General features: G+C 40.7%; 1 protein-coding gene across 2 annotated transcripts; it reads right to left on the bottom strand.

The window, feature by feature from the left end:
* Positions 1–11162: 11162 nt before the first annotated feature.
* Positions 11163–51082, bottom strand: LOC310922374 (uncharacterized protein). 2 transcript variants are annotated; one of them, XM_083882877.1, is made up of 12 exons: positions 50913–51082; positions 35101–35177; positions 30099–30267; positions 25689–25818; positions 23079–23237; positions 22438–22503; positions 20765–20977; positions 20185–20287; positions 17821–19422; positions 16912–17060; positions 16339–16438; positions 11163–13691 (listed from the first exon to the last, which is right to left on the bottom strand). In XM_083882877.1, exons 1-12 carry the CDS (start codon positions 50945–50947, stop codon positions 13519–13521), a joined length of 2976 nt encoding a protein of 991 aa, XP_083739003.1. In that variant the 5' UTR covers positions 50948–51082; the 3' UTR covers positions 11163–13518. The 2 variants fall into 2 exon arrangements, with proteins under 2 accessions (XP_083739003.1, XP_083739004.1); XM_083882878.1 differs by lacking the exon at positions 50913–51082 and adding an exon at positions 40684–40792.
* Positions 51083–64514: the final 13432 nt, after the last annotated feature.

Raw genomic sequence — 64514 nt, 5'->3', positions numbered from 1 at the left:
GGAACTGCTGGCTGCATAAATATGCATGTGTTATTGGCGTATGTTTGAGGGCTCCTTTTTTGTGTTCTTTTCAATCTACAGATCCAATGTGGGGAAATGGATGGCAATGTGTTAGAAAACTCTCAAAATGTTTATTATGTCTCTGGCAGAATATAAGAAGCTACATTTTAATAGCAGATGGTAATACTTCCACCTTCAATTCAGTTAACTGGGACACCTTTTTGATAAGGCTCTTTAATGCCCTGGCTATGAACAAGACTTCATTATTGAACAGCCCATCCCAAGCCAGACAAACCAACTAGCTCTTTCCTGAGATGTGCAGGTAGAAACTGGAGCTTAGAAGTCTTTGGCTTTGTGGAAATAAATCATATTATGTTCAGAGAAAACTGTAGTTTTACCTCAAGATTTCTCCTCAAGATTGCATCTGGGAAACCTGAGATTTACATCTAACAACAGAATTTGTTTTAAAATTAAAGCTTCCCAACCTGCTTTGTTTTCAGCAGTGTATACTTGCAGACAGCTTGATTTGCAGCTCAGACATGGGCTAAGAAGCCTATGGAGAGCTTGAATTTAACACCTACAATAATGTGGAAGTAAACTGAACACAAACATCTCAGAAACTCTTGACTACCTGCCTTTTAAAAATTAAGGAACATCCTTCAAACATATGAAGGCTCCATCTTTGGTAAGGATGCCACTTAGAGATTTCTGAGTCACAAATGCAGATTAGCATTTGGATTTGAATTATATGTCAAAAAAAGGAGGCTGACTGAAATGGAAACCTCATCTGTTGGAGTCCAGGGCATCCCTCTGGGCGCCCTGGGAAGTCACAGACCTCGGTAGAGAGGCCTGGGACCCAAAAAAGAGGGTCTGGGGTCTGTGCAGGGGGATTTGCCTGGCACAGAGCCCAGGAAGACACAGTCTTTGATTTTGGTCCATGTGAAAAACATCTAACACAGAGAAGAATTGCAAGTCACAAATGTGTTACAGAGAGTAGTGTAGTTATCACTGTGCAGAAGATTTTGTAGTTATGGATTTTTAGAATGTAGATGCAAAGGGACAAGATGGTGATTTTAGGGCGGTGCCCTGGGTTCTTCTTCTTCTCCCTTGGCATCCATCTTCTGCAGTGACGTGGGCACAAAATAGTTTCAGTGGATTGGGTCAGAGTAGAAATGACCCTGTTAGTATAGGTGATAGACATTGGCATAGAATTGTAAACAATGGGTACGTAGTTATCTGTATAAGAGGTAGTGACCTCCCATCACAGGGGGAGTCGCCTTGTGTCCGAGCTGCTGAGAACACCATGGCCAGACACAGGGGAGTCACCTCGTGTCCAGGCTGCTGAGAACACCATGGCCAGACACAGGGGAGTCACCTCGTGTCCAGGCTGCTGAGAACACCATGGCCAGACACAGAGAATTGTAAGATAAGAACTAATAAACAACGCGAGAAACCAGAAAACCAAGACCTTGAGACTCCTCATCATTCTCGCGCCGAACACCGAGCACCGAGCTCAGCACAGCACACAGAGACACAGAGTCAGACAGCAGACCCTAAATCCTTCAGAGGTCAAGAGGGAAAATCACTCCCTTCGTGCCCACACGAACCACCAGCCAGCCTTGGAATCTCGGGTGGAAACAACCGGATTTAAACCCCGAGACTCATCCAGACCATTATAAGGACCAACTGCAAAGCACAGACCACAGCTGCAGCTCTGGGCTGAAGCATCTGGCTGTATGGACTGCTGAGGGAAAGGTGATGACATTATCATGTTGCCACCCTATGTAAAACTTTCTTTCTATATCATTCTCCAGACTTTTGAATTTGCTCATTCCTTTTGTTTCTCCATTTCATATTATTTTCCCTACTTCTACTGGCTTGCTGTACTTTGCACATTTCCTTATTTCCTGCCCATGGGTCATATCACATCATTTCATCAATATTTTACCAGAATTACTTCCTACTGGAGTCAGTACAGATTTCTGCTTAAAAATTGATGCTGCAATATGGCTCCATGTTTCTATCCTCATGCACCTGTTCCTCTTGAGGTTCAATTCTTCCAGGTCTTAATACTTTCATTCTTCACATTGTTCAGAATAGCAGAGTGGGTTTAACTGTATTTAAACTATCAAATGAATAAAGTTTCTAAGCTAGAACATGTATAAAAATGCCTTTTCCATTAGCAAGTGAGACTCAGCCACACTATTTAGCTGATTCCACCACACAGATCACTTTTGTCTTCAGGCTAAACATTGTTTCTTCAAACTGAAGATGAAAACTACAATTAAATATAGGCCACAGATGTTCAGAATGCAGAGGACAAAAATATAGGTTTCATAACTCGACAGTTATGCAACCAGTTGCTTTTCACATATCAAAATGAACATTTAATTTTATGATCTTATTTACTGTTAATTTAAACCCAAATAAACCTGCAAGGAGTCCTTAAAATGGATAGACTTCCGATCTATTTTAAATTTTGATAATGCTTTCCTCAAAACATTCATTATTTTCTGATTTAACTTCAGATCCCTAAATACTCAGACATCCAGTTCTCCATTGCATTAATGAGATACCTAAATAACTTTGAGGATTTCAGTCTTAATTTTGTCACATATCTGTCAAAGGCTAGACTGTTTCAAAATAAAATATAATCTACATTATATATAGATGTTATTTACCTTACCTACTGCATTTTACTTAAAGTATCTACCCTGAAGGGGCCAAAGTCCTCTCTGGGACTGGCTACATGACACCCTGCAGCACTGAAACCTTCATCTAGTGGAGCACAGTCACACATGCAAGAGACAAATTTTTTATAGCAGCAGAATCTAGACTATGGAATTTAATCCTGTAGCAGATAAAAATGATCAGGGGAATAAGCACTTTCTGTACTTACATAAAAATCCCTTTTTTCAACTTAGCTTCCTTCTAGTAAATCACACATATTAACTCTCTCACACAAAAATAAAGCAGCAAACAAAACATGCTTGGTAAAGGGAGACAATGTAAAAATGAGAGAATGTTCTTCTTGCAAATATTTATACTTTTAGCCTGGGTTTATACAGAACTTCACTCACAATATGCTCCTGCATGTCCATCATCTCTGAGAAGCTTTGAACAAGGTGGCTTTTAACCACTTTTTTAAAATATGTATTTCTACCAGCTCCTTTCAAAATTCAACCTGCCAGCCAACCATCCAACATGCAGGTGCACACAGAGAGAAGGTGGTGAACTTCCAGGTAGCTCTGGACCATCTGCAAGGTGGAGTGGAGGATACAAGGGATGGGGAATAATGCAGTGGGAAATATGGAAGAGAAGATACACAACTCTGTGTGAGAGAAAACTTCTTCAGTGTCAGTATTCACAGAAATAACTTCTTAATTATTCAGAAGACACTTGAATATTTTAGCAGTATGAGCACAGTTCCCAGAATGAGAAATATAAACTGAGTCTTGCCAGGTGTTTCACAAGTTTTTTAAACTAAGGCCACAAGCAATATCTTAATAATAATAACAACCAAAAGCAGAATAGGAAGACAACAGGTTTGCCCAGAGTCAATAAAGGCATTCATTCTCACAACAAGTCATATTTTGACATCAATGAGACAAGCTTTGTGTATATGTCAGTCTGTATTTTGCACCAGTGTGGATATGCAGAACTAGTATGCTTTTATTTTTAAGCCAAAGAAGTTTAGTTCAGACACAAGACAGAGTCTCATAATACCATTTTTACAGCATAATTGCACTCTGAAGAATGTAAATCAGACAAACTAAGAGTCTAAGACTTCTTAGAGCAAAATCCATCTAGAAGACCTCTTGACCCTTTTGCAATGTCTGAGGAACGGGAAAGTTACACAAACAAAACACTCAATAAATCTGAATTACAGCTGTTGGTAAAAAAAACTGATGTGTGCATCAGTTCATTCTGGGTCCCCACAGCCTTGCAAAGGCAGAATCAGCTGTTCCCAACCCCTGAAGAAAATCTTCATCAATCTCTTCTAAGAATCTGACAGGAGTCAGTTGGGTCTGTCAGGTTCAGCCAAGCTGCATGAGTCGGGTCACACAAGTCAAGAATGGAGTTTTACTGTTAACTTGGAAAGAGAGAGACAGAGAGATGGTTGTTTTAAAGACCCTATAATAGCCAGTCTGAATCTGGCAGGCCAGTTCCTCTCCACAGCACAAAGCAAGCTTCTCACAGTTTCTAAATGAAGCACAAAGTTCTTAATGCAGTTACTAAATGAGAAGTGGCATCTCAGTGGGCTGCCTCAGTGGATTAATTTTAAATGCATAATTCAATATAGACCCACATAAACCTTTATGAATAGAAATAGAGGTTATATAAGCATGTTCTTACAGCATATATTGCAAATTTAAAGGCCAGTTTGATTATAAATCAACTCTATCTTTTATTAATATTTTCACCTTCCCATTGGTTCATTTCTCTAGAAAATGTGCTAATCAGATTACTTCCTCACTCAAACATTGAGATGCCTAAAATAAAAACAGCATTTCATTGCCAGAGACCAACTTTTTTTCCTCAATCCTTTAAGAAAAGTTTACACTGGGCTTATTCTGTGGAGGCAGTTTGCATCAGTGGTAGCTCAGCAAAGGCACTGAACTTGAAACCATCATTTCACACTGGCCAAAGTCAACCACCCACAAGTCCTGCAGGTCTTACAAAGCCTTGTCTCACCAGAACATAAAAGATGCTGGACAAGCTTCCATAGCAAACCAGTGCTAGAAGGCAAATTTGCGGAACATATTCCACAAAAATAGGTATCAGGCAAGAGTGAAGTGGGATGTCCTGCAGAAAACAGGCAAAACCTGTATGTCTACTCCCTGCCTTCTCTGGAGCCAAAACACACACACTCTTCTGGGAAACCAGAATGGAAACCACCTTCCTATTTTCAGCCCTTCATAGCCAGAGAAAATTTGGCTCCAAACATAGGCCTACATTAGACACAGGCACTTCACTGCTTCTGTGACAACTAATGGCCACTGGTCATTCTGTTTAGCTCTCATTTCTGTGCTTTAAGCACAGAGCTGTTAACTCATCAAAGACTTCAGAAGGCAAAAATAAACTAAGACCTACCCCAAAACTATTTTTGGGAGATGCTGTTGACAGACTGTTTCCCATAAATTGATTTCTTTCAATGCACCTCACTGCACTACAAAGAATAGAAAAAAATAAAGGTTAGTTTGATGATTCCAGAAATAAAAAGATAGTCATCTTTTTAGCCAGGGATTAATACTGCCTTCAAGCAAGGTAAATCCCTAGCCCTGTGAATGCCACTTTAGCAAACTGATTAGCAACCCACCAATTAAAAAATATGTCCCAAACATTAATTAATCTGATTATACTTAATAATAAATTGTAGTAGAGTCAGAATGTCAGGCTTGGGCTATTGGTAGAAATATTATCATTATGTGTTGATAGTAGCAGCTATTCTGCTATTAGGCTGTGTATTAATAGAGCAAGTCCAAAATTAACACTGCGTATAAGAACAAGAAAATTGTATGGGTTTAAAAACAAAAACAATCCTCCAAATATCCCCACGCTTTGAGGGAGCTCAGATTCAAATCTGGACCAGGGCAGCATCTCTACATTGCAGTTCCACAACACACAGAACAAAGCCCTCAGCTCGGCTGTGGTCAGCCTGTGAAATCTCCCACCCTGGGACAGCTCAGGGGAAGGAATATCTACTAAAATGTCTGCAGGGACATTGAGAAAGTCAAAGAAACCAGCAAAACAGTATTTCTAGTAAGAGACTAGAACTGTTAATTACTAGTCAAGTTCTGAAAGGGCTACCAAGGAAACACAGATGTATATTCAACCATTTTTGTGCTGTAGGCTATCAGGCAGTGTGAATTTGGGGTAATTTCCCCCAATTTCAACCCAGTTCTGGCATAGCTAGGAGGAGACTTGACCTCAGGTTGTTTACTGGAATTTATTTTTGAGCAATGCAGAAATAAAAAGGCCCAATTATAATCTTATTTAGACCAAACTAATTCCATTGGCTTTAGCAGATTTGTTCCTGTCTGACAGAGCTATTCCTCAGATCTGAAAGAAAGCCCAAAGTGCCACTTAGCACTGAAATCCTTGCTGTTATTTAACATTTCTCTGGAAAATTGCATAAAGGCTGTTGTTTAGGTCACTCCCTAAAATAAAAAAAACATTTACTGCAGTACTGTGGTTACAGACCCACACTGTTAATAAAAACAAATGCAAAAGTTTAGCAAAAGCATGAGTTCTGTCTGGAAAATTGTCGGGTTTATCTGCTCAGTCAATACAAAAGTGTGTGCACACACTTCTGAAATTCCCATTATTAAACAGAGTGAGAAGTCTGACAAGCTGCTTGTCCCAGGCAAAGGAATCAGATCTTCCAGCAGCTCTGGACAACACTGGCACTGCAGCCTCCACTCCTTTCACACGGCAAAAGCTAAAGGGAAAGCAAATTTTGAGGACTGGGTTATTATGCAACGGCCTGGGTTACATCAGCACAGCGAGGGAAACACTGGGGGAGAGTAAATAAACGCCAGGGCTTTGAGCCTGAGAGGCGCAGCCGCCCGCGGAGCGCCCGCAGGGAGCCGGGGCACCGATCCCGCCGGGAAGAGCGGCTGCGGTGCCCAGAGCAGGGATGCAGGGGATGCTCCAGCCTCCTGCTGCACTCCACTGCTCCCAAACCAGGTCTGAGGCTGCTGACCAGGGCACAGAAGGTCGAGCAGGGAAGGGGAATAGGCTCTGCCACACCCCGAGTCTCCAAAGGGGGGTCCAGGCATCTTATCATTCCATCCTTCAGCTCCTTCTGCTGTGTCATCAGCTTTTGAGAGACACAACTGCCCTTTGAAAGGAGTGGCACGCTCTAAAAACGAGTTAGTCAGAACAGTGTGTCTGTGTACTTCTACTCTTGAGCCACTCCCCTCAAAGGCGAAATCCGCAATAAAATGATGGAGTAAGATATAAACCAACATAAACAAATTACATTCACTCAGTTCCTGTCTGTTCCAGGTGCAGTTGCAAAGGAGACTGTTGCTGTACGTAAACCGAGCACACGGGGCCAAATCAGTGGCTTGCAGCCATAAAAACACCTGTACTGCAGGAAACCCACCGAGCCAGGTTAACCAAACATGCCATGGAACACACCTGGCTGGGTAGAGACTGGCCACAGCTCTCTCCAGAGCCCCTAAACTGAAGCTGCAGGAACATTTCTCCTGCAGGACGGCAGGAGGGAGCTGCTGTCTAAAGCAAAGACAAACCTGCAGGGCGCCCCCGGGCACGGATGAAAACGCACTGCACGGAGCAGCCGCTGCTCAGTCCTCAAAATTGGGATTTAAAGGACTCTCAGGGGTGACTCATCGAATGTGGCTTCAGAGAAGATTCATCTGCTTGGAACTTCTGACCACTTCAGATACTATTTTGGGGCTCATTGCCTAGGAATAAGTGAAGACTTTCACACCCAGCAAGTCTAAGGAAAACACATGTCCTAGAGGCATTAGGCTGAGCACAGCCCCAGAACCACACCAGCCTGGTCACCAGGCTTGGATTCCCAGGAGTAAGTGGTAATAAAGTGGTATATTTGACTAGTAATAAAGTGGTAAGCCCAAATTTCCCCTCATCCAAGTATGATTGGATTCTAGACTGCAACACTACACTTTGTCACATCAGCCCATGCCATACCAACCCCTGAGTTACATAGTTTGAATTTGCATTACATGGTTTGTTATTACAAAAAATAACACACTTTTCTGAAAGCTTTTGTTCCACTTTGTTTAAACATCTCTTAAAATGGGCCCAATCCAATTTGCCCTGGTGAAGAGCAGGACTAGACCCACAATCTGCCTTTGGACCGCCCCCATGGGGTCAGTCCAAGCCCCAGCCCACACTGAACAGTGATGAAGTACTTTGCAGAATTTGGGCTTTAGTAGCAAGTCAAGCTTTTAAATATTAAATAAATAGCAAATAAGAACTGGTATTGATTCTTCTAGCACTTTGCACGCAATTATTTTGTGATTATTCTACCACAGTATGTATTACATTTCATAGCCAAAGTTCTTATTTTATAAACAATGCAAAATAAGGAGACAGTTACCATAACATTAAGGATGCTTATGTAATAAATTGTTCTGTCAAAGTGCAAGAAAAACCCCCACAAAATGAGGCTCTGTTCTGATTTCTTTTCATGCAACAACAGATGAGGTCACTCATCTTTGGGCAGAACTCCCTCCATGAATTAAATGTTGTACCAAACCATATATTTATTCCTCCTCTTTGAAATATGTATGACTCAGGATCCAAATGCCTCTTGTGTTTAAAACACAGCTCTAGTTTAATGTAGATATATCCTAATTTGTACATCTAGCTGTGACAGAAATGTCATTTTATTTACTCTGGTATGAATAAAACATTCCTACAGCTCACAAAGTCCAGTGAAGTTATTTTATCCCACAGGCATAACTAGTAAATCTGCACCTCTGGGGTGCAAGTCCCCCCTGCACTGCTGCTCTTGTAAAGTGACTGTCACTTTACACCCCTTGCCCACGTCACCAGTGACGTAGACACCGAGTGTCACCCATGGGGAGCCAACCAGCAACATCCCCTCCTGCCTTGTCAGCTCTCAGAGCTCCCAGTGACACCATCAAGAGAGGCTGCTGCATGGAATTTAAACTCTATGGAAACACAACACAGCCTCAGGACTTCGACCTTTTCCCATACATTGCTGCAGTTGCCACAGTGAACTTATTGTGTAACGTGGAAGGAGTTACCTCAATGCCACAGAAACATATTCCTAAGCAATGTGGAAAGGCTCTAATTTTAAAGCAGTTAATCCCACCCTTCTGTGTTGGAAAAATACCTGTAAACCAAAACTAACTTGGAGTCAGAATGACTATGGAAATAATAGGGAAAATGCAATGAAGTATTAGCTTAACCACGTAGATTAGGATGAACTTTGAACAAGAGTTGCCAGTATTGGCAGGTGCGTGATCTTGAGTTTGTCAGCTTTTCATCTGAATTCTGTAAAATAGGACTGACTACAAAACAGGTTATGTAAAAATTGGGTTTGATCCCGCAAATGAAAAGCAAGAGTGCTTAGACAGGGATGTGATATATTCCGAAGCAGAGAGAAGAAAGGCTGGAATGAGGCTTCCAGGTACCAAACAACTTTTCCATGTAGGTTATCCATGCCTGTCAATCTCTTTCTCTGTCTTTCTATTTCTACATCATACAAAATTATATAAATTAAATACTCCATGCTTCACTCATTTCCTTACCTGCTTCTTGTTTAGTGACTAACTTGGTTTACAGATCAGTTCAAGACTTGACAGTTAATAATCCTGTTAAGATAATCTGCCTCTAGATTCCTCTTCTTTGAACTATGTCTAAAAAGTAAACAGCTATTAAAATAGCTTCTTTTTAAATCACTCCTAGCACAATGAGGATAAAAATAGCATCTCACATTTTCCATAGTCAATAATCTGCCCCTCAAGTCAGAGGAAGCTGCTAAACTTTGGCTTAGCTCACTCCTGAGAAGCTGCATTTTTAATGCACAGATCCTACAGCAATTCCATTTAAAGTGCTGCACTGCTGTGGACTCGATCAGCAGATCACAACAGGTTTTGATTTGCAGGGCAGTCATATAGGTGCTCACCTACTTAATGTGGTTTAAAACAATGAGGTCTGGTATCCCTTATGTGCAGAGAGAAACACAAGAAAAGCCACTATTTAAAGGTCCCATTCAGTGCCCTTCCTTGGGCTTAGATCCATCCCACTATGAAAGAGTAATATGAATTGTAGCTTCCCACTCTAAGCCTTTCACTTCTCAAGATGAACTTTCACTCATTATTGAGCCATGTCCCTTCAACTACCTAGCTGGAAATACCTGAGTAACCTTTTTGTTCTGGGCAAATGCATGGGTTTGTGTTCCAAATCCAGAATTCACAGTGTATTTCACCTGCCTACTTCCATAAAAGACATAAAAAGCCAATTTCAATGAAAAACAGGGGTTTCAGTGAACCTCTGCACCAGGAACTATCCCAGGCCTGTAACAAATATTGATACTTTGGGTGCAATACTTCCTGACAACACAGAGGAGACAGAATTCTATGGTACAGCAAGCAAGTCAAGGTCAGAATCTCAAACAGATGCTCAGATTCCCCAAGACGTGCCATGTCATCATTACTAACAGTTTGGTGACTACTGATGTGACAAATTGGACCCATAACCAAGATAAATCTCTAACAAAATTGTAGGTAGGTTAGAAACACCGGAGGAAAAGACAAAAAGAAAGGTTTTCCTTTTTTATTAGGCTGCTAATCGTATCTCTCATTACCTGTATCCTCCCAGATCTATCCTCTTCCAGGAACAATTCTAAAGGACAGAGCACCATCACAGGCTAATATCTTTCCTGTATTGATCTGAAAAGCACTTAGGAGAGCAGGTGGCACACACTCAGGAACCACAGCTTTTCTGAGCTGAGAACTTCTACTGTAATGCTTCAAAACAAATTACACCTTTTATTTTAGACAACAGCCCTTACAGAGATATAACGTAAATATATTTGGGGGGCCCTCTCTGTCCAAACTCCTACATGAGAAGGTTGGTGTTTAGTGCTTTCCTCTCCTTGTAACAGTGCTCATACAAACATACACTGAAATCCTCCTCCTGTGCTGCTCAGGGATGGCACCAGCACCCTCTGCTGTCACACAGAGCCAAGTCCCAGGCACAGGGAATTCCAGAGACAGCTTCCTACATCCTCCACTACAGATTCTGAGCCACAAAACCTTACAGTGGTGTTCTGCAATGAACTCTACACTTCAACACAGCTTATTTTCAAAGACAGTGACTGTGTCTAGAAATTCACCCAAAATGAGCTTATTATATTACTTATTTTTTACTCATTGAACACCTAGGACAAGAAATCAAAACCATGCTAATACAGTTACCAACTTCTGTAAATGCAACAATAAATCACTGGTATTTTAACATTTATTTTATAATCCCATCTTCTAGCCCCCTGTGATTACATGAGACACTGTTCCGATGTTTTCTCTACGTGCTTTTTGTTCTCTTAGTTGCACAGAGAGACTTTGAAAACATTAACTGCAGAAATCCAGAATGCAAGTGAATTTCAAATACACATCACATGATTCTCTTGTGTTTTCCTTCTTTATTAAAGCACTCCAAAAATGTCCTTCTTTGAACACATGCAAACAAGTGTTTTCAAGGCTTCCTATGACAAGTGCTTACCTTCAAACCAACCCTGCACTGGAGGAGCAATAACTCCAGAACAACAGGGGAGCCATCAGCTCTCTCATGATGTTTTACACTTAGATTTAGAAAAGTTCCTTAATTTGACCAGCTGTGTTGATCAGTCTTAAGTCACACAAGATCACCTCAGAACAAAATCTATGCAGTTCATCCATGTATAGAGTCAATATTGACCAAAAACCTCTTTTTATTTCTTCCTTAATGAATGAGGGCCATACATTCCTCTTCTTTTCCCAGAAATTACATCATCATCACTGGTGACAGCATTTAATAGTAAACCAAATATGGGAATGGGATACAAAACAGGTTCCCTCAAGACAAGGATTACAAAAACATATATACATACCAAACATAAAAGACAGGAACAATATTAAGATTAAAGGAAACACAGGGAAAGAGAGATTATAGTATACATTGCAGTACTTTGTGTGAAGAGTCACGATCCCCATTAACAGAAGAGAAGAGAGTTTGCTAAATATAGAGAGGCCTGTATTTTACACAGGTCAGTGAGCTTGTGGTGGGATGACAACTGTGCAAAACTTCAGGAGTCAAAGCTGAGTATATTCTTTTACATTACACTCCAAAGTTTCAGAGAAATACAAATGTTTCAGTTCTTTGTATGGAAAGATATGCTTCCTAAAGCACAGAAAGAACAAGTTACAAAATAGGCATCAATTACCAAGCCAATGTGAAACTCCTACTCTTTCTGGTGTTAGTCCAGAATAAATAGTATCTATAGGTTCTGAGCATTCCTGGGCAAGTAAGTTTTCACCTATGTAAAAAAACTTTAAAATCACAGTCTAGCTCCTAATTAATACTGTTTTCAAATTGCAAAAGCTACATATTAAATTCAGGCCAAGACTGGAAGATTAAAGTCTTGCTTGAGACAATCTGAAACCAATTTTCTTTGGTTTACAGTTAATCCTATCAATAGATAATATTTTCCTTTAAAAATTCTGACCAGCTTTCCAGCTAAAAACAGTCCATCAGCCTTCAAATTTTGCACTGACAGTAAACAAAAACTACATAAAATGTGCAATGCTGCAAGAACTGGAAAGACCAGTAAGTGCCACTTAAGTGTCTCTTAAGCCACCAACATCATTTCACAAAGCTTATTTTTCAAATGTCTGCATCCTTCAAAGTCAATAGCAAAACTTTTGTGAGTTTAAGTGACTGCAAGGCCAGGCCCTGAGAGAATAATCCTGCTCCAGCTGCACATTCTCAGACTGATGTTGAGTTAATGGTTAAAGACTGATGAAACAAGAAGGAAAGCAGATCCCCCTTTCATGACTAACATTAGATACAATTGACTAAATATACATCCTTATGAACATGCAGAGTGGCATTTCTTGAAAACAAGATGCCACTTTCTAAGGAGCAAGTTCTTTCCCCAATACACTCTTAAAGAGAAACAATTGGCTGAGGAATCTCACAAAAAAAAAAAAAAAAAAATCCCTATTTTCCACAATTAAAGGAAGGAAGGATTTTTTTAGCAGAATGTTTAATTTACCCATATTCCTGAAGGTATAACTAAAAGCAGACTATATGCTACAGTGTGGTTATTTTCCCATTGCATGGGAGAAAATGGATGTGCAGCTCTGGGCCCCTCCAGTGGGTATCTATGAGCAAAGCACAAGACCAACAGCACTGAGACTTCAAATCACACAAAAGCCAGAATCAGTCCAACTCATGATGTGTTTAGATCTCACAGCTATCACAAAACAGATCCATTAGCACTCTGAAGCAGAGTCAGGCTGCCCATAGCAGAGCACTAGAGAGAGAGAAGTGTGATGAGATCAGTGTCCATGACTCATGGTGCGTCAGTGCCCAGCATTGTATCTATTTTAAAGCAAAAATTAATTTCTTAGCTCAAAGCCAATCTGTGCAAAACACTGTATGGTCTTTTTAAAAGAACAAATTCCTTTAAAAGAAACTTTAAAAACATATTTTGCTAGAGAAATGCTTCAAAAGCCTGAAGCATGTCTTCTTGGAATATCACCATCAGATGTGTAAGCATATAAAAGTGAATCAAATTTTCCTAGTGCTTGGTAGTAGGCAAAGCTCAGCTTCCTAATACATTAAATTAAGCCCACAATGGCATTTCTTCACTATGTCTTTACATACAACAGTCTGATCAAAAGTTTTAAGGCTCTTATTTCTCAAAAGAAAAAAGATGGTCACAGTAAAGAAGGGATTAAATGGAGTTAACACAGCTATTGGCAATGCAAAGGAGGATGCTCGTGTCATTTGCTATTGTACAATCTGGGGCATTTCACTCCATGCTTTGGCTTTCTTCTTGGCCAGGGACAGCCAGGGTGGTTCAGCAGGACTGCAGGGTGTCATTAGCAGGTTAGAGGAGTGTCTTGCTTCCTTTTCAACAGCAGGAACCACAGATGCTTCCTGAGAAATTGGTCCAACTTTACCTGCCCATGAGAAGATATACGTCACTCACCAGTAGTCTAGAGAGTTTAAAATCCAATTTCTGCCAATAATATTTTCCTCTCTCAAAATAAACTGTTTTACCACCCCAAATGCTTGTGACTCACCAATAAGTCAAAGGAATTGTTAATTGGCTATGGCTGACACTCTGGTCCAGCGACAGCAATGGTGAGGACCAGCTGTTCCAACAGAAAAATTGATACTAAACAGTGAGTAATGTGCCCATTAAAAAAACCTTCTTCTCAGTCCAAACAGCAAATGTCTAAGCCCAGACAGATGAAGAAATTTTTTCAGAATTCTTCACACAAAACATGTGACAACCATAGCCCCAATTATTTATCTAATACATATACTTGGTTAATTGATTTTTTAATTTTTCAAACTCTTGATTTCTCTTAAAGTGCACAGCAAGGAGTTCCACAGGCTAATTCTGCTCTATGAGAGCAAGAAAATCTAGGAGTAAGACTCCTGAGTACACAGGAAAACAGAAACAAAATAGCTGAAGGATAAGGATTACCCCAGGCTTGTTGCAGAGTTAAAAGTTTATGTTTTCCAATACTGAGAAGACTTAAAGACTTTTAGTCTCCACTGCCAACACAGCTATTGCTCCAGCAATATTATTAAATAGTAGGTAGGAATCAAACCACTGGTTTATGTACTTTCACTTGTAAGCTTTGATGGTGGGGCTCTGATGGTACTTGGTGTTCCTCTTTGTGCAGCCTAACAGGCACCTGTCATACTCACAAAGGATGTAGGAATACAGATAATTTCCACATTTTGGGAGAGAACCTTTTTCATAATAAGCACAACAATCCAAATAAATCACTCCTCTGGATAGTAACTCTACATCCTTTCCACCACCAGCAGTCTGAACTAGACAAAGTCCTGGTTGGGCTAATGGGAACCAAATCAGAAAAGAGAAGAGTTAACATTTAGGATTCCAAATTTCCTACTTGTGTGTAGGCAGTGCTGAACATTTCCTAAACAACAGGGCTTGGCTTTCTGAACAGCAGAAGAGCAGTGTTCTCCTTAAACATCAGCACTAGTCAGAACTTTTTGTGGTGCTTAAGTTGTGGGGCACCAGAATATGCCTATAAATGCTCCCTCTGGAGGAGAGGAAACAGGGTCAATTCTGGGGAAGAGGTAGCACACAAAAACTTGTCATTTTGCTGTAAGCACCACAAAGACTGCAAGTTCTAATAAATGAGTAGCAGAGTAATTTGTGAAGTTCTGAATTTTGACCAAGGGCTGCTGGGCTTCCAAAGCTAGGATAATTAAACAAATAGAAATCCAGAAATCCAGAAAATCAGCCTTTCAGAGGAAGACTTCATCAAAGCAAGAATCTTGGCCTGTTTATTTTTCATCTAAAACCATAAGACAAGGCTGGCCTGTAGCAGAGTCCTTTTTAAAAGGTGTGGTATTTTAATCACACATACAGATACAAAATTAGCTGCAACTGACATCAGATCCTCTGTGCAGGTGCAAGCACCCTGAGCCAGTCACTTACTGCAGTAAGGGGGAAAGCTAATTTTGTAGAACCTGAGGATTGAGAAATGGTTAACAGCTCTAGCAATAACTCCTGCAGGGAGCAGCACAGAGATATTTTCAAATATCTCTAGTACAACAACTCTGGGTGCTGCTGGATTACACAGGGAAAGAAAAGGACCTGGTGCATGGGCTCTCTCTAGACATCATCTCTTACTGTGTCAGCTACAGGAACCTGCATCCCCTGCCATAGGTCTGACACAGTGGTGTATTTCTTATCTACTCAGGCAGTATCTGCAATCAATAGCTTTCAGCTGGCACAAAATGCTTTCACAGCTGAAGGACTGGCTTATCTGTATCTAGCTGGAGCATGTCTCTGAGGTTTGGCACCACACTGAGTGAGCAGGGAGGAAAAAGCTGCAGCCCAGCAGAAGCCCTGGAAAAGGTAATGTGAGTCACCAAGTGAGTCACACTCTTCCCCTGCATCTTTGATATACACAGCTAAGTGTTCAGGAGAGGGGTCATCCAGCTCCTGTGTTCACCTGAGGGTGAAACTGACTCTAGATAAATTATTCTTGATACATGTTTATCTATTCAACACATCTGGCCGTGGAAACTGCACACTCTCCAGATCCAAGCCATGCTCTTCTGCACCTCACTGCTCTCATAGTTAGAAAGTATTTCCTAACATCTAAGCTAAACATCCCCTGGTGCATTTTAAGTTCATGCTGGCCTTAAAGACTAGTCTTGTTCTCTGCAGAAAATTTAGTTGTCTTTTCTAGACTAAACAACTCCTATCAGTATTTCCTGGCTGACTGGAGATCTAGAAGACCTGACCTTTTCTGCTGCTCTCTTCTGGACACTCTCCAACTTCAACTGCAATTCTTCAGTACTGATCTTGGCCAGTAATAAATCACCAGATTGTTTATATGACATTTCACAAACCGGCAGTGGAGATAAGAGTTCCTCACTTGCTTTTTGTGCTGAGCAAACAAGCCATTAACATTGACTTATACAAAAACCATGGTCTGAACAGGCCTTACATAAAGTGTGCTGATTATAAATATGGTGTCCCTCTTCCCCCGTCACCTGACACCTGCATCACTTATTGGTGCAAACTGGCCACTATGTAAAGAAACAGAATACCTGCTGCTGCAGACACACCAGTCTTTGTTTGTGTTTTCTTGTCCTGAGAGATGGAAGGCATATTCTTCTTCAGTGTGTTCTCACTAGCACAGGTCTCTTGCTGCAATGTGAGGAGAGAAGAAAAAAAGGCAACTGACTGCCAGCAATGGGCACTCATAAAGCTCACCCTGGCAACCTCTCAAACCTGGCTGTGGGAATGCAGCAAAAGCCAGGCAAGGATGGTTGGGAATATCCCGTAGGAGGGAGGGAAAAGGCAGTGAGGAAGTTAATGCAACTCCAAGCAGCTACATAAATATGCTCTGGGCAATAAGAAAGCTCTGAAAAGGTTTGATCAGTGCAAAGGAACATAGAGGATGATCCAGCTCTGAAACTAATCCCTTTAACAGTGTAGTCACAGGTGTTTGCTCACTTGCATCAGTTGTCTCAGTGTTTTGGAGGCCAAACCTGCAAAGCTCTCTTTGAGTAGTGCTCACCACACACCTCCCGTGAAGACAATACTGAACAGTTTGCAAAAATACCCAGGTGACCTGGGGCAGGGTTCACACCTGAATGCAACATTACTTGGTACTCTACCTCCCCTTGATCCACTTTGGTGAAAGCTTTCTCTTCATCTTTATGTTCTTTGGCAAGAGGATGGTCCTGGAAACCCTTTTGTTTTAGCTTTGCCATGGAGACCCAAGCTGGTTCAGAGGAAGCAGTTTCCAAACATGGAGAGACTTTTTCTACAAAAGAAGCATTTTTGAAGTAAAGAAGGGATTTAGGTCAAGTCAGCCTAAAGCTAGTGCTTCACATTTTAAATCCTTCAGCATCTGTAATACCCTTTGAACATGGTGGAGATAAAACTACCTTCCCTGATGATTTTGTCCTTGGCACTAACTGTTTTTTCTGTTTACTCTCGAGTTTTTGACCCAACTGTGTTTCTGTCTAAGTCAATGGCAGATGTCCCACTGAGGTCATTCTGACCTGGATTTTGCCTTTGAAACAACATCTTTCCATTGAAGATTAAATGAGTAAATGGTGGGGGTTTTTTCCATGTAGGCATTAAATTCTAGGCTTCTTTGTAATTTTTAAAATATTTTAAATTAAATCATTGTTAAAAAAATTTCACACCTAATGCAACTTCTAGTCAAGGTTTGAGCAGCCGCAGTCTGAATTTTTAACTACAAAACTGCGGCAAGTTTTAGAAAGTTGTGTTGAAACTCCAACTGTATGCACAAATACCTCGTACCAGAAATGTTTCAGAGGTATTTAAGCTATTATTCTGTTATTATTCTTGCTGGAACACACCCTTCATTAAGATAAGCCAAGAATTCTCTTGAGTGGCCAAATAATCAAGCCAATCAACTTATAGTGGTGATGAACTCAAGGCTGAATTTGGTTCTTAGCCAAGAGGATTTTTTTTGTTGTAGTTGCCACTCTGCCAAAGTTTTTTACATCACTCCTGTTTTCCATAAAGTTTGGATACAAATACAGCATAAATACCTGAAGGTTTATAACTATTTTGCTTCTTTGCCACTTCTTCTGGTCTTGCCTTGGCAGTATTTTTGTCTTCTAGGAGATCTGGTTTTTTAACAATTGATTTTGTGTTAGCAGGAAGGCTTGGAGGTGGCTTCCCAGTGCCCATCAATTTCTGATCCTCCTTGACTGGAGCAGAAGGAGCAATTGGAACAGCTGGGGGCATCAGCTTTGGAGGCTCTACATGGCTTTCATTCTGGTATTTTAGTAAAGATGATGTTCTTCTTAGTCTGACCCCAAAGGGGGTCTCAAAGTTTTGTGTTTCATGGTCAGCCCACTCCATAAAAGACTTCAAATGCAGATCCCTGTCCTTACAATCTCGATCAAATCTGTCTGAGTTGGTTTTTGCTGTTTCCTGCGTAACTGCATCAAAACGTGTGTGTTCTCTTGTCATTCCTTCAAAGAACTCTGGTGTTATAGGGGACGTTGGAGAACTTCTGGAATAGGAATCTTCCTTTGAATTTGAACCCCCTGAGAGAGATCTTTGCCATGCTGGTGCAATGGTAAATCTGACTGGTTTAGCAGAAGCAGTTTTCACTGGACTTTTTACATTTTCATCTGATGATTGATTGCTTTCTGCTGTTTTCCTGTGAGAAGCTGTGCTGCTTATCTGGCACTCCTTACTGTCAGCATCAGAAGATATATTACTCTTCAAGCCAGCCAAACTTGAAGAGGCAAGACACCCAATGGAAAGTTTTTCAGAAATGTATGATGCATTGGCCTGATGACTGCCTTGGCCTGTTTCCTTTGAAACAGGAACAGTTTCTGCTTTAAAACATACTTCCAATTTACTGCAAGGTACCACAGAAACTGCTTCTGAGACAGATGCAGCAGTGTCTACTTTTTTTTCTACACTGTCCTTGGATAACTGAAATTCCATAATTTCACAAGTTTCTTTGCCATTTTTTGCTACTGAATTCTTTTCAGACCTCAAAGCAGCCACTGTCTTGATGTCAGGACATGACTCTGAGTCAGCTACTGCAACTTGTGGAGTGCTCAGTGCAGTATCTGAGACAGCATGGTTGGAATGGTTCCTGGTAGCACCAAAGCAGAGTTCTTCTTTGCCAATAAACAGTGGATCCCCTTTTTCCTGGACTTTAACGTTTAAATCCACAGAATTTACTGAGGATCTTTGTGCAACATCTGGCAGTATGTCCATGCCCACTGTTTCCACACCACTGCTAGACAAGTCAGTTGCTGGGATGTCTGGAAACACAACAGCTCCTCCTTCAAGCTGTTGCAATTCTGGAAGTGCAGGTACTTCAGCACTGGTGCTTTGTGGATGCAATTTTGATTCATTAGCAGACTCATCTGCAGGGTACAACAGTTTTGCACTCTGGTGTTCTTCCAGGTTTACTGGAGAAGGCTCAGGCCTTGGGAGGAGTGTGGCTCCTTTATGGTGATGATCCACACCAGGAAGGCACCCATCCCCTTGCAGCAAAGCACTGGGGTCTTCTACCACAGGTGCGGAATCACAAGAATCAGGGGCAGCATCAGTGGGAGTTTTTACACCTGGTGTCTCCTTAAAACCAGCTCCCTTTGCACAGTGTCCCACCTGGGCTGATAATCCTGTATTAAACAGAAGAAAAGAGTGTGCACTTAAAGATTACAGTTCAGACACCATCTGTGTGCATTTCAGACAGTGCAGTGCTTTAACATGAATGTCCCATGTCTGGGTACTGCTGATTGATAAAAAAGCCTGTTCAGAGCCTATTTAGAAATGGGTTGTCCAGGTGAGAGACTAATAAAGTTTTAGTTTGAACATTCCTAATCCAGGGAATGACTGAAAGTTGCTGTCTATTTCAGGTGTACCCTTTAGTTGCTGTTTAGTTGTTTCCTGTGCATACCCTTAGTTGTAAGACTACCAGCCAGATTTCCCTAGACATTACTGCATGTGTGTGCCTAGAAAAGCCATTGATAATGACTGGGAAAATTCTCTCTGGGTGAGTGGCAAAGGAAGATCCAGTAAACTGAGGCCATTTAAAGACACCTGACACACAACATGTAATGCCAAAGTTAAGGTTTTTCTGAGTGTCAAAGAACTCAGTTTCACATTCATTGAGGTCCAGCCAGCTGTGTAGGGCAGATGCTTTGGAACATGGTGCTTTCACCTCTTGCTATTTTTAATGCTGCCCTCGAAGTTCACCACTTCAGCATCACTTTGTTGAGTGTACTTGACTTTCTCCATCACAGTTTAGCAGCCAGGACTGGTTTTATGTTATAGAACCAAATAATGCCTAGTTTGAAAGGATTTACAATTCAAACAGGTCCTGTCAGTGTTATACAGAAGAGTTCAAGTACCCAAAGTAGCAATACCTATGTCTTCATTACCTTCCCAATTGCTTTTTTGTTTATCACTCTCGAGTAATTCTGTTGAATTTCCCTTCCTTTCCGGAGTTGCAGGAGGACGTGCTTCATTTTCCAGCTGTTCCACCTAAAGAAGTGAAGATGCTTTAACTGAAGAATCATGCACAAAAATTGTACTTTATACACACACATTTCCATGAATACTCAAATCATAGACACTAAACCTCCATCCTGTAATTTACCAACACTGTGGGTAATGTACTATTCCAGTTAAGAAATAGATTTGTAAAAATAGACTTAGGCCTCTTTAAAACTGACATTTAGCTTTTCAAGCACCAGAAGTGTTTTTACAAATGAAGCATAACCCACAATTTTTGCTCAATAATGAAAACCAAAAACTTTTCTTCAGTTTCCATGATATTGAAGTTTTCAGAGTAATTTTTGTTAGGTTGGTTGGTGCAAAAGAAGTGTTTTCTCTTCTTCCAATGGAAGAAGTAAAGGAACAGAGACAGGAAAGAAAAAATAAATTTAAATATTTAAAATAATAAGTAAAAACTACACTCATTTCTTTCTGCTCAGTGATTCTTTTCCAGAAAACACCTACCTGGAGGGGTAGGTGATGCTTGCTGGCAAAGCCTTTCTGTTTGCGAGGGTTGATGGCAATCCTGTGCCTGGCTGCTGAGGTGTCCAGGCAGCCAAGGGGACTGGCAGGGGTGGTAAAATCAACAGGAAGGAAGCTGCTGCCTCTTGAGATGGGGGTCCCCTGAGTGGCAGAGGATAAAGGACTGATGGGCCTGGAGGAAGCTCCAGAAGGTATCTGTAAAACAGAAATACAATGCTGTATATATTTTGCTCTACTTCCCCACGCCTCTGGAACATTTCCTTTGTTAACTCATTCCATTTAAGAAGCTTGAAATAGCTGTAGTTTTGGACATAAATCCTCATTTTAAAATGCATGCCTAAAGTCACCTCTGCAGAGAGATTATTCGATTCTGTGTGTTCAGCTGTACATACCACAAAATGAGAAATACCTGTCTGTGCCACACTGAGAGCCTCAGCTTGTCCCCACCCTAGTTCTTATCTGCAAACCCATTTGCAGTGTGTGCACGCACCAGCAGGAGACACTGCTGCCGTTTGTATGGCTGCCTTTGCATCCCAGTAACCTGACCCAGCGCAGAAATACATTATTAAAAAGCCAAAGAAATAGCACGGGTGCTTGCTCCTCATTATGTCTAAGAAAGCTGCCACAGCCACTTTTCTCCTTCAATATCCACTTTCAGGAAAATCAAACACTTCTCAGTATAGCAGAACAACCTCCCAGACAGTGGTGTGGATCTCATCCTCACAGCAATGCTGCTCTGGGGAGCTGAGCAGCAGTAACCTTAGACTGTGCAATGAAAATAAAGGGTTTGCAGAAATGTTTGTAGAAAAGCCTCCAAACACGAAGTTTGAGTAGTTTTGCTACTGTTTTGAAATGCAGACCAAAATTTCTGGTTCTGGAACACTTGCAAAATGTCACAGACATGCCAAACAAGCTTCATTCATAAAGCTGGGTGACACACAGCCATTGCCTGGCATTCACAATTTAATTTTGCTTAAGCTTAGGATATAACACAGCATTTCAAACACCTATGCTGATGAAGTTTTAAAGATCACAAAAATACCTTCACATCTCATCTACAAAAACCATCACGGTACATGAAAAAATAAGACTTCTGTAATTTTTTCCAATCTGGTCAAGGACTGTGTTGTTCTGAGAGCAGAACCTGCTGCTTCTCATGGTCATTTATCATCCAAAGAAAAGTGCAAATTAAAGCACACCCTTTCCTGTGGAATACCTGGCATCAGGAAAGGTTGGCCCTGCAATCACTTCCCATGATAAGAGAGATGCAGGGCATTGTTCACAAGCCACTGCTGATGGGAAGGTGTGATTATTTGGTATGGGGGCCCTGGGACATGAAAGCAGATCTGAACTGCTTTGCCTGGTCCAATTTTTTGTGTAACTTTATAGATTCATATTGTGTCACAGAGTTGCCTCTGTGCTGTTCACAAAACCCACTTTCCAGTAGATTTCTGCCTGTCTTTATTCCTTATTCAAAACCCTGAGAGGTACATTTTAAGTATCATTTGCCTCACTCTGGACTCTTAAAGAATTGTTTCCTAGGATATACTGTACCCAGAATAAATTTTAAAAAATAAAATTATTGTACTGGCTCCATATAGAATCCAAATATGCCATCTCAGGGAAGTTTATTAGCAGGAAAAGGAGCTATTTACCTGTTCATCTTCACTGTCTGTCCCGCCTAAACTCAAAGAGCTATGACGCTGAACAGGGTTGGAGGACTGTGGGATAAAATGAGGAAGAGGGTAAGTCAAGGGAAGTATCACACTGAATTATCTTGAGCTGGATATCCAGTGCTAATTATGAGAAAACACAAGAGGAAAAATAAAGGAAAGTTCACTGGGTCCTTGCCTTACACAGTAGGTTTAATTTCTTCATTGGCATCAAATACAAAGTAGGGGAGATTTCTCCTGCATTGAGATATGCCAGGAAGGTTGACCACAGGAGGCAGCATATTTTATAAAGTTATTTTGGGTTATTGTTTTAAAATCATCAGATTTATAAATTCTCACAAGTTCACTGAAGTCTAAAATCATGCATGTGCTAATGATAGAGGTCAGAGTCCTGGTCTACATAAAAGCATGTAAAATTGTAGCCAGAAAAGGGTATTTGTAGGGTCAATTTCTAGATATACCTCAGAGTGAAAAGTCCACAATCCATCCAGGTAATTTCTTCTGGTTCTAACTGATCTGTACCATCATGTTTTATCACAAGCAAATGAAAAGGTCTCCCCCTTCTCTAGGCAGATTTTATCTTTTCTGTACAGATGGTCACTAAGCTGACATGGCAATTATACCTTGTTTGGCGAATCTGTCAGAACTTCATGAAGGGTTGAAATTTCAGGAGGGCTTCTAGGTAAACCATCATCTTCAGAAACAGCACCTGCATCTTCCAGTTTTTTCCCAGTTATAACAAGAGGAGGTGATCCAAGTCTGACATTCTGCTGCAGCTGAAGCTGTGGTTGAAATATAGAATATAAACTTTCAGTGGTACAATTTAAAGGAGATGTTCTGGACATAGTAACCCAGATGCTCCTATTAGATATGCAGAATCTTTTAGTTAACAGAAAAATTTGAACAGAAAAATTTAACAGACCATTTATAGAAAAGAGCCATTGATAAATTTTATCCAGCTACATTCATCAAGGACCCATCATTAAAAAGGTGTTGGTATAAAATCAAAATCAAAATCAGTTTTATTCAGGAATTTTCCAAAAGAAGACAGGAATTTCATCATTCCAGAAAATTTACTACAGTTTAACTCCATTTAAATTAAAAACTTTTAAAATTCTAGATGTAATTCTTTAGTCACATAAATTTAAGTATTTAGTCACACAAAGTATTGCCTGTCAGCATTCCCAATCCCAGGTTTATGTAGTCACCTTTCCCTCACAAAGTCCTTCCAAACCTGAGACCTTGCTACAACCCTCTCCCACACAAGTAGCTGAGTCATGATTTTTATACGAAATTAATTTCACTTCTGGTCCACCCTAATGAATTGCTTGTTAATTTTCCCCATCACCACAGCTTGGTTGTGTCTACAGCAAGAATGGGAACAGCAGCCAGGAACAACTTTGTTTGTAAAGGAGTATGGGGATTCTTTTCCAGGATTGCACAAAAGAATGCTCTGGCAGGCCCTGACCCTAGAAAAATACAACAAAGTCTGCAAACTCACAAGCAGCCAGATGTTCCCTCAAACTAAAAATGTTCAGATCTCAGGAAACACCATTACTAAAATTCTTGGCTTAAATCTGTCAGCTGTGGTAAAGCTGGAAAAGAAACAAGGTCTGAGCACAAACTTTGTCCTTCAACTGAAAACATCTCAACAGAATATTCCCAAGATAAACATGCAGATTTATTTTTTCTGTTTCTTTGCTTATTAAACCATATTGGGTAATTTTAAGCCTAGTTTTGTGTTTTCCTCTGATCTATGCATTCATTTACACCTCTAGAAATAGAGGTGTAAATTATATATAAAATAGACCTAAAAAAGCTCTAATTTTCATCCAGCAAGATTCATTTGCAATACAATTCCTATAGATCTGGCTGCCACAAAGGGTAGCACAATGTATAGCCAGTCCCCCAGTACAAACAGCTTTATTTTGCAATTTATGGGCAATACACTGTAATACTGTGATATATGGGCAACACAAGGCATACAACATAAGTGTGCACTTAATGGGAAGGAAAAGAAAGAAAGTCAATTTTGCTCTGGTCTCTTTTCATAACTTCCTTTAGATTTATTAAATTTATTACATGCAGACAGCAAAGTGGTGTGGGGAAAACTGAATTTGCATTCTGTCTTCTACTGGTAGAAGTTAATTTACATTGCTTAAAAAGTAACTGTTTTTATTACTGCGTGGCTTTTATTCTGACAACAGTCAAGCTTACAGAAAAAGCCTGTCTGTTAAAGCTACAAAAATAGTGTTGGCAGTATTACATTGCTATGCAGAATGATGGATGAGGAGAGGGCACAGTGGACTGCAAACAGCATGAAAAGAGCTTTCCCCCCCAACAATGTTCTGTAATACGTAAACACGATTTCTTCTGCTACTCCTTTTGTTATACAAAAAATAACTTCGCCCATTTTGCAGTCTTAGAGAGGAACAAGTCCCTCTGTGCATCTTCTGTTACTAAACATGTGACTCAATTGTCTTTTGCAACATGAAGCTCACACTGAGCAAAGGAAGAATTTCAATGACCCTTGGCTCCTTTATCAGCCATTTGTATTCAGTCTCTGGAAAAACCTTAAACTTTTATCGGAGTGTTCCAAGCTGGGCAGTTAGTGAAATGTGAGTAATATAATTAACAGTTCATAAGGGAGCTGTCAAGGAGGGTTCAGTATTGCCTTGGAAGAAGGAAATGACCCAGCAGAATACAGTATCTTTTGCTGGCAGAGATCAAAAAAATAATGATATAAATAAAACTGTCAGAGCATCCTGACATATCCATCATCCTACACACTTACACAGCCACTGGTACTACAATGTATAGTGAAAACATCTGAGCCAGAACTGCCAAAAAGAGTAATACAGATAATATTTAAAGAATTACAGTGTAAGGGATGCACTACAGTATAAATAAATGGCCTTAACCCAAAAGCAGTAGCTATGAAGTAAAGAACATTAATCCCACTGGAACAGGACACAATAAGGAAGGTTTCCAAGAGTTCATGAACTGGATTGACATCACACACTATGAGATCTGGGCAAGGCTGAAAGCACCAGGACTGCTCAAAAATTCAGCTTCCAAGAGGCAGAACAGATCCAAAAGTTGCAAATTTGGCTTTGGATAGATATTTCAGTCAGCAAAATCCTAAGGCAGACAGCAAAAGAATCAAGCAACAGACTTTCCCGGGAGACAGCTGACAAAAAGCAGCACTGCTGATGAAGGGATGGTGTTCTCACCTGCAAAGTTTTCACTCTTCCAGGTATGTTTTCCTGAGACAAGACATCACCTGTCACATTTCCTGGTGCAGACTCAAAAATGAAGACACTGTCATGGGACAAGGCTTTGTTCCCCATGCTACCCTTGGGCCTGGAAAGGAAGGAAGGAAGGGTGAGTGATCAGTGCACTGGGTACATTTGCCACACCACTTCACCAGGGCAGAAGGATGATAAAGAGTGGGATGCATCATGCTTAACTTCCGATTCATGCCTGTTTAAAATACTCACTGTTTGCTTCTTTTATATTCAGAAGGGAGGAGAAACACATTTGATCAAATGCAGATGTGCCTTTTCAATGCACTCAGCATCTGCATTGAACACACAGGTCAGTCTGTGCACTAGAGAGGGAGTCCAGCATGATTAGGTCTGATGTCAGGAGTTAGGTGGAAGCAAATCACCCAAAAAAAGTGCAGAAAGGGACAACAGGAGTCCCTTGTTATCCTTTGGTGGCAGTGTGCCTGCCATGAGACATTCAGGACACAACTTTTACAGCCTGGTGCATGTTGTACCTGCCAAAGATGGTGGATTTTTTTTTCCTTCTTGCAAATGTGGGCAGAATTTTTTGATATATTAAATTTTGTACAAAAACTTTGATATATTAACAAAATTTATTCAAATCCTCTCATGTCCAGCAATAAAACTGGCTGCATTCACCCATAGCCTAAATATGATCAGATCTCAAGCGTATTAAAAATGTAGATGGGACAAGTGTCCCTGGCTACAATTACAGACCTGCTGATGGCCAGGTTAAAGTGCCTAGGTAAGATATTCCTGCTCTGTTTCTGTGCTCGTTGGATGTTCAGCCTGGTGAAGCAATGATGAGTTCCCACAACAGCTGTTAACTGAGCTGCAATTAACTGAGACTGATTGGGCTTGGGCTATTAAGTTATGCAGTGCAAATTTTGCACTTGAGTGGCACAACAAGGAAAGCTCCAAATCATTTATTAACCAAGTTCCACCAGGATTTGTTCATTACTTTGTCCAAAAGACAACAAGGATAGCCTCTACCAGGATTTTACCTAGTCTTGAACTGAAAAACATCATATTCTCTCATTGCTGGCTATGAGACTACTAACAAATACAAATTACAAGGATTTCTTGGCTCAGATGCTGCACAGGCAATGCTTTGCTTCTGAAAAATTGACTCCGGGGAACAGAGGATGATTAGGAACATAACTCTGATAAGAAAAACTCAGTATGTCAAAACTCTTCTGCAAGGAAATCAACAGAAGAGGTCTCTGCTATTTGCCTAACCACAGATTCTCTCTTTATTCAGAAGAAAGCCATGAGAGACTGTGAACATTCATTAAGTAAATACACTGTGTAAAAAAAGCCCCAAACAAATTACTCTTTTCCTCCTGCATCCCCCTTCTTTACATCTCCAGAGACACCTCCTCTAGCTGCTGGACTAACCCTTCTGTTCCCCAAAGGTGTAGTCAGTCAGTCTACAGTGATACACAGCCTCACAGTAGGGCAAAATAAATTTGCTCTAAGTTTATGTTGTGTCAAGGGCAATCAGAGCTGTTTCTCTCACAGCACAGGTCAAGTTTGTGCTTCCTCCCATTATACATCATGGTTGATGTCTGTGTTAGTCTACAGGACAGCAGTTCGATAAGTTCTAAGTTCTATATGCCTTATTTCATGATTAATGAAGCCATTCCATCATTTTTGTGTTGATTTTATAGTCTTTTTCAGCATGAGAGGTACTCCATGTGGACAAGACATAATTTTACTGCATTAAGAAAAACAGTCATACAGCTTTTATTTACTGTAATGTATATTCACCATTAGTTGGCATATTTTACTTATTGCAAAGAATGCATCTGCATTAGGATGTATTTGCCTTTCTAACTGGAGAATTCTTTACCCATAAGGGTTGAGGTCTCCTTGTTCTTGAGACTGCCAGTACAAGATCTCTGTCTTTCTTTCTCTGCCTGCATTTGTATCATATGTGTTTGCAAGAGATTTACTGTGTTTTCTTCTAGCAGTCACCAAAAAGCACAGGATGAAATATAGAATTAACTGCAGCTTTAGTATAGATCAGTCTGTACTTTGCTCTTACGTGCAAATCTACATTCCTCTGTAATTCCAGGCAGTATATTTTTTAATATTTATTTATATTTATGTTTATATTTATATTTACATTTACATTCATGCTGGTGCTAAAGATGCACTATCTAAAGCCCAAACATTTCAGCCATTGTATGTCCACATTGATTTCACTATACAAATGCTCACTTCATTCATGTGTATCAACATTCAAGCCTCCCACCAAGGCAGAGAAAATGATGGGACTCTACAGGCAGCCACAAAGTTCCCAAACCCACCATGTTCCATCTTCCATTTCCTGTTGCTGCAACCCCACTCCTTTTATTAGTGTTTGAAGCTGGGGAATGAACAGTGATGATAACTGTTGAGTGAGCTCTCCCTATCCTTATCTTGATCCAAAAAGCTTTTAATTAACTTTTGTCTCCCATGTCCAGCTGAGGACAGGAGTGACAGAGCAGTTTTGGTGGGCACCTGATGTCCAGCAGGGTCAGCCTACCACACATGGTTTAAGAAAAAAGAAGAAAAAAGGAAACCAGTGCTTCTGCCTAAAGAACAAGCAAACAGCAGCATTGTTCTAGAACTGGGTTTTATATTCTGCATGCCAGAAATTGCAAAGCTCAGGGTCCTGCTATAAATCCTTCAGAAATTGTATTTCCAGTGGCTTTCAGAATCAGCTTTTATAAAGGATTATGCAGTTCAGTCTCTTTAGGTACTTACAAAGTGTGTTTATGCAGAGTCTGTACATGATAGGCTTTTCAAGTAGCACAAACATATATCTAAGCTTTTTGGATAGTCCCTCTTATCCTATCTCTAAGGGAAAAACAAAAAAAAGGTTTTACTCACTTCCTGATCTCTGATCTTGCACAACAGTTCATAATCACTGGAGGATAGAACTGAGGTAAACAGTAGTTGGACTTGAAATACTTGGTTAAGAGCAAGAAAAAGAGTTCTCACCCACTGTGCCTCTGGAGGAGACAGCTGATTTAAAGCCAGATCCCTCCTATGGGCTGATGGGGCAAGCTCAGATGCTCCTAAGCTTTTTGGACTGAGCTGATTCTAATTTCCCTTGCCCCAGGAGACTGGTTGTGTGGTCACTTAATCTGTTGCTGTTATGCTAACAAACAAAATGAATTGTTCCATTCCCAGATCATTTCCATGACACACAGAGCAAGTGGGGAAAGGTGGGGCAAGGAGGAACAAGTACCCATGAGAAAGTAATATCTACAAGTTTTCCACCAAAGAAATGCAGAGTCCAGCTCCACCAAATGCCTTGTTTGATGACAGAAATCATCTGGCAGCAGTGCTGATTTCAGCACGTCCCACTCTGGTCACCTATTCATGCCCTCTGCTAGTGCCACCCCCATCCAATGACTCCTCCAGCAAAACACTGGACATGGCCAGTGATTGGTCACACTTTGTGTGTGTTGGCTCCACAATCCAAGCCCTAGAGCAATCCAGAGAGAGGCCTGGCTGAGTGGGTAACAGGGGAGGATGAGGAGGGTGAGGAGCTGCAGAACAGCCAAATCACAGGTTACCTGATACCATTCCATGGTGCCCCTGGAAAGAGACATGACGCTCAGAGGGTTGTTCCAGGCCAGAGTCAATTAGAGATTTCCAGCCGAGGTGTTGTGTAGTTTGATTGTCTAAAGCTTGTTAGTGAAGCAGTGTTTGCAGTGCAAGCTTATAGTTTGTATTGCACTGGCTGAGAAAACAACACTGTTTTGGACTAACAGCATTCAGACAGCTGAGAAATGCTCTCATGAGCTTGCAAACCTCACTCCCATACACAGCCCTCCAGGGGTGGCTGACACAAAACCAGGGGCCTTCAGCTGTTATCTATGCCTAAAGGGCTAGGTAAGAAAGTTAAAGAAGCAACCACAGACTGAAAATACACCAGAAATACTTTTGTCTTTACTGCAGCCACGACAGAGGGCATCACTGATGCTGAGAAACAACTCCACAGCTTCACCCTTCTCTGTACTAGCAGTCTTCAGTCACCATCCCCTTCTTGAAAAGTTGCTGCTGATCAGACCTTCCTAGACGGATTTCAAACACTAAGAACAATCAAAGCAATCTGGGCTATCTGCAGACTTACAGTGAGAGGTTGGATCACCCCTGCCCCCGGCTGCCCTCCCCCTCCTTTCCAGGCTGACTCTCCAAGCACCAGCAAAGAAAGAGGAAATTCCTGGAATTCCTTCATCAGCATTAGGGCTTGTTTTGCACAAATTTGGACAGAGGTTGCTCCTAAGGGGCCAACTCATGCTTTCACCCTACTGCTGTGAGAGGTCCAGTTTTATTTATTTTCCTTCCCCGCCAGCTTACCCAGCCTCCCTCGGTGAATGAAGTGCAGTAGTGTCGAGCACAGAGATGCTGACATCGCTGCTGGACTGGCAAGGTTTTAAATTACTCTCTCCCCTGGGAGCTGGAGGTTCTTTCCTTTTCTTCTTGGCAAAGAAGTTCTTGAAAGTCTGAAATCTGGATTTTTTCTTTCCTGTGATATGAAAAAAAAAATTAAAAAAAACTTGAAAGTTTGGTAGTATTGCTTAGGTTGGGTAATGTTATCTCTTAAATTCTGGAGGAAGCCTCAAAGCTGGAGCAGCCCATTCAGTTTCAGTCAGCTCCTCTGTAAATAATTCAGTGCTGGAGTCCAGTGAAAGGTGAAGCTTCAATTCTTACATTTGGTTCCTATAAAGCAACACTGGCTGACAATGGTGGTGCTTACCTAGGTTCCAGTCTATGCAAAAAAATACCTTTTATAGAGAATGTATCTATCTACAACTGAACTGTGATCATACTTGGTATATTTTCAATAAAAAATGCTGTCAATGTCTTTAGCTATTAATGTTCTTTGGTCTAGTTAGTTTGGTTTAGTTCTGCTTACTCTTTACTCAGTGCTCTCAGGAGACAACACCTGAAGGACATTCAATATTGGCAAAAAGATTAAAACTGGAAAAAGAATTTATAAACTCTGAACCCAAAATATTTGTTTCCACATTTAACAACTGTCCCAAAATAAAATCAACAACTTCTCCAGGAACAAAGAAGCAAACTTTAATTTAAGACATTATCTTGCAGGACATGAAAGCCCCAAACATAGCAGGTCTAAGAACACAACTGTTAATTCGTTTTGTTTTCAGATTTTCCGTAGTCCAAATGAAAATACAAAAAAAAAAAAAAAAAAAAAAAAAAAAAAAAAAAAAAAAAAAATCACTGATCTCTTTTTTTAATGAGATCTAATTTTTTTTTAATTTCATCTAAAATACTTCAACATTCTTATGCATATTTTCTTTCAGCACACAAGTACTGCATTTTGTCCCTGACCCTTGCACTGAGGGGTCACTTGGAGTGGTTTGGGCCAAACTATTGTACTAAGACCCCTGTGATTGACTTAAATACACACTCAGAGCAATAACATCATTGCATATCTGAGCCAACTTCATTGTCCAATTAATACTTTACAGCAGTTGGCATAACCCATGCCCACAGCTGGAGAGCCCTTTCATAAGCAAGGCATTATTTCAACACAATTATTGTCTTCTCCCAGCAATGATTTAGTTGGTGATGCTCTGTCTCAACGTGTGCCCTGTACGTGTGGGGACCTCTGCCAGTGGGTCTTATCGGGGCTGAAACTGTGCCACCACACAGCTGCATCAGACAGTGGCCACTTTGAGAAATAAACAATGATGCTGAGATCCACTCCCGCTGTCCCCTCCTGCTCCCCAGCCCCGTGCCAGCACCACGTGCCAGGACACACAAGGACGCTGCCACGGTGTCCAGCACAGCCTGGTGACACGGCCACCCCTCTGAAGAGCCACCACAGGACCTGCAGCCTGCTTTCCAAGTGACCTGGGCTGTTCCTGAGACCAAAGCATCTTCCAAACCAAAGTGAACTCTCACTGGAGTCCCATTTATCTCGATAACAATGGGAATGTGGTTGCTGTTATCAGTGGAAGGTCTCTTTATCTTCCACTGCTGCATATCAGGCAATAAGTGAATGAGACAGCCACAGAAAACATACAGGTTGTGTTGCTGTGGCCTAATCCCAAGGGTTTGGGATTAAGGCTCCCACAGGGCTCAATGAATTTCATGCTGCACCCACAGCAAGAACTGGTGAGAGAAGACAGGTCACACAGCAAGCACACAGAGCCTCTCTAGTAAAAAAAAGCAGGGTAAGTGTGCTTCAGAGTCTTTAGAAACACATCCTGACCATTCCTGTCTTTCACATCAGCAATTAGACAATGTGTGTGGTATTCCTCCAGGAAACTTGTCAAAGCTGATCTGATTTATCTTAGATAGGCAAAACAAAAGTTTAACCAGTTTAATGAAAGCAGTTCCCCAAAAATATCAATTCTGCAATGTCTGTTAACACAGTCAATGACTCATAGAACAAAATGGCAAACTTTGAGACAGGCAAGGAGCTCTGCAACTCAAAAGCTATCTAAATGAGAAACTGTGTGCCTTGGTCATGTACACTAGTGAACACAGAAAGCAACCTGGATCCTACTGCAAGCATTACTGATGAGCTTAATTAGATGTAGGTATTTCCAGAGAATCAGGAGAGTGTTAAAAAAACCCAAACAAACATGCACACTAAAAAACCCACCACAAAACAACTGGTCCTAAGGATATTTAAGAGAAATAGACATAAGTCTTGCCACAAAAGCAAACATTGCCAAGGTACTACTCAAAATACTTGTCTAGATCAGAAGTGGCACTAACTCCAGAATGGAGGCTACAGAAAGGATTTCTAAACTCTGCCAACGAGCAAACCCCAGCTGGCATGGGACAACACTTATACCATTGTGCAACAGAGAGTATCTGATGCAAACACATCAGTTACTGCAGTGCCTCCTCTAGACTCTAATTTATTACTGATGTGCTGGGTACATCCCCTCCAGCAACAGCTCCTCTCCAACCATGCTTTGCTCAGCTGCAAACATCCAGTTGCCTCAAATGAATGAGAAGACAGCAAGTTTCCCTGCAGTTCCAGAGACTGGCACTTGCCATATTATTATGTAAAAAAAGATAAAATCACTACTAGACACTTAGTACTGGATGCAGATGAAAACTGTGGGACTGTTCTACATGACAGCATTTAGCAAAGACATGGTTCAGAAAGAAAATGTTCTTGTTTGTTGCCTGCTGTGAACAGTTGTGCTCTGGTTTTGCACATCACTAAAAGGATGCCACCTTTAAGCTAAAGGTGCCTACATCTCAGTGCACTGTGAAGCAGCCCAACGTAACACTAAATTGGCAGAACGCTCAATGATAGTTGAACTAATAAAATACAAGAGGACCTTAATACTTAAAATGGAAAAAAAAAATATTGCATAACAAAAAATTCAAGCTCAAACAACTAGCTTATTTCCCCTTCATCTACTGGTGATTTTTGAAATCTTATGGTTGCCAATCTTCAGTTTTATGGCATTAAAAATAAAATACTAAATTTCTAGGTTACTGCTCTAAAAAGGAAAAGCCTTCCCAAAAATTAGTTGCCTATATCATGTTTTAGCCAACTATAACAGAAAAGAACCAGGAAAAAGCATTTTCCTTTCTCTGTAAAGTTTGTGTATTCTGTAATTTTTACTGCATGTGTACTGCCTGTTTCATTGTGTCTCCTATGCACAGAGAAAATTAACTTCTGCTCTTTGAATAGTTCTTCCCTATAAGAATATAGAAAAGGAAAGGATGCTTCTTCCAATGCAAAAATTGAAACTGCAAAAAGTATAGGGAACATTTGATTTGGGAGGCCAATTATCATATTTAAATTAAACCATTCATTTGGGGATTTTCTATGATCTCTGACTTCCTAGGGTGCAGTCAGGATGTATTTTCTATCTTTTTTTCCCCTCAAATCCAACGACTAGATAGTTTCAACATTAAAAACAATTGGGAAAAAAAAATCCCAACCCACAGACAAGATTCTCAGAAAATGTCATGATTCTAGCTTCATAAAAAATACCAGATATTGGCAGACAGACAATAAAATAAAGGAATTCAGTACCACTAAGATTGGGAGCTGACAGTTTTTGGACAGCAACCTGGTTCCTGCCACAAAGAAGGAGCAGCATGCACTGGAAACCTTGTACTAGGGACAATAAGGCAAACCTCAAGAAATCAGTCTAATCCACTGGGCTGTGAAGGTGAGGATTTTAGCCTCCTGGAGCCTTTACATCATGAGCTAATTATGAAGAGGGAGAGCTGAGGCAATCCTCCATTACACTGGAAGTAAACAGAAGATTCTAAAATGGCTTTGTCTATGTCCAGCCAAGTGTCTCCTGAACTCCTTGGCAACAGCACAGCAGCCTTTAACTATTTAAAATTTTGTTCATTTAGGGTCAGAAATAGGGTGATTTAAAGACAACACTTCAGATCATGAGCCATCTACTTGTTTTCCTATGTCCCAGGTCAGAACTTGATCTCTTTTCTGAATCTTCTAGTGAACCTGAGTACAAAATTTCCATGAACGGGCTTTACACAAGTTTACCAGTTTGCTGGGATAGCACTAGACTGTGTGACAAACTACATTATAAATCTAAGAAATCAGAAAGTGCTGAGCATCTATCACTACACTTTCTTCACCTCTATCCATCTGCCAAGCAGAGTTCAACAACTAACAGTCTCTTTGCCATTTGCTTATCTCGTCTAACAATATTATGATAGTGGCAAATATATTTCTAAAGGATAAAGCAAGATGACCTTTGAAACATAAACATTTGAGATGATTGCAAAACATTAGCCAAAGAAAAGAGAGAAAAATCAAATGGTGTGACAGCCACTTCTCCAGAGATGCTTCTGACATGATGCCATTCCTCACATTCAAACTGGCAAAGGGGATATCCTTCAATGTAGACAAGTCTCTGGCATAAATAAGATATTTTCCTTTCTTGCTTATTATTCCATCCCTTCACACTGTTTGCATCAGACCATGCCACCAGATTAAAGAATAAATAACAAATGGCTGCCTGTGGCCAGAAGCAGAGAAAGAAAGAGGCTGCTGGGGGTACTGATACAGCTCCCACAGACAGAGGCTCCCACCTCTGCAGGATACATCAATCAGCCCTTCAAGCTCCAACATCCTGCTTTTAAAATCCAAGTCAGAATCAAAAGGAATGCCTTCCAACAGGATATGTCACTCCAGTATTGCACACTAAAACATCTTTTCCATAATACTGACAGCTGACAAAGACACACAGATTTTTCTTTACACTGCAAAAGAAGCTCCAAAAAAAAACAACACTGCAAAACAAGTCACTACAGGACTGGCTAACTGAAGAAAAGAGACCTTCCAAATCAGCTATACATTCAGAGAACAACTGCTTACCTGTGCACTCTTCGACTGTGTCTCCAGTTTCAGGTGACTGTGTGACCTCTGTGGGTCTTGTAGCCATTATATAGTCACTGAAACAGATATGAAAGCATCAGTTAAATTTTAGTCCATCTCCCCAGCAGAATATGGTCCCACCTAGCATGAAGAAAGAACACAGCTGAATCCTTTCTACAGCTACATGCCCAAATGGTTATCACAAACATGCCTTGCACACTTTTTTGCACTTTGGCCACAGAACTTTTCACTTTTCAGAGACACCTATTTCTCCAGTCACAACTAACAATCCAGTCTAATCGTTGCCAGCACCTCTCTCTCGTGAGGAGACCAGAATCAAAGCTTGCTTTCAGGAGGGATGTCATTACACTTGCTCAGCAAACACTGTAATGCTTCCCAGTCTTAGAATAATGAACCTTTGCTAGAGAGTGACAGCTCCACACTACTGTAAAAAACATAAGTAAGTGCTCAGCTGCCCAGGGTTCATGTATTGCTGTCCTCACAGCAGGCACCAGTCTAGTCTGTCATCATTATTAAAACCAATTAGGCATCAGCACTGAAACATCATTCCAGGCTATGCTACATTTGTGGAAACCAATAGATCAAATTAATTTTGGATCCAGTGCAATCAGCTTTTAACCACAAGCTCTGAAACCTTATCGCCAGCAGGGCTATTGATCAACCAAATTAGCTGATGGCATCATCTTCCTCCCTGATGAAAACAGAAGTTCAGCCTAGTTTTAATGTCATTCAGTGTTAACTGGCTCCACTTTGTATTTTCCAAATGGATGTCTGTCACGGACAAAGGAATGAAGCAGCAGACCACAAGAGTTACAGTACAAATCTCAAGCAACAATGGAAATGTGACAGTTTAGCAGGGCAGCTCATAAATACTGTTTTTTGTTATGGAAGATACCTCAGTGATACTTTTATATAATTAAAGGTTCCCATATGCTCTCAGGACTCAAAGAGTAAGAAATCTTTACAGCCAAACCCTGTTCCCTCCTCTGCCTAGATCACATCCAACAATTTGCCACATTTAAGTGGTGTAACAATACAGCCAAGTCAAGTATCTCAACAGCAAACAAGACTGATTTTGTACTAATTTTGGCCAAGCACTAAACTCTTCCATTTCGTCTTTATCACCCACATACTTCAAAAGCTGTCATGCCCAAAAGCACTGGGACCTTTCTAAGGCCCACATTCTCAGACAGCCTTAAAAGATAAGGTGCACAAAATCAGAGGCAGAGGTGTCTGTCAGAGAAAAGAAAGGAGCAGCTCATGGAGGTAAAACAGGCAGAGCTCCTGTGAAAAAAGAGGCCATGGAATTAAGTATTCCCTGCACTGGCCACACATGTAAACTGTCAAGCTGCTGAATGGTGGGCAGGAATAGGGGAGGTATAAAAGAGAAGCAAAGTGCAGTCAAACAGATCCCCTGTGAGCACTGGGCACAAGAGAGCATTAACACAATGTAGTTCTAGATTATCTCACTTCAACTTGTTAAAAACTAATGAAAAAGTCATTGCAACAACCAGAACTAATTACACCTTTCCTAACTGAGATGCACTGAGGTTGTTCTTGAAACAACTGCCAGACAGTATTGAACAAGCAATAAAATTTTTTATCCTTTTTTCCCCCTTGTCTCACCAATCATCTATGAAAATGTTTGCGTTTCCTGCATACTTTCTTTAAATCAGTCATCAGTAGACTTCCTTATAGACTCTATTTTAAAAAGAAATTTGTTCCAATTTTTCCTCTCAACTTTATACACCATGCATACTGTGTTAGAATTTTCTGAGGTAAAGGGAAATGCATTTGAAATAAAATACCAAGAAAGCATTCAACAAATTTACAAGGACAAACTTACAAGTCTCCACACTTGAGTTTATTTTCACAGAATGTGAGTGGACCTGGCATTTGGCTCATCTAGACCTCTAACTTCTGCTTTACTCACCTTCAATTAAACCAAAGCAAGAGAAAATTGATGCTTTCAGATCCAGCTTTGTTTGCATCTGTTCAACATTTATTTAACTCAGCCAAGTATCTCAGCTGCTCATTCAGAATCCTTCCAGCCTTTGAAGGTATTTTGACTACAGTGTTTATTATAACTGCAAGCATATATTTCCAATTGGTACATCTTTCATACAACTAGAACTACAACTGCAAAGCAGTTCAGCTCTGAGGCAATTTCTTCAGTCAAATCAGCTTCAGCATTAACTCAATTTTATAGCTGAGTTCTCTGGGGGACATGGAGCTCAAGGGTCAATTACAAGGGTGCCCCATTCAGGACCTAATGGTTTGGTGCCTTTGTAAACCTCATCATCTTTTTCCAGTGAACTGAACATCACAGATTTTCTCAAGCTTTGAGTTAGTTGAAGTAGCTGAATTACAGGGGAAAAAAAAAAAAAAAAGAAAAAAGAAAAAAAAAAAACCCCACCACATATATGATGTATCTATTCCACCAGCAGAGTGGGGAGGTTCCATTATTAAAAACCTGGTGACATACCTGGAGGAAAGTTAGCAATCAGATGGCATTTAGACTTCAAATTCTGGTGGCAGTGAGTTGTGCTTTACAGAGGACAGTTAACAAATGTTCTGAGCAACAAACTCTAGCCTGGGGGTCAGTGTAATGGAGAAAAAGAGGACAAAATCCCTTCAATACAAACACATGTGAGAGCACAGGCATTAACCAATCGAACCTCCAGATACTCACCACTTCCAGGCCTTAATAACAGCAGACAGACACAGTGTCAGGATGTATCAATACCATGTACATCCAGTTCAATCAGCTGTACTAACACCCTGTGAGCTCTCCCAGAGCATTGCACCATTAGAGACAAAGTTTTAAACAAATGCTGTCTGTGTATTGATTTTCAGCGATAAAAATATCAGGTTAAATAAATGGCTTTTTAAAGCAGCATTTCTGATACTCCTGAGATGCTACCGGACAGCTGAGAGGAGATGGTTGCAGGGGGATGCAGGAGACTTCTCCTCAGTGTGGGAGCAGAGACAGATATGACCAGCTGAGACAGGAGAGCTTCCAGTCACAGCTATTGTTTGCTTCTCACTAAAAGTGGAATAGTGGCCACACTTCCCCAGTCTACAGCTTTCTAATATGTTCTTAATCCTGTCTCAAACAATATTTGCAAACCCTATATATGCACAGACCTCCTGCTGCAGAGGTACAAGGGCACACAAGATGTTGAATCTCTGCCACACCCCTCAAACGCCAGACTCAGCCATGGCCAGTAAGTCCACTGCATCAATTCCTATGTAGGGCCATGGAAAAGACTGAAAGTTTGCCAAAAGCACAGGGTTTGCCTCTCCCTGCACAGGGTGATGGGCTAGATTACCACAACTGTGAATTAATTAATTACTTGCAAAGAGTGGCTTCCTATGCAGATGCAATCACAAAAATAATACTGACATTATCAGACCCTCTTGGCATTGCTAGCATGTACTTCAAAGCAATTAAACTCCTACAAAGTTGTAGGATTTGCTTCACCTTCACACCAGAAAATGGAACTTAGCAGTCACCACTACCCTCACTTGGTTTGATGTTTTAGATCTGGGCTCTCTGCTATCCCATAGAAAATTTCCATTGACAACCCTTCTGTGTTGCATTCATCTGGAGCTCCTCAACTCATTACGGGAACTAATGGGTCTGAAAAGTGAAAAGAAATCTCCAGGAACAGGAGAAATGTCCTTGTCTCCCCTTTACAAACTGAACCAACTGGACAAATATTTGGAGTTCTCTACGGGAGGGCAGTGATAAAAGAAAATAAAGTTCCAGCATGGTGTTCTGACCACTTGCTTTGCCGAGCTGAACACAAGACTTAATATGTACATGGGGGGTAGAGGGCTGGGAGAATGCTAAATGAATAAAAGACAATTCCCTTTCACTGCTTGGTTTGTGTGTTTAAGGACTCCTGGGATGTTAGCATTGTACAGGACTCAAGTTTCCTGCATTCAACAAAGGTCCAAGACAAACCCTTTCTGCTCAGCCTCAGAAAAGGGGCATGGCCTCCTTGCTGCCTCTCCAGTGGAGCAGAAGACTTGGAAACTGCACAGCAAGGAAGCTCCTACCCCACCTCTAGTGTTTCTTCAGCTTCAGTCCCATGGCTCTGCATAAGCATTCCAGAAGGCCTTATGACAGAGAGATCAAAGGAGATGCTGAACCCTGGACAGCCTCTTTCTTATCAAATAAATGCTTGAGGAAATAAAGCCTCCAGAATGTGAGGCACTGCATTCAGTTAGCATCTTCATAGCCTATAGAAGACAGCCAGTGGCAAGCAGCCAAGAGAAAGAGGTGAAATTTTTTGCCTGGAGCTTCTAAAGACCAATTTCCTCCATGCTACAAAAATTATTTGAAATCAAGCTCACGGTCCAGATTTCAGGACACACACTTTTCACAGCAAGATGCATCAGCACACAGGAAAATGGATCCTGTGGGCCTCATCTGGTCCTCCAGTTCACCACCCTGCAGGCAGCCTCTCCCAGGACACACTTCATGCTATTGCAGGGCCTCAGAGAAAGCCCCTCCATTTCTCCTGAAAACCAAGGTTCAAAAAAATACAGAATGCAGGATGGTTTAATATTCAGATTACATTCTGCAGCAAAAGATGGCTGAGAGGTTAAATTTTCTTCACTCTTATTAAAGCACATTAGAGGACTTTATTCTGACAAAACGTGGCTGATGGTCCTCCTCTCTGGGAGCCCAACAAGCCATCAATGAACAGATTAGTCCAATGATAGCTAAGTGAAGTAAAGTTTACCCTCTTCAACTCCACAGAACAGGATTTCAGAGTCAAACATACAGCAATAGCACAGCCAGCCAGATTTGTATTCAATTTTCACATCGCTTGAGCATATGAGAGACTCAGAAACCAAAGCTGCCTTTGCTCTCCATGAGATGAGTGACCTGCACTTCATGGCCCATGGTCACAGAATATGCTGAACAGCATGGGATTCCACAAACAGCTTTGTTGAAACAGGGTACAAGCCAACATGACAGGGGGAACCAGGACTTGACCTTGTACTGCTGATCCCATTGTGCTCTTCTACAATGCAGTGCTTCTAGGATGAAATTCCCAGGGGTTTTTTGCCGGCCCCTAGCTGGTATCTCCCATGGGGTGCCACCCGTGTGGTCTCTCCCATGACTGTTTTATGTAGGTATAAAAGAACAGAACAAAAAGCAGTCTACACCAGGATTCTTGCTACTTTCTCCACTGGTAATGGTAAGGGGGAGAGTTTATAAAGGTAATGAATATTGATTTTGTAATTTTCACTGAAGGAGGGATAGTTAAAGAAAGCTTAAGGCGCTTTTCCAAGGATCACAAAAAACAAATACAGCAGTAGTACCCACCAGGAAGTCTGGATAAGCATCTAGATAACACTTAACATCAATAAAATACTCTCCCAGAATCAAGCAGTGCGTTGTAACTCCCCATAGCAACAGACAACATGCAGCTCCTACCCTTGACAAGACATCCAGAGCAAACAACCATCCACATGGAGAGATCTGTCCACAGATCTCACACTTTGCATTCAGACAATGCCCCCAGCCCCCCTCTGTCCCCACACCTTGGCTCCTCTGTGAAGACTCGGCAGAAGACAGGTCCCAAAGTGCTGAACTCTTGTGAGCTACAATCTGCTTTGAGGAGCCTCTGCTTGACAGCAATTCTGAAGGATTTCTGCTGTTCAACAGTGCCTGAAGCATTATGTCCTGCCCTCCTAGTGAGTGTGTGTGTAACACTAATGGAAAGCAGCTGGTGGGCTGAAGCAGACTTTAAAAAAAAAAGTAAGAGGAGGAAATGCCTTTCATACAGTCACACAGACTCATTCTGTAATTGTGTGAGAAGCCAAGAGGATAAGAAGGGGGGAAGGGTAAAGGGGAAAATTCATAAGCACTCTGTTACCAGTGCAAAAACTGAGACAGTCATCTCCTCCATCCCCCGCACTGCTGCCCCATCTCCCCAGGCTCCCTATCTGCACTCCTGATATTTATTGATTTAGCAGGAGAGAACTGTGTGCCTGCATGTGGGGGCTGGACTGTAGCACAGACCTGGTACCTTAAACCTGAGGCAGGTACCAGCAGCAGGGCAGTTGTAGGTTTGTCCTCAGCTCAGGATGCCAAACTGAAGTCCCTGAAGCTACCAGAGCTTTGCAACACTTGGCACCCAAGCCAGACAGATTAACTTGGTTTGGTGCCACTTCAAGCTGCTCTCATGCACTTAATTACTCTGCTGTGCTTATTAGCACGATCTTGGGTAGATGCTGTCTGTGCAAGATCCCTGCTGCAAGTTTGTGTCAGCTCAGACAATAGAGCAAACATCTATCTGCTAGCCAAAAGCCAAGGAAAATGGTTCTTGATAGCCCATCCCTAATAATGATTTATTACAGAGATTTTACAGTGCATTTAGGGGTCAGTACCGATCAGGAGAAATGTGACAGAAATTTGTCCAAATCAAGACTGGCAAAGACAGTCATGATCTAAGTCACAGCAAGATTTTGGCCCCAGACTGTCTCTGTTTTGGTCTCCATTTTAAAGGAATGGACATTAAACAACCCAGTTAAATTCCACCATTTGGCATTAGCATAGTAGTAAGCTTTTCCCATGTGGCAATTCTTCTCCTTTACACTTACACACTGGGGAAATTTCAGGAAACAGCTGGAATGAGGCTCTTCTCCCGCTCTTCCTAAAAAGAAGAAAAAGAATAGCAAAGTCTTCCAGCAACCACACTAAAGGAACCAGTTGCCAGCAGTAGGAGACACTCTCAGATCCACTTGACATGGATACATTTGAAGTAGCTGCGGAGGAGGAGTAACATGTATTTAAAAATCAACAGGGATGCAACCAAAGGCTGCCTTTGCCAGTTAGGGAGCTACTCCCAGTGTGCATTACTGCCTTTGGAAAAGGTTTCAAGGCAAAGCAACAGGAAATGTCAAGCCACTATCACTGAACAGCAGACATGCCTCATGCCAGCAGAGTCAAGATGTCAGAGAGTCAAGTATGGGAATAAAAGCCAAGCTTTCTGCCTCTGCCTCTCCAAGTGGCAAATTCAACAAGTAAGTGTAATCTTCCACCCCAGATCCAGCCGTGGGCATATTTAGCCACTGTTTTCTGGCTTGTGTATGTGCTTTTTACCACCTCTCCAAATTTCTAATTAATTTTGTTTCACCTGGAGCCTTGAAGCATAAAGTTGGATGACTGGGATTTGACCTGTGGTGTGCAGAGCCCTGGAGTTGCTTTGTAGGGATCAGCAAAAGGTGGCAAAGGAAAGAGGTTTCCCATCAGCTGGTTTCAACCTGCTCTACAGGGGCTTGAAAGACTGTGACCCTGAGAAAACTTCGTGGAAATTGCCAATATCTGCAAACTTTGAAGGTGACAAGTATTAGTTTAAACAGCAAAATCTGTGAGACAGAGCTTGTCTTTTAAACATATTTCAGCAGATGGAGACGATTGGGCGGGAGCTTGGGTAAATTCACTGGTTTTCCTGGCTCTATCACTGAATAGCAAGGCAAATTACTGGATTTCTAACAAGAGCCAAGTTATTTATCACTCAGCCATGAGCTTCTTGAATCAGTGGTCACACTAAACTCCTGGAAAGTTTAATGAGCCCTATAGAAGAGTTAAGTATCACCTCTGGTGCAGGAGCCCAGCATGCTGGAACCATATGGAACTGACACAAGTGCTTATACCACACAGAAAGTAAATTTAAAAAAAAAAAAAAAAAAAGGCATAAAATTTAACAAGAGTAATCTGCGTATCTGCCATGTCCCCATATTTGAGTCATGATGATTTTCAACATGCTATTCTCAGAAACTGGAAAGAATCATTACATCCTGGGCCTGAAAGAAAAGACACTGGAGGTATTTTTACCAAACTAAGCTGTCTGACTATAGCAGGGAAAATGAGGCTGAAACAACAGAGAGCTGAACACCAGAACTGAAACATGGAACTTTAGGCTATATCTAAACCTTTCTCTTTTTGAAAGGTTTTTCAAAAACAGTCACTTATCCCTCAATTTTTGGTTAAAAAGCAGTTTAAAGAGAGGGGGGGAAAAGTCTTCAGATAAAATGACATTCTCAGGACAAGAGACAATAAAGACATTTAATGGCTAAGAATTCAAAGTGGACTGAAAAAAAAAAAGGCAGGGAGGCAAACAGAAAATTCTGGGACAAACTGTTATAAATTTTCACTCTGAAGATCAAAATGCCATAAAACCAGTCAGCCATCTTTTGGCTATAAAGAAGCAAATAAAATACAGGCTTTGTGGTCTCAGAAGCTGCCTTTGGCAGGAAGCTCAGGAAATCTCTCTTCATGTGAAGTCCCAAAACCTATTTGTCAGTATCTACTGCCTGTACACACAACAAATGAAAACAAGGCCAGCTCCTTCCTATGTTGAAACACACTGTGCTGGCTAACCCCGAGTTCCCACTGCCCCTGGGCATTTCTGCAATTCAGAGCCCAATTTTGACTCCTGATCAAGGAAGGCCAGAGGCAGCCTCTGTGCTTGCAGAGGGGCTCTTCTGCAGCTGTGTGTGAAGTTTGATGGTTTCCCTCCCTTCTTTCATATTAAAGAAAACCTCCTGCTGTCCCTGCTCTGCTCTCCAAACTGCTCTCTCTAGAGCCTCTAGTTAAGTACAATTGGTCTTGAAGCACATGGAGAACTGCTGGAGCCAAGGGAGATCATCCATGTGCTCAAAGCAGCTCCTGAGCAATTTCTGTCCCAAGGGCAACTATCGACCTTTGGCTCCAGTATGAGCAACTACTAAAAAGGGATCCTACTTCTCTGGGATTCCAGACACAAATACCTCTCTAAAACAGGATCATCTAAAATAAGATTATCTGAGCTAATGCTGGTTTGCACCAATGTGGTATCAAGTTGAATCCAACTGTATTTTAAGGCAGTGGTACAGTAGCATTGGGGAGCACAGACAGGACATGACAACAGAAAAACCCAGGAGTGTGATACTAAAGAGCTGCAAGATGGGGTAGTGACTAGCAGGCACATGGGGGAGAGAATCAGATGGGGACAGACATTCTGTAAGATCTCCACAGGCCAAGGCTGCAAGAAAAAAAGCAGTAAGACAATTCACATATTTTTATTTTAATCTTTTGAAACATTCTTTTCACTAAATTGGAATGATGGAAAGCAATTTGACTGCTAGAGTGGACCAGCAAATAATTGTTCTACACCTCTGTCAGGTCTGTATTTTCCCATGTACACAGATAGCTTGATGGTAACCATGATGTCTCCATCCTAATTCTGAGCTAGACCACTCAAATACATCTCATTTGCATCAGAACTACAGTGTGGATCACGAGTGCCCTGTTAGATAAAGTGATACCTGGAAGCCCCAGCATAAGTGTACAGTTACATATTTCTGAGAATTTGTAAGCATAAATGAATTCATAATGAATAAATGTCAAGCATTTATTATTCACTAATTAACACCAGATCCTTGAGTCTCAGAGGCCAAAAGGAACAACCACCACAAAATTCTGAAGCTGAAATGCCACCTTGGCTCTGGATGGATGGTTAGAAAGCAAGACCAGGCAGCTTTGTCTGGACAGCCAAGTTTCCCTGCTCTGATTGAGAGTGCTACAATTCCCTCTAAGAGCACCCTAGTCCGGGCAGAGGTAGAGTTAATTTTCATCATAGCAGCTGTGGTTTGGATTTGTGCTTGAAACAGTGTTGATAACTCAGAGATGCTTCCTTTACCACTAAGCAGGTCTCACTCAGAGACTTTTCTGCTCCTCATCCCACCCCATCAGTGAGGAGGTTGGGGGTGGATGAGGAGCTGGGAGGGGACACAGCCAGGACAGCTGATCCCAACTGACCCAAGGGATATCCCAGACCACATGATTTCATGCTCAGCATATAAATCTAGAGGAGAAAGAGGAAAGGGGGACATTTGGAGGTATAGTGTTTGTCTTCCTGTCACCATTACATGAGACAGAGCCCTGATGTTCTAGGGATGTTAAACACCTGCCTGCCCTGGGGAAGTAGGGAATAAATTCCTTGTTTTGCTTTGCTTGTGTGCCTGACCTTTGTTTTACCTATTAAATTGTCTTGATTTCAACCCATGAGCTTTCTCACGTTTACCCTGGTACCTTCTCTCCAGTCCCACCAGGAGAGAGCTGAGTGAGTGGCTGTTGTAGGGCTTAATTTCTGGGGTTAAAGCACAACAGTCACAAAGATACCAACATGCTATATAGCATGGAGACAGGATACAACAGAGCACAGAATGTCTTGGCACTGTACACTTATCCAAATGCAGCAGCACACACAGGAGTAACCACACAGCTAAAGAAATGAATAATGATGTGTGTGGCCCAGGTCATGCCTTCTTCACACACATTGTGTTGGAAACCTTGGGCTGTTGGCACAACCTTGACTATTGGCAGAGTGATGAGCAGTGACAGCTCAGCATCTGCAAGCAAAATCAGGCAGGATATCAACTGGCTGGGGTTGTTCTTTTTCTTTGTTTATACAGTGACTCCCGCAATGGAGTGGGAGGCCACCTGCTAACGAAAAAATCATTATGAATAAAGTAACATAATAAACAAAATAAAACAGGAGAGTTTTCAGTTAATATTTGCTGTATTCAAAATAATATTCAAAACTATTTAATCCATAATAGTTTTACCAACCTTGAGATTATAACAGATATAATGCAGAACTGTAAGCTTGAATCACATTTGTGTAGAACACCTTTTGCTCACCTGTTTTCTTACAGCAGGAAAAATCTGGGGGGTGGAATGGAATCAACCTTGGAATTACCTTGGGGTTTTTTTCCCTGTTTCCCCATGGACAGACTTATCTCAGATTTTCTCAAATGTGGCTGGTAATCAGCTCTAGCTGCCCTACACCAGCTCAGGTAGGTTATCTACTGGAAATACAACTTGAACCCACTGCATTTTTGTCCCATATATCACCTGATTTCAGCTTTTACATCCAATTCTATGCCTTCACATCACAGCAGATGTGAAAGTCTAAAACTCTGTAGACCTCTGCACAAGGAGGAAATGACAAATTAAACTCTCCAGTTGGCTCTGGGGGTACAAAGCTAGACACTTGGAGCAGCAGAAGTTTCTGTCTAAGAAGAGAACACAAGTAAATTATGGCAAGATGTTTTCATGGCTCATTATTTCTGGCAAAATAATGCAGACAAAAAACCTGACAGTCAAATGATGCAGAAGAGTGACACTCACATTCAGCAGATTGTCCCAACCCAAGCTTCTCCTCCACTGCAAGTGATGTAGGACAGGCAGCATTAGAGGTCGATTTGACAGCATATCTGCCAAATACTCAGAACCTTGGTGATAGCAAAAGGGCTGTTCTACTGAAACCAAATAAACAGGCCTGCTTGGAATTCCTCTGCCTACAGCCAGCAAACACACTGTACCACTGTGGCTGCTAAAACAAACACTATCCAGAGAGAAGCATGAACAGAATGAGGAGATGGGAGTGACTCACTGGTGTATTAAGCCAGAACTGAACTTCTTGCACAAAGATGAGTCAAACAGAATGAATCACAAAGAGAAATAGTTGATTTTTTTGTTAATAATATAGCACCATTGTACTAACAGTGCCCAGCTGCCTGCAGTGCCATGGCTCTGACACCTCCCAACTGCTTTTGTTCACCCTCTCTGCTTTTTTTGAATAAGAAAACAGGACTTAAGCCTCTATACAGTTAATATCAGGCAGAGCACTGAATGACTCCTGTAGGCTGAAGACAAAACGCTCACAAATGTTCAAACACTGTATAATTGCCAAGTACAGGAACATGCTCATAAGTTGTGTGCTGAAAGAGATTAAATTCCTCCAAGAGACTCACAACACCTGAGGAGTCTTTCCACCTCAGTTCACACTCTCTGATTTGGCCTTAGTGGGGAGAGTTCTCCACTTTGCAAAAAAGCTGCTCTTGAAACTCATCCAAGGATTGTCTCTGCACAGGTGAACCTGCTTTGCTGAGTAGAAATCACCTATCATACTCATATATTTTCACCTCAAAATCCCCCAACACTGAAAAGCTGTTAAGGAGTGATTCTTGCTCTTGCTGTGAAATAATATGCTAAAGTGATGTACAATAACAAGATGAATAAACAGGCATATTTCAGAATACCAAAGTGTTTATGGGAAGCATTCCACCTCTCCTGAATTCATCAGCCATACAGAGAGACCCCCAGATCATCACAGGGGCAGTGACTCTGCCACAGCTCCCAGGAAGCCTGCACTGATCCCAGAGCTGCACAGCCTTCTTACAGCTGCCAGCTGAGCCTATGGACCACAGCTGAGCCAGGGTGATGCTGGGCTTTGCCACGGGCAGGGATGGCCAGGGAACTCAGTGCCTCGCTTTAAACAGTGCTGGAGTCTTGGAGAGATGCTTCATATCTAAAACTGTGCCAAAGAGCAAAGCATCACTCCCTGCAGCCGGTCAGCAACGCAGCTCCTCAGCCCCCGTGGCAATTACACGCCTCCAGAAAGGGAGAGAGGCCACGGGAGGCAAATGAGCTGCTGACAGAGAAGAAACAACAGGCTCAAACTGCCCTGGCTCCCACGTGTCAAGTTGCTACTCCAGTAGCAGTTGGTGGAGCTTTAAACCCCTTCCAATCCACTTGTCACTGTCCAAGCTGAAACAGCAGCTGCTTGCTGTGGATCACACAAACATGTAGAAGTTGTAGAAAGTGTAACTAGCCTCAAGAGCAAAGGGATTTTTAGGATTTCCACTGTCCCCTATATCCCCTCCAACAAGAAGGCTGGGGTGAAGGTTCAGGGGCAGTGAATAGACAGCTTATCCATCAGGTGGACAGCTCTGTACCATCTCTGGAATTAGCCTGGCAATCACCACAATCTCTTTCTGACTGAGCAGCCAACAACACAAAATACAGCAACAGCACCTGACCCAGAAAATATATTTTACTCAATTTCATGGTCATAACATCATTTTAGATTGGAAATTGTTTTCATCTCAAACAAGCTAGAAATATATTGAAAATTCTACTGATGCATTCCTTGATCAACCTGCTTTACCCAAATGCTGAACTTCTTTGTAGGATGAAAGTGCACATCAGCATTTTTTGACAATCATGGAATATAGGAGAAGAGCACAATACCCCACTGGAAGTGCAAAGCTTGGCAAAGCAGAAGACATTCAAGCTGAAATGTCCATAATTCTGAGATTGTTTGTATAAGGCACCATGAAATCCTGAGTGACCACATTAAATACAGTTAAATACATTTTCTTATAGACTGCTAGAGAAACCAGTCTGAGCTGGCACACAAAGCCTTCAGCCAGATATTTTATATAGCTTCTAACACACTATTTTTGTCTTTGGAAATTGGCAGTTTGCATTGACCATCAGTGAACCTTACTATTCAAGCAACCACATTTTCAGCTCATAACAACATACTTGGCTAGTCCCAAAAACTGAGGAGCATATGAAAAGATTCCTCAACAGGCTTTAGGAAACTTTACCATATAGGTTCAGGTATATTTTTTTTTCTGACACAATGCTTGGAGCAAGAGAAAAACAGAACTCTGCAACAAGTTGGTGAGCTATAAACTTAGCAGAACAATTCAAGATTACTCAGGTTGTATATGCTGGTTATAGAGAAATATGAAAGCAATGTAGAAGTTTTATTTCAGCAAAGTAGCAGCCAAGATTGGGACTGTGATGAAGAATTACCTGGATTAGGCTTTGGATTCTTTTTTTCATTCCATAAGAGGACATTAACAAAGCACAAGGACAAGACTATATGTACAAAGACTAGATTCACCCATACATTATCACAGTGTACCAAGGGAGAGCCTTTGCTTCCTTTTGTAAAATGTGGGGCAGTGGGATAAATGTGACAGCAGCACAGGAGAGCACCACCTAAAGCAGCTTTTGAAACACTCCAGGTGCTTTAGTCCTGGAGGAAACCCTTCACCAAAGTCCATGGCAGGTTTCTTTGCAGGTACTGAGCTCTAAGTCTCTTTAGCCAAATTCCTACTGGTACCCAAGCCAATTTCTTAAAGCATAAAAGTAATTTCATTCCAGAAGAGCTTTCATTCAGAAAGCAAACTAACTCCTACAGGTCAAATGACCATGTGAGAATTTGGGGAAGACATTCCAATGACACATTTGTCCAGAAAGATAAATACTTCATGTTAAACTTCAAACAAATTTAATTGAAAATTAATCTCAGGCTAAAAACATCACTATTATTGCAACTGGTGTCTTGAACTCATTTGAACCTAATTTGGCCAATAACCACAGCCAAATCAGCATATAAAATTTGTGAAGACTGCAAAGGGTTAGTAGTTGCATTAATTCACTTGGGAACTCATCACAGGGCTAAAATAACAGGCTGAGAAATATAACCTGTGTATATATACCATGTGTAGAGACCTAACTGAAGCATATCAAGAAAGAAGAATCTGTTGAAGGAAAAAAAACCCTGTTCCTCATAAGTCAGGCAGGAAAGAAGAGATGGTTTACCACATTTAAAAAAGCTTTATCTATCTTTATAGCATCTCTCTGAATTTCAATTTTTTTTAAAGTGCATTAGATTCCGAAGGATTTGGGGGAGGAGGGGAGAATCAAACAATGTAAATTTACTACTTTTTTGTCAATTCAAGTGCCAATCCACCTGCCTTCACCAGGACTCGCTCACAGCCCTTTTGCTAACTCTGATGGTACACTCTCCCTTTATCTAAAGCAAACTTCACTGCCAAATATTAATTCCCTGTTACAAATTTCAGAGGAGGAAAGGAGTCAATATGGGATGGAAATGGTAACTGCAATCCAGCAGGAGTGGTGTGCCTTTGAAAATGCACATTTCCACTTGAGTAATGTGAGACAAACTGCTGATGTGAGGGATGCAACCTTTGGGCAGGAAAAAAGAGTCAGTTGCCAGCTCCACTTTTGAACTGTTTTCCTCCCTCTGCTATCCAGGACTTACCCACACATTTAACTATCAGTGTTCACATCTTAACCCTCAAGACACAATTCCACTTGCTTTCCAGTGTGCATGTTCCCTGTCTGTAATCTCTCACCGGGTGCAAGGATAGAGCCCTCTGCAGTTTGCTGGTGCAAAACATGATCAAACCACTCCTCCGGTTTGGCAGCAGGAAATCTTGTTCCATTCCTCAGCAGGGAATGTCAAAACAAAATGCATCTTCATGATGGTTTAAAGCACAAATACTAACATGGATTCTCTCATTCTCTTTTTCCTTGATAGTCTACTCCAACAGAACATGCCAACGAAGCAATAAAAAAAAATTCTTTTAAATGCAACCAAATCTCTCAACAGGGAGCAATTACAGAAACAAACTTCAGATTGCTTAGAGAAAAACTGAGCTCATCAAGTTCTTAAAGAGCATTTGCTGCCAGACTTCTAGCTGAACATTTTTTAAAAGCCAAGTGAATTTCTGTATTTCTCCTTTTCATGTGTTAATATAAATACAATATAGCTAGTCACTAGGGAAGAGGGCATTTTTCCTTCTTGCTACAATTAAACAGGAAAAGGTTCTTAATTCCTTTTTCAATACTTCATGTTTATACCTCTGAAGGGGAAAAAAATAAGAGAAAAAAAAAAAAAAAAGAAAAAAAATTACCAAATTTCACCAAACTAATATTTTTAGCCAGGACTTATTTTTTGCACTTTCATGCTCAGGGCTGGCACTTCACAACTAAGGCACAACCACTTTGCTCAACGCTGCAGCTGCAATACAACAAAAGACAGAATTTCAAAGCGCCCACCAGCCTCAGCTTCCCTTTGGGAAGGTGGAGGGGAAGGGTTCAGCATGGCACTTACTTTTTACTTTTCAGGCACCCGTAGAACCCAGCCATGGTGTTTCCCGGGAAGGCGTTTGTGCATTTAATTCATCCCAGGGTGCACAGATGTGGGCACAGGGATTCTGTCCCCGCTCACCCACATGCGCGCACAGGAAAACCAGCGCGCCCCGGCAATTCCCCGACAGATAAAGTTCCTGATCGCTCAGACTCTGCTGAACTGGATCCAAGGAAGGCTGTGCCTGCTCCATAAATGGTTATGAATTGTTAACTCCCCCTTCCTCTCTCTCTCTCTCTCCTTCCAGCTTATTGGTACGCGCAGCATCCGAAGTGTAAAATACCATCTGGCGTTTGATTCCGTCTCCCTGTGGGACTAATGAGAGGCTTGGTTGTAATTAGGATGTGAAGAAGCCCTGAGGAGATTAATTGTTATTGTTATTTTTTTTTTAGACAGAGGAAAGCTGCATGAAATATTTGCAACGTCTTTGAAATAATGACTGAAAACTGTAGTTATTCTCCAGCACAAAAAGGGTGCACAGGATCTTTCAGAACAGGCATCATCCCAATTCACTGTAAATCACAATCTATTCTAACAAGCTATTCAAGCACATTAACAGGGAGGGGGGAAACCCAAACAACTGCATCCCTGCAATATTGCAAGGTCAGGCAAAAAGCTCTAGAGTTTAAATTATCCAGCACACCCGTATGACAGAATTTACTGCCTGGTGATGACCTCTGATAATACACTAACTATTGTTACTCACACCACAAATGAGGAGACACTCACTGCGTGTGGAAACAGGTAAATTCTGGGGAACATAAACCTCAAGGAGCCTCACTCACAGAGGTGACCCAAGTCCTGGGACTGCATACACATACATACACATTTCTGGCATTACATTGCGTTAAATTCATATGGAAATGAATTTGCATCATGGCTATCAATGGCCTCTGTTGAGGTAAAAGCAGAGAGGAGGCAAAACATTGCTTGTGCTGCCTGCACACAGGGAGGGAGCAGCAGCAGCCAGTGCCACAGTGTGATCCTGCTCCTTGCTAAGAATATCAGCTCCTGATTAAAAATTGCACAGGTATTTAAAAGTAGGAGGTTCATAACTCTCATAATAGCAAGGCAAAGATTTACAATCATTCCTAGAAGATCAGAAGAAAACCACATTTGTATGTATTTCTCAGCTGGTATGCAGTGTTTGAATACTTGGGTCTGGCAAGCCAGTAGGACAGAGTATTAAGTATTTCTATATAAGTTTTTAAAGACATTTAGGAGAAATATCAGCTCGACAGTGGAGAAGTCCTTTTGAATACTTGGAAAAAATACTTTATTTTAATACCTTTCTCATAAGAGACACATGTAGTTTGAGAAATGGACCTCTGGTGAGGAGTTCCATAAGTGGCTCAGCTGCAGCAGTTTCCAAGAGTGCAGGACATCTGTGAATGGACAACTCAATTTCTCAATTTTCTATAAAGGCCCCTACACAAAGGAAAGTTGTCACACAAATAATGGATGACAAGAAGTGCAGGGGCCATCACAAACACAAAACAAATCATACTCTAGTCCAGTTTCCCACTTAGCTGGAAAGCAAAAGCCTCTACAAGCAGCCAACTTCAATGCCATCCACAGAGTGCATTTGCATTTACAGATCAAAGCTGAGCTCAAGCAGATACAATATATTTTCTATCTCTTGGGAAAAGACAGAGCAGTAAAAATACAGTAGCACCAGCTGAAGTTTTACCCAAAGGAGTTTCACTGTTGGGAGTTACTGCACTTGTCACAATGATTTCACACTGAACTCTTAATCCCAGCAGAAAAAGGATCACTAGAGAGCATTAATCTCCATCCATCACACAAAGCCCACAGGAGAAAAAAAAAAAAAAAATTAAATTAAAAAAAAAAAAAATCAAGGCTTTAGTTATTGGGCAACCACCACCAGGAAGGAATTCCTGGAGATTACTGGAGAAACCTTCTGACTGGCTTAATGCACAAAACCTTGGATGTAGGACTGCATCTGAAATCTGCTTGGCTTTTTGTTCAGAAAAATGCTGCCAACAGAAACATTTATACTACAGTAAAAAATGAAGGAGACCTCGTGAGAAATTCATACTTACATTTAAAATCAAGAAAGATCAAATGGCCTTCCAGTGGGAAGGTACAATCCCTAAAGCTCATGGAAGGGTGTAATCCTGATGACTTTGGAAGAATTTAATCACTTTAGCTGGCACAGCACACAGCCTGGAAGCTTCAAAAAATCAGTGTTTTTGCTAATATAAAGCATATTTCCTGCCTCCAAACCTCCCCAGATGGCTTGTTTTCAGAATATGCTTCCTTTCAATATTGTTTTTTTTTTTCTTTCATGCATTTTTTTTCCTTGAAGTTACTTACCTGAACATGCAAAACTTCATCTGCTGGCTTCCATTTAGGTCAAACACAGTCCTGTTCCCAGCAGCTAGCAGTTTAGCAACACACATTGCACCATCTCAAAACCCCCTTACTTTCCAAGAAGCACAGACTAGTAAACAGTCATTAAAAATAATTATCCCACCTCAGGATTTAATATTTTTTGATTCTCTATCTTCATATCACCCTCCAAGGCACTTCATGCTGCATTTATTATTCACTCTGCTCTGCCTTTTTATCACTAGCATAGCTTCAAATGGCTACACACTGAGTGTTTTGGGTACAGCCCTGAAATCTTAGATCTTGATAAACATCCTGGCTCTATGTCCACAGGAAAATCAGTGCAAGCAAGCAGGTATGTGCTGGACCTTCTCTGACAGCCAGACATCACTGCACTGATATTTGCTCCTCACTTGTCAAGTGCTAAAGTGAATGGGCTGCCCTGCTGCCAGTTAATTAATTGAAGTTGCTTTCAGCTGGGAGGCAGATGCACACCAAATAACCACAGGCTTTGGCAAAGCAAAGATGGTTCTTCAAAGATAGGGAAGACAGCAAGTTTAAACACCTGAAATTTCAATCAGATCTGGACTTCCTCTAAAGTCTGTGGCTTGGCTTGATTGAAATAGCCCAGTCTAGGCCTCCTTTCATTTGAAAGTCATGGCTTTCTTCACACTCACTGTCACGGCTTTCTCTCGACAGCCCAACATAGCACCAGCCCCCTGCACATCCAAATCACTGCACATTGATCATTGCACATCCAAATCTTCCTTCCTTCCCCTGCAGGGAGAACAAGCAGTCCCAGGGGCAACCTGCCCTCCCACAGTGGTACCAGCAGCAGGTTCCCAGTGCCTGGTAAACTTCCCAACAGGTTTCTTAATATTTCTCCAAAGGGAATGAGGGAGACAAGACTGAGCAAGGTCCAGCTACCCAAGCATTGAGAAATTCTTGCACTAAAATACAGCTCTTAAAATCATCAAGGCATTTGTTCCACATGCACTGTCACTTGAGTCATTGCGAAAAAGGCCTCTTCAACTGAAGTAACCAACAGCAACTACTAATCCAATGGAGGAAACTCAAATACACACATACTACAAATACCCAGGGTACATGCCAACAGCCTGAGAGCAGAGCTGTTGGGAGCTACACATACAACCAGCAATCCTGAATATATTTCATGTCCCACAGAGCTACTGTGTTTCTTGCAGCTTCTTGCCACTGGAACTCTAAGGGCTAACCACAACCTTGCCTCCCCAGCTTGCTGACTGCAAACACACTAAATGCTCATCCAAAGCTGGCTTGCCTGGCATCAGGACACACAGGGCACAGCAGTAGGAATGGACCAGACAATCCTAACACAGTTAGGAAACCACACATTTCACAAACTGTTTAAACAGGGGTGTTTGGTATACATTTTTTAAAATTTATTTTCAGAGAAGGACAAAAGTTTCATTTGAGCATTTCACTAAAAAAATTTAGAAGTAGGAGTAGAAATCCTGCACCAAACTGATGGACAGTAGCATTTCAGATTTCCAGCATATTTTGATGTCTCTGAACTGACTTCTTTTTAGGCAAGGTAAATGTCATATTGTGATAGGGTGAGCCACCATCATGTACTTGAGCCACTTTGATTTTATGTCATGAAGATTCTGTGTGCTCCTTACAAGCAACTCGCATGTGTACCTACCCCTAGCAACACTTTACAACTGTGTGCCAACATAAATGTACTTCTCAAGAAACACTTTGCTGAAGAAGAAGAAGAAATGGATTCAGCTTTCTTAAATTCCCAGGGTGGCAAATTGGCCAGGCTTAGAAATTTTCTGTGAAAACTCTTCAGTTCTAAAGGAACAACTAAATACACATCACTGTCAGAAGCTGCACTATCAGAGCTTTAAACAAACAGGGTTAGAAACAAGCACAGTAGTCTGCAGACAACAAAGAAGTGGAGATAAGAGGATTTCTGCCTTGCAGAGTTTATACATCCATCTGTGATTAATATTATGAGGAAAATGAGGGTCAAAGCCTATCTCTGAAACTGAAAGTAGAGAGTGTAGTCAGAGGCATCCAACTATGCACTATTTCGGCTTTTTATTCATGCATTTACTTACATATACATGAATAAATTCTTCATGCCAGAAGAATTTGCTATGACATTTGCTCTGGAGTCTAATTACTCTATGCTGCTCTAATTATGTGTGTTTTCACACTTGTTTACAATGTGTGGGATTTGGGGTATCTTTGCCGTTGTCTTTCCCTGTTAGAGGGACTTCCTGCAATCTCCTTCAATAATAAGAATATTTCAAAGACAGCAGCAATAATATAATCTCTTTGATTCCAGTGTTTGGTAATTCTGAGTCTTCATTGTTTCTGGCAGTTTATCACAAACACACTGTCTTCTCCTCTGAGGAAGAAGAGAAGAAAAGAGGGTATCCAGTGCATCACTGAATCCTAAAACATGGACAGAAAAATACTGGCACTCAAAATCTATCCTTTGGGTCCCCACAGCCAAATGTGAACTCTTCCTGGATTAACTGGGGATGAAGGTCAGGCCATGTGTCATTCAAAAGGTAATTTCCCCTAGATCTGCAGCAGGACCATAAATGTAACCTCAGATTTCAGTGGGAGAAAATATCAATTGCCTAACAAATAATACAGATCTAGAGATAGAATTGCTTCTTTGACATTTTACAATCTACAAGGATTTATTTGCATATAAATATGTTATTTATTTTTAGATAAGTAACAGCATCTCTGTATACACAGACCAGGATGTGCTGCCTCTCACATCTCTGCTTTTTTTCATCCAGGACCATAAATCTAAAATCTAAGATTTTAAAGAATCTGAATGAAAAACAGATTACTTTTGACACAGTGGAAGAGATGGTATTTCCTGTGAAAATACTAGCATGGTCAATATTTTATATACTGGGAAACTGTGGTTCTTTTGTCCTGAAGGGGTTAGTGCAGAAGGTGAACAAAGGAGCTCTATTTCTGTACATTTTGACTTAAGAAAATACCATGTTAAAGAATATTAGGTTCCAGCAACACGACTTTTCCTTCTCAGTGTCCAGGCAGGCACCAATACACGAGACCATCTGGAAAGAAATGTGAGAACACAGTATGTAGCTGCAGGCACATGGACCAGTGCCTGGTCTAAATGTCCAACATCAGAGGTAACAATTACTGAGTCTAAACAAATATCCTGAGATGATGTGAATAATGAATTGAGTTTTCTACTCGCTGTTCTTCCCGAATTCCCCTCTAGGGATAGATCCAGTTAATGTCCTTCAAACACTCTTGCCAAGCTCCCTTGGAGACAGATCAGACCAACCCTGCCACTAATGTCTGTGTTGTGAGCAGCAATCAAGTTTAATGACTTCCCATGTCTATTAGCTTAACACTAATCTAGGCCCACCTCTTCCACATAGTTACTTCTGATTTGTTTGTCCAGGTATAAGCGAGAGAAGAGCCAGGGACTCACACATCTGAAATAATAATATTCCTAAAACCATCAACATCCTGAATTCCAGCTTCATCTGAAATAAAACTTCAAAAGCGAAGGTCATCTCTGGTACCATCTCAGTGACTGTCGACTGAAGCAATAGTGCAGGAAATCACAGGAGCACAGGTCTGGGGAAAAGGCTGTCTGACTCCAATGCCTGCAAACACAAGGCTAAAGATAAGGTGACCATTAACCTTCAGAGAAGGGCAGGGAAGTCCCAGAACGTCCTGCCTGCAGGCTTTATTGCTCCAAGGGGAAATAAACAGAAAAATAAAATTCAGAGCTGCATATTCTTTGACATTTAACTCAAACAAGTACACAATGGTAACATAGTGTTTCCTCTGTTACCTTTCCTCTTTATAAAGGCATGAATACAGTACCTGGTTCATTCCCCAGTCAGCAAAATAAGTGAAAATATTGAGTAATAATAAACTACCACTTAATATAATATTCCCACCACTTGACATCTGTAAGATATCAAAGCTGTGTCCCTCTGTATATTATATTCTGTATATATACAGAATATATTATTCCATACTGTGGATACAGTCAAGAGAACTGAGGACAAGTAATTCAGTGATTGTTCCAGAGTCCATAAACTGCAACTGAACTCAAAAGTTCCTGGTGACTGGAACTGTATTTTAGAGTCTTTTCCCTTGCTTCCTTGCTCAATAAGGACAGCCAGAAAGACCCTACAAGAATAGGCACCCTATAAATATCCAAGATAACTTTAAGTTCACTAGCCAGTCTTCAGCCATGGGAACTCTTACAGGAATACTGGCACCAATATACTGAGTTAAATTAGAAATCAGTGACTGCACAACATGATTTAGTCCCGCATGTCAAGAGTTTTAAAATCATCACGTAATAAAAAATACCTCATAACTGAGCCAATTTCACCAGAGTGGACACATAGCACATCAGAGTCCTTACACAGCAGCCTAACATATTACTCAGACAAGTTCTGGCAATCTTTAAATATCCCAGTGTGCTCTCAATTATCTCTTAAATATGCTGGAACTGTTCCCACAGTAGTGGGAAGGGAAAATATCTGATATATACCCAGAGGCAGGAAATAAGCTAATTGCAGAAGAATTTTACCTAAAACTGTTGAATAAACCACAGTTCTGTGTCACTAAGTCACATAATCACATGTTTAAACTGAATCCCTGCCTGGTCCTTCCCAGCCACAGAGGCTGGAACACACTTAAAGCTATTTGTTGAGCTGATGGGTCTATTTATCATCCTGGGATCAGTGGTAGCCAAAAAAGCTGCAGTTAAGAGCCATGTCAAACTTAAGTTCATTGTTTTAATATCTTTCTGCTTTACCATGGAGTTTAGGGGGTACCTACAGCTTTCCTTGGATAAATACTACTCCTGTAGCCAACCTTTAAACAGAACATACTCGACATCCACTGGTGCTGGCATCAGGTGTTAAATCATCCTTGATGCTAAGTGGATCCTTCCACCCAGGTATTCATACAGTGAAATGCCAAACAGAAAGTGGAACAGCTGTCACCATGCACCATGGAGCTGAAAAGTCACCTACCCCTCCTACAGATTTTGTCAACACCTACCCAAGAACACAAACTCAGCTCCTCTCACGAAACAGTTGCTTTGGATATAACACAGAGGCCAGTATAACTGATACTGCCTGGCATGGTACTAATTGAGTCCTCAAGGGACTCTATATATTGCCTGGAGATAAGGTACTGTGAGAACTAAAGATTAACTCTGGCTTGTTCTGCACTCTGAGAGCTGCCTTCGGTCATGGGAATACTAAACAAGCCCTCCTGCTATTTAGGACTAATTATATTTAATGTACATAAGACTAGACAGGATTTAAAAGCCACTGAAGATTGATGAGCTAAGTTAACAAGATGGATTTGCAGTGCTTTCCTGATTATGCAAAATTGATATTGTAATATTTTCTCACCACAGATAAGAGAGATTTAATTCTGCATTCAAAGGCAAATGCAACCATGTACAAATGCTAAACAATAATAAGATTTCCAGATATTTTTCTCAGCTTGTGCAAAATTTTCTCACCATGTAGTTAATAAATATAATGGGATGTTGGTCAAAACCATCTAAAGGAAATGCCATTGACTCTTGCAGAATTACTACTGGTCACAGTTAAAATGGTGTTAGTGATGACATGATTAAGCTTTTATTTTTATCAGAATCCATTAAAAAACCAGCAAAAATCTTATCTCTGGAGAGTCCCATACACCATACGAATGTAACATCCATTCCAGCAAAAAGAAAATCTGTTCAAAATCTGAAATATGTTTCCTTTGCAGGAATGAGAACACATGATTGTGGTGATGCTGAGTAATGTAAGGTAGAATAAAATCTAAGTCACTCTACAACCCTTTTTAGCCCTCTTATAACTACAGAATGAAGAGGAGATGCAACGGTCATAGTTTGAGGATCAGTAGAGCAGAAGAAATGAGACCATCAAAATCAGAGCAAGCAAATTGCTTGTATTTCTTTTTTTCCTCTATTCACTCCACAAAAGTTGTGATGATATTGATAGAACAGTTTCATCAGACTCATCACAATAATTATGGCTGGTTTACTCATTTCTTTCCTCTACTTAATATGATTTTACATTGATATGAATTTAAAAGATAATATAAAAACTTCCGCATAGCCTAGAAGCTTGACAAATAAGCTAAGGCAAGAAGTGAGATAAGTTATAGTCGTTCTTTGGCTCAGATTTGTTGCTATAAGCTGATTTATTGCAAGAACCTTAACATTTTAATGTATTTTCTTATACAATAAGGCATCACTTTCAATTATTGCAAAACCCATAGCTTCCAGAGTTCAACTCATTAAATTCACTCCTCAGTCAGCACATTGTTTTCAGTAGCAACATAATGTTAATGTACAGATGATAGACTAAAAAAAAGAAAATAAGCACTAAAAAAATGCTCTAAGAAGTACATTCTGGTAGTTAACAACAGGTGAATAAACATTCTCGTATTCTTCTGTTCATTGTACTGCTCTTGAACCCTTAAGAGCCCACAAACAGGTTGCACTGTGGTTTTGAAATTTACTTTGATGTCATGCTATGCCTGACTGCATGCTATGCCTCTCTCAAAGTACAAAAATCTTTTAAAAATTAAAGCTTTATACATCTGTAAATAAGGTCTTCCTTAATCTATTTACAAACAAAGAACAAGAGGTTTTGGAAAAGCTTTCACTATTATTTTTTACACAAGGCAATTCTGAAATGGTCTCTCTAGCCAAGTTTAGTCTGCTCATGCACAGGTGGTTTTCTGTGCTTCATTCTCTATAACATTTTGTTGACATCTCTGGCTTTTTCATTTCAGATTTAAAGAGTCGATTAAACAAATCCAGAAGGTCGTTATGACATGTTAAATAGTTTGAAGACAGACTCGAACATAACATATAGACTGAAAAAGCAAGAAAATCAAGCAAGCACTATTCACAAACACTCCTTGCTTCTAGCATGTTTTTGGGAAGTTATACTATGAGTCTATAGTTTAAATTTAAATAAGAAACTCTTGGATCATTTATCAAATATCGAAAAAACCTCAGAGCCTATCTCTCCTGTCTCCTCTCACTTCCTCCTACTGAGATAATGAAATCATTATCATATTAAAAAAACAGGGTAAACTCAGGAGAGCTCAGAAATCCTGACACTCTTGGAGAGACAAGAGGATCAGAGAATGCATCTTCTCCAAAACTTTCCCCCAGTTATTACCAGTGCTTAGGTATATACAAACCAGCTTCTTGAGCAATGGGATAAAATGTACCCTGACATTGCCAGGAAGAGCCTTAGATCTCTGTCACCTGGCTGCAGCCCTGTGCAGTGAGTGACAGAATTGGGAAAAGGGGTCAGTTTGCCAGACACCAGGATTCAGAGACAAATGTCTTCATATTGCATGGTAAGGCCTGCAACTCAACTCTAGTAAGCTAGACATCTTTAAAAAAAAAAAAAAAAATTAAAAAAAAAAAAAAAGTCACAAAAAATATTTCTTGGCACTCAAAAGAGCAAAGACTGCCAAAGAACCAGCCAAATACAGCAGCATTAAACCTCTGTGTGCTGGCAGTGCCCTTCCCACTTAACCCAGTGGTATAAAAAAATGGTCTCATGAAGCATTAACTTGGAGAAAAGAAAGGACACATTTGACCACAAGGTACTATAATGTGATTTGTACCAATAATATTTAACAGACTCCTGTGAATGATGGCAGCCTTTTTTTATGGGCAAATACCAGTTAATTCTGAGAAATGCATGTTCAGCAGAAAGAAAAATGAGCGGAACAGCAGATGGAAAGAGCGGCAGTGAAATGACAGGATGGGCTGTGTGATTCCTTGACATGCCATTTTGCTGAGGTTAGCCCTAAAGAGGGTCAAAGCTGTAAGCAAAACAATTATGCACACTAACCTCCATTTCCCCCCGCAGGCTTTTAAGCAGCAATTTCAAGAAGTAAGATCCTCATTACTTCCTACAGTTTTAAGAGCTTAGAATAGTGCAGCCACCCCAGATTCAGCATTCCTGAGTCAGCTAAACTATGAGACAGCTTAAACAAGTAGATATATTTGAAATTATATTTGGTGCTCTCTTCATTTTGAGTTTCTGAATCATTAAACTCTCAAGCTTTGTGACTGAGTATGTATTTTGGCAATTTTGCTGCAGTTTTGGTTACTCAGAATAATGTTCAGAGTCTTGCATGATCACTTGGCTGTGTGAGCTATGACCTGATGAGATCTTATGAGATTTTTTGGGGAGAACTGCAATAGTCAGCAGGAGCCAGGGATGAATAGTAGTTGAAACAATCCTTGTTAATAACATCAGCGAGTGTCTGCTGCTTGCCAAAAAGGTGGTTTCAAGTTCTAACCTGTAGCACTCCTTCCCATTACACATACAAGCTGTCAACTGAAGATATGGAGATAAACCTCTCCAAATGGAGAGAAATCTGTTTATGTTTAGACTACACAATTGATTGAACTTAGACAGGAGAACTGGCATAGAAACTCATCTGAGGGAATGATGAGAACTGTGTTTCCACTAAACCCAGTGTCAGGAACCAAAATCTCACGCAGTGTGTTTGAATTCATTTAGAAGAAAATGATGAAATACAAATGGCATCTATGCTTGTGGCATTGGCACTCCTTTTAAACTTTGAGAGGATGTATATGTATCTGTGCATACATGACTCAACATGATGCTGGTGGCACTCCAATAAAACCAAGCCACCGATTCTTGAGTCTGGGCCACTTCCAGAGCTCATTAAAATCAATGACAGCCTTTCCACTAAATTCAGCCCTTCAGATCATAGCAGCCAGCTTGCAGTCTGATGTACCAGAGACTGCAGTCACACTGCTTTGTCCCCTGTTTGACTTACAGCACAGCTTGATGTTTATGTTACATAACTAAAGATATTGAGACCAACCACACCATGCACACTGTCCACAGCACAAACATAAGGATTACTGAAAATCCTCAGCGGGGAAAAAAAAAAAAAAAAAAAAAAAAAAAAAAAAAAAAAAAAAAAAAACAACCAGCTCCCCAGTTTAAAATATTGTGTGTACTTTCTTTTCACTGATATAGAGAAAGACTTCATATAAATCAATAAATACCTATGAATGAATGTCTAACACACTTCAACAGTATCAGATACTGGAAGAATTCCAGTCGAAGTTGTAGTGGATTTTAGCAGATATTAAACAGGAACAAGTAAAGATGTGTTTGTTTATATTAAATGTATCAGACTCACACATACAAAGTATTGTTCCCTCAGTACCCATTTTCACAGCTGTTCAAAAGTGATTAACATCTTAGCCCCTTTCTTAATGCTTATGCAATATTCCAGTATTTGCACTTGCAGCTACTGCTTTCTTGTGAAATATCCTAAGTACCCACTGGTCTCTAAATAAATGTATTTAGAATTTAAATAAATGGGCCTGTATTGAGCAAGTCTTTGGACCAAGTACAACTTCCTGTTTATTCTCTGATTGCCATACATCTTCTGGTGAAAGAAAACATAGCTGCACATTAGTCTGAAGTAAATTCTCTGACTGGAAAATAAGAACCATTACAAATGGGAAAAAAACCAACTTTGAAACAGAAACCAGTGCCAGGAAAACTTCTTAAGTGATAAAATTTAACTTTTGATGGTTGTCTGCACTTAATTGCTCCCAGGAAAACTAAAAATGAGTCTAAAATGGGATCTATTTCCCAAATGTCTGAATGCAGCCAAAAACCCTGTACTGTGGGTTCCAAAGGACAAAGAGTTTTGAATCATCAAATCTGCATTAGGCATGTCTCCATCTCTGTGGTCACAGGAATCTGTGACATTTCATTTTTTTTTTAAACATCCATCAAATCTTTGACAGAATCATAAGCAAACAGCTTATGTGGAAGAGCCTTCCAAGTCACAGTGATCTGAAAAAAAATGGAGGGATTTACTTTTTGTTCATATAACATCCGAGTAATTTGGGTTTGCATAGATAAAATATAAATAAATATAGATAAAATACAAATAAATATAGATAAAATATAAATAAATAGATAAAATGCCCTAAATATCTAAATATATTCTAAACTTGAGTCAATTCGAGTCCAAGGTAAGAAGAAGTGCTTTGCACTTTCCTATACCATAGTGAGAACCAAGTTAACTTTTAATTTTGCAGACATGGACCAAAATTCTACATTGGACTGGACAGTTCTGGAATCCTTGCAAAATTCACACTCTCTGTGATAGGGCTGCATTTCCTTATGACTGTGTAAGAGCTCAGTCTGGAGAAGTGTAGCTGTGCTCATCTTGATAAGTCGCCTACTTAAGATAAGTCATCTACTGACATCCTTTGGAAACAGGTGAGCAATTTCACTAAGTCAATGTAAATTTTCTGGTACAATATTCTTGATGAATTGGCCTGAAGCACTGGCAATGTACTGGTCCCTGTATTATAGAGCTAGAGGTATCCAAACTATAAACAACCAGATGAGCAAACAGTGCAAAAATTTATTCCATGCCTAAGAAATCACTGGATTAAGCTTTCATTTTATTTTTTGTATAAAAGCAATGCAAATATATATTTGCATTTCTTATCTTACAATGGATCTGCAAAGGTGTTGGAGTCCTAATTATCATCTATTATATTGTGTGAGAGAAAAAGAAATAGAAAACTCACATTTATGAAGCTGTAAATAAAAGATAAGGCCATCAAGCTTGCCTTTCTGTTTTAAAGGTTTCAAACAATCCACTTCAAGTTACCTGTAACTGCTTTCAGTTCCTGTTAAATACCAGAAAAACAGCATGGAGTGTAAAAGATCCACAGTGACTGTAATCCCAAGTGGATCAGAATGTGTTTACTAGGCCAAGTCTTAATTTCTCCAGCCTGCTGGATCAGGACTGAAATGAGCAAGATCCCATCCAAATATGCACCACACAAGCTCTGCTCAGTACACAGAACTAGGCAGAGAAGTTCACTCAGACACAGGATGTGGTACAAGGACACAGCACAAGGGCTGGAAGGGAAAAGGGTCACTTTGAATGGCATTTTCAGAAGAGGAGCTGAACTAGAAAATGAAAAAGACTCTAGGTGGTTTGCTGGGGTCCTTGGCTATTTTGTGCTCGTACCCTGTCTGCAGCTTGTCACCTGGCTGAAAGCACTTGCCCTTCCATAAGCCACTCTGGCTTGTACAAGTGTAGTTATCATAGAAAATTCATCCAAGT

The sequence above is a fragment of the Zosterops lateralis genome (genome assembly GCF_965231275.1).
Source record: "Zosterops lateralis genome assembly, chromosome: Z".
NCBI classification, from domain to species: Eukaryota; Metazoa; Chordata; class Aves; order Passeriformes; family Zosteropidae; genus Zosterops; species Zosterops lateralis.
The sequence above is the reverse complement of the archived record's forward strand: the minus strand, read 5'-3'. Positions and strand labels throughout refer to the sequence as shown.

Excerpts from the sequence above, each read along its gene's own strand:
- LOC310922374 (XM_083882877.1), bottom strand. The coding sequence starts at position 50,947 with ATGGCTGGGTTCTACGGGTGCCTGAAAAGTAAAAA. Across the intron at positions 23,238-25,688 it reads GAAGAGTGAAAACTTTGCAG|CTTCAGCTGCAGCAGAATGT; the intron begins GTGAGAACACCA and ends TTTCAACCACAG. Across the intron at positions 22,504-23,078 it reads TGACAGATTCGCCAAACAAG|TCCTCCAACCCTGTTCAGCG; the intron begins GTATAATTGCCA and ends TTTATCCCACAG.